This window comes from Carcharodon carcharias, chromosome 10, assembly GCF_017639515.1.
Source record: "Carcharodon carcharias isolate sCarCar2 chromosome 10, sCarCar2.pri, whole genome shotgun sequence".
NCBI classification, from domain to species: Eukaryota; Metazoa; Chordata; class Chondrichthyes; order Lamniformes; family Lamnidae; genus Carcharodon; species Carcharodon carcharias.
Genome location: NC_054476.1, coordinates 16,676,406 through 16,745,933, shown reverse-complemented (window position 1 = coordinate 16,745,933; position 69,528 = coordinate 16,676,406). Strand labels below are relative to the sequence as shown.

The window sequence follows — 69,528 nt, the reverse complement described above, 5'->3', positions numbered from 1 at the left end:
AGTCATACTCAGGAAATCGTACCTTACAGACAATGTGCCAGACACCACCATCACCATCCCTCGGTATATCCTATCCCACCGGCAGGGCAGACCCAATGAGGTAGTGTCACAGTGGTATTGAGTGGGAGGGAGTGGAATCCTCAACAGCAACTTAGGAGCCCATGAAGTCTCATGGCATTAGGTCAAATATGGGCAAGGAAACCTCCTGCTGATTACCATGTACTGCACCCCTTAGCTGATGAATCAGTACTCCTCCATGTTCAATACCACTTGGAGGAAGCACTGAGAGTGGCAAGGGCGCAGAATGTACTCTGGGTGGGAGGATTTCACTGTCCATCGCCAGGAGTGGCTTAGTAGCACCAGTACAGCTCGAGCTGGCTAAGTACTCAAGCACATAGCTGTTAGACTGAGCCTGCAGCAGGTGGTGAGGGAACGACCAAGAGGAAAAAACATACTTGACCTCATCCTCACCAACCTGCCTGCCGGTGATGCATCTGTCTATGATAGCATCGGTAAGAATGATCACCTCACAGTCCTTGTGAAGGCAAAGTTCCATCATGCATGGGACTACCACCATGCTAAATGGATTTCGAACAGATGTAGCAACTCAAGACTGGGCAATCATGAGGCACCTTGGGCCATCAGCAGCAGCAAAATAGTACTCAACAATAATCTGTAAACTCATAGCCAAGCATTTCCCTACTCCACCGCTACCATCAAGCCAGGGATCAACCCTGGTTCAATGAAGAGTGTAGGGAGGCATGATAGGACAGGACCAGGCATACCTAAAAATGAAGTTGTCAGCCTGGTGCAGCTACAACACAGGCCTACTTGCGAGCCAAACAGCATAAACAGCAAGTGATAGAGCTAAGCATTCCCACAATCAACAGATCAGATCTAAGCTCTGCAGTCCTGCCACATCCAGTACTAAATGGTGGTGGACAATTAAACAACTCACTGGAGGAAGAGGCCACTACACAAATATCCCCACCCTCAATGATGGGGGAACCCAGCATATTAGTGCAAAAGAGAACAACTAAGCATTTGCAACAATCTTCAGCCAGAAGTGCTGAGTGGGTGATCCATCCCGACCCGTCCGGAGGAACCCAGCATCACAGATGCCAGTCTTCAGCCAATTTGATTTACTCCATATAACAGCAAGAAACAGCTGAAGGCACTGGTTACTGCAAAGGCTAAGGACCTTAACAATCTACCGGCAATACTGCTGAAGACTTGTGCTCCAAAACTTGCCGCGCCCCTAGCCAATCTGTTCCAGTGCAGCTAGAACACTTGCATCTACCCGGCAATGTGGAAAATTTCCCAGGTATCTCCCAACACAAAAAGCAGGATAAGTCAAACCAGCCAATTACCACCCCACAGTCTACTCTCAATCATCAGTAAAGTGATGGAAGGAGTCATCAGCAGTGCTATCAAGCAGTACTTGCTTCGCAATAACCTGCTCACTGACGCTCAATTTGGGTTCCACCAGGGTCACTCAGCCCCTGACCTTATTACAGCCTTGGCTCACACATGGACAAAAGAGCCGAACTTCAAAGGTGAGGCGAGAGTGACAGCCCTTGACATCAAGGCAGCATTTGACCAAGTGTGACATCAAGGAACCCGGGCAAAACTGGAGTCAACGGGAGTGGGGGGGGGGCGGGGTGGGGGGAGAGAAACCCTTCAGTGTTTGGAGCCATACCTAGCACAAAAGGAAGATGGTTGTGGTTGTTGGCAGTCAATCATCCCAGATCCAAGACCTCACAGCAGGAGTTCCTCAGGGCAGTGTCCTAGGCCCAACCATTTTCAGCTGCTTCATTGATGACTTTCCTTCTATCATAAGATCAGAAGTGGGGATGTTTGCCTTTATTAGCCAAAACATAGAATATAAGAGCAGGGAGGTTATACTGGGACTGCATAAAACATTGGTTAGGCCACAGCTAGAGTATTGCTTGCAGTTCTGGAATCCGCATTATAGGAAGGATGTGTGCAGAGAGTGCAGAGGTTTACCAGGGTGTTGCCCGGGCTGGAGAGTTTTAGTTATGAGGAGAGATTGGATAGACTGGGGTTATTCTCCTTGGAATAGAATAGATTGATGGGGGGGGGGGGACATGATTGATGTGCATAAAATTATGAGGGGCATAGATAGGGTAGACAGGAAGGAATTTTTCCCCCTGGTCAAGGGATCAATAACCAGGGGGCATACATTTAAGGTGAGGGGCAGGCGGTTTAGAAAGGATGTGAGGAAGAATTTTTTCACCCAGAGGGTGGTGGGAGTCTGGAACTCACTGCCTGAAAGGGTGGTAGGAGGCAGAAACCCTCATAATATTTAAGAAGTGTTTGGATGTGCACTTACGATGCCATGGCATACAAGGTTATGGGCCTAGTGCTGGAAAATGGGATTAGAATAGTGAGGTGCTTGTTCGACTGGTGCAGATTCGATGGGCCGAAGGGCCTTTTTCTGTGCTGTAGACCTCTATGACTCTATGTTCACTTATGATTTCACAATGTTCAGCACCATTCGCGACTCCTCAGAAACCGAAGCAATCCATGTCCAAATGCAGCAAGAGCTGGACAATATCCAGGCTTGAGCTGACAAATGGCAAATGACATTTGCAACACACAAGTGCCAGGCAGTGACCATCTCCAACAAGAGAGAATGTAACCGTCACTCTTGACATTCATTGGCATCACCATCGCTGAACTCTCCCACCATCAACATCCTGGGGGGGCTACCATTGACCAGAAGCTAAACTAGACTAGCTATATAAATGCTGTGGCTACAAGAGCAGGTCAGAGGTGAGGAAACAAAAACAGAATTACCTGGAAAAACTCAGCAGGTCTGGCAGCATCGGCAAAGAAAAGAGTTGACGTTTCGAGTCCTCATGACTCTTCAGCAGAACTGAACAAGGCAAAAGAGCGCAAAGGAAATCTTGTCGGAGAGAAGAGCAGTACTTCTTGAAGGTAGGCATTTCTTGAAGAGGAGTGGCAGTCAATTAAACAGAGATAAGAACAAAAAACTGCGGATGCTGGAAATCCAAAACAAAAACAGAACTACCTGGAAAAACTCTGACAAGATTCCGTGGACGAAGGAGTATTGTAATATAGTTCATCTTTTCTTGTTGAATAAATATTTTATTCGTTTGTTAAAAGTTCATTAGCTGACTCCGGTGACTCTGTTCAGTGGCTACTCTCCACATATCTAAACAAACAAATAAAAGTTAGGATCCATTGCTAGGATCAGGCTTGCCCAGGGCTAATCTCAGCTGTGGATCATAACAACCAAGGCACAAGTAGGAGTGTGATGGAATACTCTCCACTTGCCTAGTTGAGTGCAGCTCCAACAACACTCAAGAAGCTCAATACCATCCAGAACAAAGCAGCCCCATTGTGAGAATTGATGGTTTTTAAAAAACATTTTGGTGGAATATTGTGTTATTCTGTAAGAAGGCTGGGTGTCTGAGTGTGCGTGCATGTGTGTATGGGAGATTTGATTAAGCTGATCAAGAGGTTGATAGGAGTCAGGTTGTCTGGGGGTTTGGAAACATGAAAAGCATAGAGGTTAGATCGAACATTTGCATTTTTAGATAAGTTGGAGTTTGAATATCAGAGGGGAGAAGAAAATGCTTGCATCTTGCAGGAGTACAGAGGTAAACAAGTAATGGGGATATTTTTAGACTAGATGCAAACATGAAAGATCTTATATTTGGAGGAGTTTGAGTTTCAAAGGGACATGAAAACAATGATAATGAGATGAAAGGGGAAGAAAGGTATATTAGAGTTATTATGGATACCTGTTGAGGGGGAGATGGCTGAAGCTCTGGACAGGGGGAAGGATGCAGTTTGAATCACCCATCCAGTCAAGCCAGAAAAGTCTTGGGCTACAGCAAATAGTTTTATTCTGAAGTGGATTCCACCGCAGAGTGGAAGAGGGTAAAGGTCACGCGGTACACCATTATTGAAACTGCAGCAGTTTGCCTTGTGTAATATTACTGGATTTCATATTTAAATATCTGGGAGGTGTTTACGTGAGTTTGACCGAGTAGAGTGTTTTGGGGAAATAGTGTGTAAGGCTAATGTTAATTGTGTCACTGAAGCACACAAGATTAAAGTTCTCTTTTATTTTTTGTTAATATAATTTTTATTTTTAATTTTTAAAATCCCAAAAGTGTCACTGGACCTCTTACTGCTGAGATTGGTATGCCGCCTTCTCGATTTCAGAATACAAAAAAAAGGTTGTGGCCCATAAACCAAGCTTCCTTCTGGGATTTGGTTGGCACAGTAATTACCGCTGGCTGTGGTTATAACACCTCATCCACAATCATTCATTGCCACCACCACTGATGCAGTGGCAGCAGTGTGTACCATCTACAAGATGCACTGCAGAAACTCATCAAGGCTCCTTAGACAACACCTTCCAAATCCACAACCACTACCATCTGTAAAGGACAAGGGCAGCAGACACATGGGAATACCAGCACCTGCAAGTTACTCAAGTAATCCACCAAACTGGCATGGAAATATATCATCGTTCTTTCACTGTCACTAACAAAATCCTGGAACTCCCTACCAAACGACAGTAGGGGTGTACGTACACGACATAGACTACAGCGTTCAAGATGACAGCTCACCACCACCTTCTCAAGGGCAATTAGGAATGGGCAGTAAATGCTGGCCTAGCCAGCGACACCCACATCGCATGGACAAATAAAAACTGGCAGCTGTGCAGGCCCCAAAGTCTGGAATTCCCTTCCTAAGCCCCTTCACCTCTTTTTCTTGAAAAAAACTTCTTTAAACCTTTTTGCTGTCTTGATGTCATTATTTTAAATTAAAACTGTAAAACACTTTGGGGAATTTTACAAGATTAAAGGCACTAAATTAATGCAAGTTGCCTTGGATGCAGTTATCTGAAAAGCCCACAAGTCTTCCAACTTTCATTGCTCTAGTTTGAGGGTGGTAATTTATGAAAATGTAATGAGGGGAAAGGCAGCATTCAACTGGGCTGGCTGATATCACCTTAAGCAATACCACTTCTCTCTCATCAATGCTCCAATATCTTATTTCAGGATTACCTGTAGAAGAAGGGTAATCCAACTGTTGGAATTCTCTTCCTTTGCTCCAAAGGCAACTTTAAGGTGCTAGCCTTTTCAGCATGGAATTTAAATTTTTCATGCAGCTGTCTCAGCATCTCTCCCTGCTTCTAGTCATCATCCTCAAAGCACTGCCTTACATCGATCTGTACCTTTCATCTACTATCTTGCTCAATGATAGCCACCTTCTAAACTCTTAAGCCTCATTTCATGGTTACATAAGTACCTTTCCTTAGAGCAGTGCTCAACAGGTTGGGATTTTTACCTGAGCTCAAAAGCATTTTTGGTTTCAGTTATATTAATATAAAAGTGTGCTTCAGCTTGCAAAGGATTAAATTCCAGAGTTCCAGCACACTTATCTATTTGACAGTTAAAAAGTCTGCAGATACTGAAAAATGGGTGGTTAGGAATGCTAATGTGCTTTCCCAGGGAATTGAAACAGCCATTAAAAAGGATTACTCATACATATTTGTTATAAGACAATGGAAGTCATTCAGCAGTTTGATTAGCAGTTCGTGTCATTAATCCTACATATGCCCAACAAGAGGATGATTCTTGGTGATAACTTTTGCTACTCAGCAAGCCAACTGATTGATGGAAGAGTCAGAAATGAGCCTTTGTACTCTGATGTAAGTCCCGGGCATTGATTTCCCTGAGCAGCCAGAGACTGGAGAGATCTCTCTCAGCTAGTGACGGAGGTTATAACATTCAATAGCACAAATGCACGTAGTCTATAAGAGTAAAGTTTAGTGCCAGTTCAGGGACTGCTGACTTGTAAACAGAGTTTAGCTCATTAACAGGACAGAATTACAGAGTTATAAATAGATAACAATCAAAAGGCAACTTTTCAACTTGAAATATTTCATGTTGGTTCATAAATTGGTTGTCTCACTGAAGTGTTATTCAATCAACCTTCTGAAAAGCTGAGAACACATATGTGACAATATGAGCAAAACTGTAGAATCCGGGGTGCAGAGTTGTCTTACTGTTACAATTTTTGGGTTATGCCAGTATTTAACTACATATTAAAAGGTACTCTGCAGATCATGAGCAAGATCAGAAAATGGGTGTGAAAAATGACAGAATTTGAGAGTTAATCAACTAGAGAGTCAAAAAGTTGTATCACTGCCCAAAAAATGCAAACATCACGATCTGCCTTAACAAGGCTGCTCGTGTGTGTGGGGTTATATTGGCATAATAGATTTTTAAAAATTACAATCAACAGGACAGCAATGTGTGTGGGGGTGTGGGGGGTGGGTTTTCTCTGAAGCCTGACCAACAGAATCAGACAGAATACAGAAGGAGGTCATTCAGCCTACATCCCTGTGCCAGCTCTTTGAAAGAGCAATCTAATTAGTCCCATTCCTTGGGGTTGAAAGTTTTTCCCTTTCAAGCACTCATCAAATTTCCTTTTGGAAGTTAAAATCTGTATCCACCCCTCTTTCAGGCAGTCCCTTCCAAATTATAACTCACTGTGTAAAAATGTTTTTCCTCATGTCACCTCAGGTTCTTTTGCCAATTACCTTAAATCTATATCCCCTGCTTATGAACCTTCTGCCACTCAGATTTCCCTTATTTGTGAGATAAAACCCTGTAGAATTTTGAACACACCTAACAAATTTCCCCTTATTTATCTCTGCTGTAAGGAGTACAATCTCAGTTTCTCTAGTCTCTCCATGTAACTTAAGTCCCACCGGTACCATTCTAATAAATCTCCTCTGCAGTTCAAGGTCTTCACATCCTTACTAAAGTGAGGTGCCAAAAATTGGCCACAATACTCCACTTGGGGCCTAAACAGTGGTTCAGTAGATTTTGTACTCTATACCTGTTTATAAAACCATAGATCCGGTGAGATTTGTGTGCATACACCAAGTCTCTCGTTTCCTGCATTCCTTTAAAATTGTTATATTTAGTATCATACTATTGCCACTTTGAAGATTTGCTCATTCACCAGTTTTTCCAGCCACTGTCACCCAATTGTTCCACTCTCTCATTAGATCAAATTCAATCAACACGCCTAACAACTTTGCAACCAGAGTTTGCCACCCATAAAGTAATAAACATCTCAGTTTGACCTTAACATTTATTTTGTTTTCAGTACTGAAGTTAACATATCATCTTGTCCATTCAACGGATTTTATCTTAAGTGAAGAATCGAAAACTGCATCAAGATGCAAACAGATCATACAGATCTTTAACAGCACCTTCCAAACATGCAACCTCTAGAACAAAGGCAGTAAGCACATGGAAACACTACAAGTTCTCCTCAAAGTCACACACTGTCCTGACCAATGGTCCTTCTCATTTCTTTTTACTGTGTGCAATCTGCTTGTTATACTGCATGCCCTTTAAGGCCATCACATGGCTGTGCGACGCACACCTTGCAGGGAACGTTGCTTGCGTGAAGCTTGTTTGTTCCCTGAACGCTGAGCGGCCACACACCCATGCAGCTTGGAGAGAAGATTAATCCTGATTTAGAAATATATCACTGTTCCTTTGTCGCTGCGTCAAAATCTGGGAACTCCCCACCCAAGAACACTATGGGTAAAACTACACACAATCTGCGGCAGTTTGAGAGAGGAGCTCGCCACCAACTTCTCAAAGGCAACTGGGAATGCACAACAAAGTGCTGGCCCTGTCAGCCCGCATTCCACAAATGAAAAAAAAAAAAAAAACAAAACAAACAAACTCATCTCCCAAGTCACTGAAAAAGATGCAAAACACCACATCCTGTCACTATCCTTGGAGGGTCCTCAACACAGGTGTTGAAATCAAACAATAAGCTGTTGTCACTTATTATGACTAAGTGTTTGAATTTCCCGTGGAAATTCGTAATTAAGTTCAACAGCTATGCCGCAGCAGGTCAGTTTTTCAATGGGGCCATGTTATCGTAGCCTAATTGCTTGGGAAAGGACAGGGTTTGATTTGGAACTCTTGCATCACACTTGGCATCTACAAAATGTAAATAAAGGCATGTGTGGAAAATTATAGAAAGCTACATCAAAGGACAAAATTATAGTGGTGGAGTTGATCGTCCAACCCTTCAACAAATTATAAGTTATTCATGGATAGTTTGTTAATCCCCAAGGTATTCAGGGAACCAGCTGCACATCTAACAGAACCAGGAAAGAATTTAAAGTGTACACATGGCTCCACCAGTTGGTAAAGACAGCCAGTCACCAAATTATGGCCCAGCTTTCTTTCCCAGTTCTGTGTTTTTAACTGGGATGGCAGGATAATCAGTTCAGTGCTGGGCAAGGGAAAAGTACAGTTAGCTAGAATTTATGCTTTTCATTGCTCTTGTGACCTCCTAATAAAAGTGTTATGTGTGGACATCATCACGATCAGCAGCAAAAATGCAGAAAAATATCCTGGCAACACACTGCCTAGGTCTCGACAAGTAATGGCCCCTTGGATTAGGCGTAAATGATTCCCTGCCACATGAGGAAATGTGCCTCAAAAGCAGTCAGCACTTTCTAAGATGACAAAATTGGCAATAAAAATTACCTACCTTGCAAGAGACTGTAGGCCGCATGTCCTATACAAAAAAGAGGAACAGAGCAAGTACACTCCATGTTCTTTTACCATCAGGGGCCACAACAGTCAGTGACAAACACAGGGTCCTACAATCGAATCACTTGATGACAAACACTAATATTGGGGTTTGTTTTGCTAAGGTAAAGAATAAGAAATATTTGTACATAATAAATATTGCCAAAGTATAATCAACTAAGAACATGTAATCAATACTATAAATTGAGTTTTATTAGTCCTAAAAAATGTATTTTTCCTACATGGATTGAGTACATATATTTAGAGGTAGTTGAATGTAGAAATCTGGCCCAAGAGTCAACAACTTCAGCAGATAAGAGCATTCATACAATAAATTAAAACAAGCCCCAAAATGGATGCTAAATATTTTAATAAACACAAGCTATAGCATTAAAAGAAAGCATATTGTCATACATCTCCCCAAGCTATATCCAAGGCACAAAGGTTTAGAAAATCAAGTGTTTATAAATATAGAAAAACTTGGCTAATAAAGCTGCAGCTGAATTATCTACAAATATCCACAATAGGTAGCTATACTAGTTTATAAATAATGGCAATACATAGAAAGTAAACATCTAGCAATACAATCTCTGGTTAAAACAGAAGCAAACCAAAGAACCCTTTGGAACAGCAGCATCCAAGCCATGAGTAGTTTCCACTGTTTCTTAAAAATGACTGGATTGGTCGAATGTTTTAAAACATTAACACACAGGATTTTAAATTACTGGAAGAAACATTGTACATTTCTGTTGGAATACAGAGAGCCTTTGTACAGAACATTCAATGCGAAAGGTGGCACATTTCTGGATCTTTCTAACCAAACACCAAAAGCAACGCAGAGAACATGAATCTCTCAGTAACAGGGGCCAGCAAGGTCAATGCTACATTGGCAATATTGAAGATCTTCTACCAGTTCTTCAGCTTCTTTAGCCAACTTGCCACTGGAATTAAAAAAAAATAAAACAATGTAATGATTTCAACAATGTACATAACATTGGGTTCTGTAACCCAGATGTAATCTCATAGCATCACATTTTTGGTTGCTCAAACAAATAAACTATATCACAAATTTTTTTCCAGATATTAAACACAAGCAATCTAAGTTGTATTCCCTTACTTTCCACAGTCAATACCACAAATAAACAATCTAAAGTGCGGGTGGGTGAAAAGCAGAAAGGTAATTAAGCAATGGATAAGCTTTATATTGGGAGCAGACAGCTTATGCATGATGACAAGCTAGGAATCTGCCAAGGAAATGGGCATAACCAAGACTGGTTACGTTAGCAAGCTGGCTTTGTTTTGTTTTCTTTTGCATAAGGGTTGGGGCAACTCATCACATATCAGGCTCTTAGGCATATGAAATCTCTGCAGTTGTTTTAATTATAATATTCCGCTTGCTGTATTTTCCTGTTACCAATCTCCCAAGTTCAGCAAAAGTGATGGAAAAACATTGGGATAATTTCATGTCAGGAAAAGTCATTAAGGAAATACTGTTCATCGCAGATGTTATAGTTGGAGAGGGGAGAAGCACAAAAGCCCTACTCAACATCCTCAAACAGATTGGGAATAAACAGGAACATCTGCTTCATTTCCTTTGTGAAATATTTTAATGTGTAATTTTCAAACTCAGGGACAGTGTGTCACAAACATCCCCATCTCAAAAAAGAAGTAAAATCCATTAGGAAAACTCAGAAGAATAATCCATCAGTAGTACCAGGACCAGCAAAGTCAATGATACATTGGCAATATTACATCTAACCTCTATGGGACTTGGCTACAAAGGTAGGCTCAAAATATTAAATTTGCTTTGCTTGGAGAAGAGATATGCAATCTAAGGTCCTGTCACTTGCCTTCGTCCCACCAATTCAGCCTCCTACCCCAACCCCTAGAATTTCTATCCAGAATCTTAAAAAGGAAATTGTAGATAAGGTTAAAGTAAGCCAGCTATTTAACTTTTGACAGCAAATTACCATAGGACAAAGTACAAAAATTTACAAATCTCAAGCAATGTTAGAAATTAGAAAGAAAATTACCCCCACCCACAGAATAATGAACATGTGAAACAGGTTTCCAGGTAAAGGGTTGACTTAGCTGTAACACGTCTGAATTGTGTCCAGGTTTCATGTTGGTACACCAGAGGCCCCCATTAGCCGGCAATGCTGGGTGTGTGTTAAGGGGGCACAATTGTGGGAACTAGTATATAGTTCATTGAAGCCTTGAGTGGGTAAATTATTTTGAACAGCAGAACTGAGGCGTGTGGAGACATTATGGCACTACTTGATGTTTTTCCCCTAGGTAAACAATCTGAAGGGACTTGGCATTCTTAAAGTAAAGGATCAACATGTGGAGGCTGAGGACTCATGACAGAAAGAGAGAGCCCATGATAGAATTGTCATCTGCTTACTTGGATGGCGTGAACTTAGCTCATAGATGGCCTATTCACATTCTGCACTTTATATTCTTATGAACAACACTGCACATGGCTGCCTTGTGACATCAGTTCAACTTTAAGGATTAGAGGTTGTGCATGTGTTAAATATCACACCTCACTCAGCTTGATCAGCTTTCACTAACTATTGTTTAATTCAATAAGGCAGGTGACATTGAGTATTTTATTTGGAATAATATTATTCATTCATGGGATGTGGGTGTCACTGGCTAGGCCAGCATTTATTGTCCATCCTTAATTTGCAATGCTATAACCTGTCTGCAATATATGCTTCACATAATACCTAAAAATCTGATCACCCTTTTCTTTCTAAAGTTCTTAAAAATGTTTCTTCCCAGATCTGTGCCCAACTTTTCTGCAACTCTATATTTAAATCTCTCCAATCAGGCTTCCAACCCCCACATCCCTGAAATTGCTCTAACAATGTTCTCCATGGCTGTGACCATGCTATATTACATGGGAACATAGGAGGAGTAGGCCATTCAGCCCACTGAGCCTGCTCTGCCATTCAATACAATCATGGCTGATAGTCCACTTCAATGCCTTTTCCACCCACACTATCCTCATATTCCTTTATGTCATTGGTATTTAGAACATACTCAATGTCTGAGCTTCCACATCCCTCTGGGATAGAGAATCCCAAAATATTCACAACCCCCAGAGTAAAAACATTTTTCCTTGTCTCAGTCCTAAGTGGCTTCCCCCTTCCTTTGAAATTGTGTCCCCTGGTTCTAGACTTCCCAACCAGGGGAAACACCTTACCTGCATCTACCCTGTCTATCCCTTTAAGTATTTTGTAGTTTCATTGAGATCACCTCTCATTCTTCGAAACTCTAGAAAATGCAAACCTTGTTTCCCCAATCTCTCTTCATAGGACAGTACCATCATCTCAGGAACATCTTCCTATAATATATTATCCCACTTCCTCGTCCTCTCTGCTGCGTTAGATAGAATCGACCATAATATCTTTCTCCAAAACCTCACCTCCAATGTCCAGTTCAATAGGATTACCCTTGTTTAGTTCCACAGTTATACCTATCCATCTCAAACAAAGGCTTCTTAGTCTTAGCACTCTCCTCTGGCATCTGCATGGTGTCCTTTAGCAACATCATCCAGAGACGTGGGGTCAACTTCCACATTAGGTCAAAGATATACAGCACTTCATGTAAGTCTGGCATTGCCCCAGCGTCTTCAGAGAATATTCGTCTGACATTCAGTCTTTGATGAGCAAGAATTTCTTCCAGCTAAGCATTGGAAGACCGAAGTCATTGTTGTCAGCCCCACTGCCACATATTCCATAATCTTACCACCAATATCACCCCTCATCTCAGTGACTATTTCAGGTTGAACCAAGCTGTTCGCAACCTTCATGTCCTATTCAACTTTAAGCTAAAATTCTAATCCCATAGCCTTGGCAGCAAAGACATCTTTATCACCGCCCATAACTTAAACCTAACTGTTGCTGAAGCCCTCATTAGAGCCAGTGTCACCATCAGATTCGCAAGTTCCAATGATTTACTGGACATTCTTCCATTCTCACTCTCTGTAAACTTCAGTTCATCCAAAACTCTTCATCACCTGCACAAAGTCCCATACACCCAACACCTTTGCATGCACTGACATGTTCATCTGCAACCTTGAAGTGCAAACTTAACATTCTCATCCTTATCATTACATCTCTATCAATAAAGCTTCCCAGCACAATAGCCACCATCCTCCCTGTACTCTTCATACTTCTGACTCTTTGCACTTCACCGTTTACCCACCACCCAATGTTGGACACCTTTGCAGCTTCCCTCCTGAAATTGTTCTACCTCTTTAACAATGTTCCCTCTAAGATGAAGCAGTGTATGTCCAAACGCAGCAAGACCTGACCAATATCCAGGTTTGGGCTGACAAGTGGCAAGTAACAAGTGCCAGGCAATGACCAAGAGACAATCTAACCATCGCCCCTTGGCATTCAATAGCATTACCACTGCTGCATCCCCCAATATCAAGATCCTGGGGGGGTTACCATTGACCAGAAACTGAACTGGATTAGCCATATAAATACTGTGGCTACAAGAGCAGGTCAGAGGCTAGGAATCCTATGATGTTTAACTCACCTCCTGACTCCCAAAAGCCTGTCCACCATCTAAAAGGCACAAGTCAGGAGGGTGATGGAATACTCTCCATTTGCCTGGATGAGTGTAGCTCCCACAACACTCAAGAAGCTTGACACCATCCAGGACAAAGCAGCCTGCTTGATTGGTACCCCTTCCACAAACATTCACTCCTTCCACCACCGATGCACAGTGGCAGTAGTTTGAACCATCTACAAGGTGCACTGCAGGAACTCACCAAGGCTCCTCAGACAGCATCTACCAAACCCACGATTGCTACCATCTAGAAGGACAAGGGCAGCAGGTACATGGAAACACCACCACTTGGAAGTTCCCCTCCAAACCAATCATCCTGATTTGGAAATATATCACCGTTCCTTCACTGTCATTTGGTCAAAACCCTGGAACTCCCTCCTTAACAGCACTGTGGGTATACAATGAGGGAGGTGATGGCATAGTGGTATTGTCGCTGGACTAGTAATCCAAAAACTCAGGGTAATGCTCTGGGGACTTGGGTTCAAATCCTGCCATGGCAGATGGTGGAATTTGAATTCGATAAAAATCTGGAATTAAAAGTCTAACGATGACCATGAAACCATTGCCGATTGTTGTAAAAACCCATGTGGTTCACTAATGTCCTTTAGGGAAGGAAATCTGCTGTCCTTACCTACTCTAGCCTACACATGACTCCGGACCCACAGCAACGTGGCTGACTCTTAATGCTCTCAAGGGCAATTAGGGATGTGCAATAAATGCTGGCCTAGCCAGCGACTCCCACATCCCATGAATGAATAAAAAACCTACATCACATGGACTGCAGTGGTTCAAGAAGGCAACTCACCACCACATTCTCAAGGGCAATTAGGAATGGGTAATAATTGATGGCTTAGCCAGCGAAGTCCACATCCCATAAATGAATTATTTAAAAACGCATACATGAGCAGATGCACAGTGACCCAGTAGGTACCATGCAGCCCATTCACAACTTGTCCAGTTTAACTTGTCCATGCTAAAAATTGTAAATGTATCGCACAACAAAATGAGGTCTCGCACAACAAAATAATTGGAAGGAACATTGCTCTTCACCTTCCTCTCCTTCAAAACCACCCTTAAAACCCACTTCGACCAAGCTTTTGTTCATCACTCCTAATACTTACTCCTCTGGCTCAGCATCAATTTTTTCTTTACAATTTTGTGATGTGCCTTAGGATAGTTTTAGATGTTTCAGACTCCTATACATATGTATACATTTAAACTGTTGCTTTCCTCTTCCAACATGGTTTCAATCTTAGTGCCAGGTGTGCAGACCAAAAGGAAAAGTATTCATTTTTTGCAATATTATGGCAAAAAACAGCATTAATAAGTGTGCATTTGCACAGCAATGATAGCATCTGACCAAGTTGCTTTGTATGACTATTCAAGCTTTCATAAAAGTAAATTTGGAGATAAGTCCTGCCCCGGCTTCAGGGTGAAGTGAAATTAAAGCAAAACAAGCTCATAACGTATTGTAAAATTATCTGCCGCTGATATTTTACAGGCAGATTCTAGTCACTTTTGAAGGACAGCAAAAACTGTTCTATTTGAAGTCCTTTGGAATCATTCCACAAAAACAATTAGATCAGTACAAAGAATAAATGTTTGATTAGCTTCCTCCGAATCCTTTAATCTCCCATTCTTCTTCCTCCAGCAAACACTGGCTCACATTCTCTCCACTGATGTGTTCCTCGTCACTAATGTCTTCACATATCAACTCCTTTCACTAACTAAAGTGCAGCTTCAACAATGAGTTAACCTTTTTAAATACAAATGCACAAAAATATTAGTGATTCAACACAACATTGTGCATCTTGGGTGTTTTAAAAGGAGGTTATGGGAATTCTAATCTTGGTCTGCAAAGAATTCAGTACAGCCTCTGAGAGATCCAGCGAGATTTCTGCTAGGATATAAAATATTATTTTCTCCTCTTCTTTTGGAGAGCTCTTGCACTTTCAAGATCTTTCCCCTTCATGCAAGCCTTTAGATACAGATCAGATTGTTCTTTTTTCCTTCTGTACGTTTAATAATGATTCACAAATTACTCAGTCACCTCTGCATCTCTACTTCAATAGCCACAATTTCAGCCAAAATGATTGCCTTTATTCAGTTGATTGTTTGCACAGGAATTCAGCACTTAACTAACTTTGCAAAGAATGGTGTGCATAAAATATGCACACCATCCACTCAAATTAAGCGTCCCTGTCATGCAGTTACTGGTCGAGATTTTACTGAAACAGGGCACCTAATGGCATCTGCTGCTGTTAATTAGATTTGTTTGTGCACGTTTACATTTTCAATTTCTTTGCTTTGCCAAATTGAAGTGTCAGCCAAGAAGGGAAATGGGTCAATCAACTGTGCAATTCCTTAAGCAATCAGATTGGGGGATTAAGAACTAAGCAGAGGAAGGACTGAGGAGGGAAAACTAGAATGAGTTCAGTGTCATCAAGTGCAGAAAGCGAAATAGAGGGAAGGATTGGATTAAGAAAAGGGAGGCAAAGGGAAAGTTTTATTTCTATTATAAAATGTGACACTTAAAATCTGCAACAACCAAATCCCGAAGGAATGAGATTCTACACTTGTAATAGTTGATTTTCAGTGTCAGAGCTTGGTCTGCAGTAATTAACACTTACCAAGTGTTAAACGGGTATTTAGACATTAAGTGACTTGACTTTCTATAGTAAGTTAGTATGCATTGGCCACGCAAAAATACTAACTTCATGCCATTCAATGCATATTGGTGAGACAAACAGTAAGATGCTGTTTTCATGGGACAGCACAACACAACACCAACTTTCAGATACAGGCATTTAATTGTACACCTGTGCCTCACTTTACGTGGCTGTACTATTTACACCAATAACAATTAGCGTTAATAGCCTCCCTGTTATTTTGACAGCAAAAACTGGCTTAACTATAAACAGCCCTTAGGGTACTGGAGATTAAAAACCAGTATTCTTTTTAAACCAAGCCCATTTCCATAGTAAGAACTCAAACCCATACCCTCTCACCAGTTATCTAACAACCAACTGCTGAATTTGTACTCATTATGACTGGGAGATACCTCACTGTACATTGTATGAATATTCTCTCACCCTGAGGCCACCACCTCCTGCAGATGTAGAATTCATCTGCTGCTTTTCCAATACCTCCTGCTTCTTCTTCTTCCGTTCCACAGATTCTGGATTCTTAATGCCCCTGTGTACATTCTTTCCAGAAAGAATGGGAGAAATTTTCAAATTTAAAATACACCACTGACGATATTACTTAAATCTGAAACAAATCTTTAAGCGAAAACACCACTTTTGATGAGGATAAATACATTTTGCATAGTAGCCAAACATTCTTTTTGGCAAAGAGTCTTGGAGCTTTTTGTTGGGCAATAGGAACCTCACCTGCTGCATCAGAAAACCATGAAGAACAGCATGCCTACAATTTCTATACAGATTGGCTGCAGGCGTGGATTCTGCCATAGATTTGTTAATAGTATGTTAGTTATATTGTTTATATTGTTAAGATACATAGGTGAAGGGCATTGCATAATTAAGTACTTTGAGCACATATAAATAGGAGACAGCTGGGGCACTGGTGGTGGAAGGAGAGCTATGAGACTGAATAAAGTCAATAAAGTCTCTCAGTAAAGAAAAACACTGTCTTGGTTTTGACTTCACCAACCAGCTTGGGTTTGATTAACAAGATTCAGATGTAAAATTGTCCCCATACCCATAACTTGGTAGTCTTCACAGAAGCAACTGGTTACGCTCAAAACATGCATTTATGTAGTGCCCTTAATATGGAGAAACACCTTAAAGGTCTTCACCAAGAGACAATCAGACAAATGGACACCAAATCAAACACACACGTTATGAAGGGTAAGGAATAGCTTTAAAAAGGTGGGTGTTAAGTAGGAGGTAGGTCGTAGCTGAGTCTAGTGAAGGAATTCCAAAGATAAACAGTTGGTAGCTGCCAATGGTGGGGTGATAGGAAGGGGGCTGAACAAGAGGCCTGAACCAGGAACAGATAACTCTGGGTGCATTTATAACATAGGCTTGGAAAATGATGAACTTCCATTATTTTACTTTCTACAGCCTGAATCTTCTGGTCAGCAGCAATGCACACGAAGATTTTCCCCAATCGACACTAATGTTCATTCCTTCTGGGATCTTCCAGTCCCAGCTGAAGGAGAAATGGACAGTGATGTCTCCCAAAGAACTCCAGTGGATTGTAGTAGAATCGGAGGAAGAGAGAGCACTAAATATCTAATCAGAATACAGCAGCTAAAGGGTCCAGTCTTTTAATGGACGACTGAGTGGGTTAGCCCAGTTTGAGGGTTAGTCAAATGGTCATTTGGGAGGGTTGGTTGTGGAGTTACCCAAGTTTTATGTACCTTGTTTTATGGGTGAATTCAACATTGAAAAGTAGAATAAAAGAAAACTGTGAGCGAGAAAAAGTTTTTTTCTAGTTGTCATAATTATAAATGTATTAATCAGTTCAGACTTATTCCCTCATATCAACAGACCACTAACCACCCTGTGCTGCAAATTGTTAATATATTTCAGGAAAACAGAACATTAATTAATTATTCCTACCTCTTTCTGTCGCTTCTCAGCAGCTTCTGCTAGTTGTCTTCTTCTGGTATCCTAGGCAGATAAAAATGAATTCAAAACTCAGCAACTTGTAGAAAATAAAAGGATATTCAACTTTGTGAAGCTGTTTCTCATCATTCTGATTACATTGTTTCTGATTTCAAATCACAATTAATAACTAATCTTGGTTTATTATTTTCACCTTTTCCAAAAGTTTTTAATAACGGAACTAAGTTGATCTGGTAATCCTTTACACAAGCGTGACAGCTCTACACTATTCCAGGGGAAAGGCAGGGTTACACAAAATATACAGCTCAGAAATTGGCCATTTGGGTCAACTAGCCCATGCCAGTGTTTGTTTATTCAAGCCTCCCCCATATTTCCTCATCCATCTCAGTCTTTTCATCATCCTTGCAAATCGTTTTGTATACCCACTCAAATGTCTCTAAATATTGTGACCAAAAGTGCACTCAATTCTCTATCAGGTCTAGCATAACTTCTCAACTTTTGTTTCGTACTCATTTGCTTTGGTTATGGCTTTACTGGTTTACACAAATCACTGAAAGCTGTGGCATATAGGTACTCTCAGGTTCCTTTGCTGTTATGGCACAGCCAATGGTAAATGCTGAGCTGCTTAAATCCCAAAGGGAAACTTGAAATAACTGCCAACAGTTTTGCAATTTGTATAAATTTTGAGATGTGTGCCTTGAATTCTGTAGTAATAAGACCACAGAGTTTTATAGGTTTCTTACAAAACTAAATTAAACCTTTATTAATAGAAGAAATGTTAAGTATATACATAGATCTACAAATTATTACTATGATAGCTTCTAAATCCCCTAGTTAATCTAACTCTCAGTTACACTTTCGTTAAGACAACAAATAAGACATAGGTTTTAAAAGACCCAGGCAAAGAAACATGATACCCTGAACAATCCAATTCAAAGTGAATTTTCTTAATCTCAGTTCTTTGTAGACAGAAGCTTGAGGCTTACATGCTGGAGACTTCTCACACTTGTTAGATCTTAGAATGCCTACTCTTACACACAGCCTTCGCTCCTTTTTACATATTTTCCCCTTTGAATGGAAATTCCCATTTTTTCACTATGTCTTTGGGCTTTACCTCTCTAATAATAAAAAATCTCTCATCGGACCAATTTTACCAATAATCCTTGGGAAAAATAAAAACTGTTTATTAACTTCTCCTGGCTAGGTGAAACATTTCACAGCCTCTTTTAAATTCAAGTTAGTCTGGTTCATTTAAAAATGCAAATGTGCCCTTTACACCTATATCTACCTACTTAACTTTTCAAACCTAGCTTATCTTCTGATACATCAGAGTCTTCAGACCAGCTGCCTTTAATTCAATTAAGTCACACACACACATGCACACACAGACCCCACTATTACTCTACAAATAAATTCCAATAATGTTATGAAAATTATGTCTTCCTGACATGCTCCTCTAACCATTTAGATTATTTTCTAAATAATATATCCTTATTTTCTTATTAAAATTTAAAATCTCACATTTATTGATGTTGACATTCATTTGCCACCGTATATTCATTCTTCCAAGTTTATTAATGTCTTCTTGTAATTTGTTGCAGTCCTGTGTTGTGTATCCCTCCCAATTTGATGCGATCCAAGAATTTAGAAATTAATGTTTTGACTCAAGTCTAAATCATAAGTAAAAATTGTGAACACCACACACTCCTTGGGGGACTCCCCTTTTCAACTTTTGTGACTCTGAATATCCCTAATCTCTGCTTTCTGTTCTTCAGTCAGCTATTTATTCTGCAAATTGTTCCGACTGTATGCTGCAACCTTATTCATTAGTAATTGTGCAGCATTATATTGAAAGCCTTTTGGAAATCTAGATATATTACATCTAGTGCATCAGTTTTGTTTATTCTGTTACCTCTTTAAAGTATTCAACGAGGTTGGTCAAGCAACAGCCAAGACACTCCCTTTTGAAATCCATGTTGCCTTCAATTTTTTCAATTTACAAATGTTTTTCCAGTTTCTCCTCAACTAGGAATGCCATTGTTTTTTGTACTGATGTTAACTTGATTGGACTGCCTCTCTCCTCAAATATATGTTTAACGTTAGCTATCCACCAGTCTGCTGGCAGTGCAACTTTTTCTAAAAAATTTAGATTATGTAAAATAGTGCCTCTGCTATTCCTTCCCTAAACACTTTTAAAACATGTGCACTAAATCCGCCTGGATCATGTGTTTGAATAGTTCATTCAATATTTCTATTTATTTTAAATGTGGTTATATCATTTGATCTTTTCTCACTATGCCATGTCCGCCAGATCTGTCTCCATGAAGCAAATTATTAATATTTCCGCCATTTTGCTGTGATTTTTTATCCTGCCCAGCACTTAGAGACCCCATTTCCATCCCAGCTTACCTCTTTTATTTACATGTCTGCAGAATATTTTACCCATCCATCTATGGTCCAGATGGATTTTATCCATGCATTTTAAAAGTTCTTACAAATTGCTGCCCCATCTCCAACTTTCCTTCCCTCTCCAAAGTCCTTAAACATGTTGTCACTTCCCAATCCACTTCCATCTTTCCCAGAACTCCATGTTTGAATGCATCTAATCAGGTTTCTGCCCCTGCCACACTACTGACACTGCTCTGATCAAAGTCACAAATGGCATCCACTGTGACTGTGACCAAGGTAAACTTTCCCTCCTCGTCTTTCTTGGCCTGTTTCCAACCTTTGACATAGTTAACCACATCATCCTCTTCCAATCCCTCTTCACTGTTGACCAGCTAGGTGGGATCGCCCTCAGCTGGTTCTATTCTTATCTATCATCAGAACCACAGCTACTCTTCCTGCTCATACATCATTACCTTTGGTGTCCCCCAAAGATGCATCTTTGGTGTCCTCCTATTTCTCATCTACATGCTGCCCCTTGTTGGCATTATCCAAAAGAAGCATAAGCTCTCACATGTACACTGACAACTCCCAGCTTCGCCTCACCACCACCTCTCTCGATCTCTCCACTGCTGTTAAACTATCAGACTCCTTACCTGACATCCAGTACTGTTCATGCAGAAATTTCCTCTTAGTTAAATTCTGGGAAGGCTGAAGCCATTGTTTTCAGTTCCCATTCCAAACTCCGTTCCCTTGCTTCCGACTCCATCCCTCTCCCTGGCAATAGTCTGAGGCTAAACCATCTGTTCATAGCCTTAAGTGTCATTTGACCCAGATGAGCCTCCAAACACATATCCATGCCATAACTAAGACTGCCTATTTCCATGTGCGCAGCATCGTCCACCCCACCGCAACTCATCTGCTGACCAAACTCTCATTTACGCCTTTGTTACCTCTAGACTTGACTACTCTGATGCACTCCTGTCCAGCCTCCAACACTGTACCCTCCATAAACTTGAAGTCATCCAAAACTCTGTGTCATGTCCTAACTCACACCAAATCTCATTCACCTATCACCATTGTGCTCATTGACCAATACCGGCTTCCAGTTAACACCTCAATTTCAAACTTCTCATCCTTGTTTTCAAATCTCCCCCATAGCCTAGCCCCTCCCCATGTCTGTGGTCTCCTCCAGCCCTGTAACCTTCAGGAGATATCTGCAGTCCCCTAGCTGGCCTCTTGAGCAGCCCTGATTTTAATCACTCCATTATTGGTGACCATGCCTTCAGCTGTGCTAAGCTCTGGAATTTCCTCCCTAAATCTCATTGTGCCCCTGCCACACTTTCTTCCTTTAAGACATTCTTCAAAACTAAACTTTTACCAAGCTTCTGGTCACCTGGCCCAAAATCTGCTCATGTGAATAGAGATTTCCTGGGCTCTTCTGAACAGTTTTGAATGGTTTCCACAGCTGTTCTATATCATTTGCCAATTTTTTAAAAAATTCAATTCATTGGATGTGGGTGTCGCTGGCTAGGCCAGCATTTATTGCTCATCTCTAGTTGCCCTTGAGAAGGTGGTGGTGAGCTGACTACTTGAACTGCTGCAGTCCATGTGGTGTAGGTACACCCAAAGTGCTTTTAGGAAGGGAGTTCCAGGATTTTGACCCAGCAACAGTGAAGGAATGGCAATATATTTTCAAGTCAGATATATTGTCAATGATGCCAATTTTATTTTTCTAGTTTATGTTCCCACCTCCATAAAGTCAGCTTTTCTCTAATCTATCATCCTGACCTTTGTCATGCTTACATCCTTCTCAGTTATCTTATGGTCACTATTGCCTAGATGTTCCCCTACCTTTACCTCTCTTATCTGCTCTGGTTTACTCCCCATTGCCAGATCCAATACTAAATCCTCCCTTGTTCAGTTCTTTTTTACAGCCTGGATTAGAAAGGAGCCCTGTACACATTGTGGGAGCATCCTTCCCTTATCCCCTTTACCAACCCCTCCTGGCCAATTAATTTCAGGATAGAATAATAATCATGGGAGATTTTATCCATATTTATTGTTAATTTCCCTAATTTATTTGCATGTTTCAACCTTCACCTCGCTTCCAGTATAGGGTGGTCTGTAGATTACACTTGTTAGTGTGACTGATCCTTTTTTATGCCTGGTCTATTTCTGGCTTACTGATAACTGCATTACATTTACTACTGCCATTATGTTATCTCTGTCAATGATTAGCTCCCTGGTAAGCTCGAAATGGTGGGGCAAGCGGTAAAACTGTAACAGAGGACTGACATTCTTCTCATGCAGTTCTAAGTAACCCTGCAAGCCAAAGCCATAATTGGACAGCCCAGAGGAAATTCATTATTGTCTTATGACCAACTGAGACTGCAAATCTTATTGTTAACCAGCAAAAACTCTGCACACATTTGAGCCCCTGAGCTTTGGCTCATTAAATTGAGAGTGTGCTTTTTGAGTTAAAGCAAATGGTTGTCCCCTTGCTGGGAAGAACTTCATGTCAGACAAACAGAATCTTTACTTCTGTAAATTTCTCAGTCGTTTATGGGGAGATGTAAATCGTGGCCATGGATTTCCATATGCACCAAGCACCCACCTGCACGAAAGAAAAGTCTGTCGCCTATTGGATATTATCACTTTGGTGCTTTGCTTCATAAAAGATTGCAAGTGTTCCGAGCACTAAAATGATGTGGACAGTTTTGAAGAACAAGCATTTGAAAAGTACTTGCGGATTAACTGTAGCATTATTCCAATATATCATAGCCCCATTCAAGTCCCACACACACTCCACATACTGACGTCATTAGCTATTTGAATATTCCTAGTCCCCTCTATACATCTTTCTTCATCTAGAACGCAGTACTATCTAGCAAGTTCCTACATAACTTCTAAATTTTTTGCTAACATGGGGAGGTAGCAAATTGAAGTTACAATTCTAAATCTGGTCAATTCTTTTAAAAAAAACACATTAAGAGGCATGAATCGTTTACTTTTCTTTTAAGAAAAAAGAAAGATGAAGGTGGAGTGGAATAATGCTACAGTTAATCCGCAAGTACTTCTCAAATGCTTCTTCTTCAAAACTGTCATCATTTGCGTGTTCGGAACATTTGCAATCTTTTATGAATCAAAGCACCAAAGTGATAATATCCAATGGACTGCATCCTTAAATTTTTAATTTACAAAAATCGCCATTTATTACTGGCATAACTCAATGCAGCACAAAATGAAAACTACAGATAATGCAAGGCATAATTGTTTAAAAAAATACATATTTTTCATATTAACTGCAAAACAGTTTACCATTCTTAGAATCAAATTTAACCAAAGGAGGCTGCCGCTAGGCCCAATGTGTCTGTGCCAGCTCTTTGAAAGGGCTACCGATTAGTCCCACTATCCTTCGGCTTTTCCATAGTGCGGAAAATTTGCCCCCTTCAGACACTCATCTAATTCCCTTTTGAAAGTTATGTTTGAATCTGCTTCCACCACCATTTCAACCAGTACATTCCAGGTCATTATAACACACTGGGTAAAATGTTTTTTCCCTCTTCATGTCACCTTTAGTTTGTCAATTATCTGAAATCCTTGTCCTCTAGTTAATGACCTTTCATTGGAAACAGCTCCTCTATTTACTCTTATCAAAACCCTTCATGATATTGAATACTTCTCTGCTCTGAGGAGAGCAATCCAAGCTTCTCTGGTCTCTCCATGTAACCAATGTCCCATCCAGTAGACAGGAGGAAAGATATACATCTACATCAGCCTGGCTATTTCATAAAAGTATTCCCCCCTCCCCCCCACCGCTTTTCAAAATGGACAATTGCCGCGTTGATAAAATGGCTGCAGCTGATCACTTGTTGGTTTCTGGAAGATTCTCAGCTGTCCCAATGGACAAAGGCTACCTATCATCCTGGAATGTGACTTGTTTTGTATAAACATTCCAGCCAAGCCAAAACAAAGGATTCATAGATAGTAAGTCTGCACCAGACAGCTACGGACAAAGGTAGAGCTATTTGGGGCTCTTAATCTCCAATGTTGTGCTAATGGCCCCAAAGTTACCTGCTCAAAAACACAATGGGTTCAACCAGGCACCTCGTTGGCTGAACAACCTGATCCAAAGCCACCATCAGATGACTGAGACTTGAGCTGTTTGAATTCCTTTAATTATACAGCTCGAGCTTTATCTTCAGTGCCTATTTGACTTCAGAAGACAAGCAGGACTCCAGGCAAGCAGTCTGCCTCTGTTTACCATTTTATCATCTAACAGTTAGCAGCAGAAAGAGCTCTGTTCAGGTGAACTGCCTGGCCCTCATTTACACTATGAGCTACTGGAACATTGGAACTTCTGTATCTGTGCCTTCAAGGCTAATCCATCTCTACATGCCCTCGCCCACTATGGAAGGCCTTGCTTCTGGAAAGTTTGATGAAAAGTTCAGCCTGCTAACCTCTGAAGGAATGCACCATTAGATTTTTCATTCTGGAGTCACATGAAATCATAACTCTTATTTTTATCGCGGTCTTGCCCTGTACCCCTTTCTTTCCCTCATCCTTCTTTTATTGTACGAGTAAAAAAGGGGCAGACATTGCAATACCTCTTTCTCACATTTTGTGTGTTTGCAAAATAAACCAAACCTCTTATTTTGCCTAGTCTTGAGTTTCCTGTGGAGTTATTAATAGAGGATTAGATAACTCCAAAACTGAAGGGTTGGGGAAAATGCACCACCACTTTATAAAGGGGGAAATCAGAAATCAAAGACACCTTTGTTTACGGACGGGTAGAGAGAAGAAATCAGGGCTGCTTAAATTAATCTCCCTCCAGTCCATAACACTGAAGTTTCACATTCCTGGTACAATTCTAAGAAACCTTGTCTGCACCTTCCCCAAGGCCCTTCCTAAAATGTGGTGCCCAGAATTGTCAACTAAACTTCAGCTGCGGCTAATCAGTGTTTTATAAAAGTTCAGTATAATTTACTTGCTTCAAAGCCTCCTCAACTTGGTCAGCAACCTTCAAAGATTTATGTACATACACCCTCAGATTGTTCCTGTTCCCCTTTAAAATTGTACCATTATAACCACCAAAATATTAATTTTTATTTTGATCTACAAGCTTTAACACATTTACTGCTATCTATTAAAATAAATCTATCTTGATTTATAAAACTCCCCCCTAATCTCCATTCCTTGCTCGTCAGTTTGACAGCAATTCCAATGTCCAGGATGAATGGGCTGAAGCTGTTTGAATATATGATGAACATGGGATTTACTTTAGACAGGTTAGGAGAATGGGCAAAGAAGTGGCAGATGGAATACAACGTGGGGAAGTGTGAGGTCATGCACTTTGGTAGGAAGAATAGAGGCATAGACTATTTTCTAAATGGGGAGAGAATTCAGAAATCTGGAGTGCAAAGGGAATTGGGAGTCCTAGTCCAGGATTCTCTTAAGATTAACTTGCAGGTTGAGTCGGTAGTTAGGAAGGCAAATGCAATGTTGGCATTTATTTCGAGAGGACTAGAATATAAAACCAGGGATGTGCTGCTGAGGCTTTATAAGGCTTTTTTTGGGCCCTGTATCTCAGGAAGGATGTGCTGGCCCTGGAGACGGTCCAGAGGAGGTTCACGAGAATGATCCCAGGAATTAAAGGCTTAACATATGAAAAATGTTTGAGGACTCTGGGTCTATACTCAATGGAGTTAGAAGGATGAGGGGGGATCTGATTGAAACTTACAGAATACTGAAAGGCCTGGATAGAGTGGACGTGGGGAAGATGTTTCCATTAGGAGAGACTAGGACCCGAGGGCACAGCCTCAGAGTAAAGGGAAGACCTTTTAGAACAGAGATGAGGAGAAACTTTTTTAGCCAGAGAGTGGTGAATCTATGGAATTCATTGTCACAGAAGGCTGTGGAGGCCAGGTCATTGAGTATATTTAAGACGGAGATAGATAGGTTCTTGATTGGTAAGGGGATCAAAGGTTACGGGGAGAAGGTGGGAGAATGGGATTGAGAAACCTATCAGCCATGATTGAATGGCGGAGCAGACTCGATGGGCCGAATAGCCTAATTTCTGCTCCTATGTCTTATGCTCTTAGTGGATAAATGAATAATGTACACGTTTATTGCAATATGTCAGATTAGATTGTAAACACAACACGAGCTAAAAACATTGTTTACCTAATGTGCAGTCACATGTGAACAGGTACACCTGTTTCAATACAAATGGCCACAGTCACTTACTAACAATTGCCAAGAAATGTACTTCAAACAAGAACTATTGTTTTCTACTCACATTTCACAATATTGTTCAAATTCTAGTTTTAATTTCAGTTTCTGCAAACTTTTTAAATTCCCAGTGACTTTGGAGGCATTATGAGGATTACTTGCAAATTCACACCGTCGAAACAATTAAACTTTTGGGTGTAGGCATTTCCTGGGAAGGTAACTCAATAAACATGTATCCTTTGAGATCGAATACAAAGTCAAATTATCTTTGAGAATCAGAATGGGCTATCAGATGTATTACATTGGTTTAAAAGTCTTTGCCCTCCATTTAGCTAGGGTATAGCCTCAACTTTGTATTTTTTCATGAACCGCAGTATCTAGCCTGCAGTTGTACCTACACCACATGGACTACAGCAGTTCAAGAAGGCAGCTCACCACCACCTTTTCAAGGGCAACTAGGGATGGACAATAAATGCTGGCCCAGCCAGCAAAGCCCACATCCTATGAATTCATTTTTAAAAATCACATTGTGGCTTATTTTCCAATTAACACATCTATTGCTCAAAGTTGCCCTAAACAATATGTAAAAGTTTGCTTATAAAATGAATGTTTGTACTGTGAAAGTGTGACACACAATATCTACCAAGAGTTCAGATTGCACCAAACACTATGAAAACTCAGAATCAAGCATTTGTATTTACTCTTTTCCCTGGCACCGAGCCTGGTCACGTGATTTATATCTTCAGGCTATTTGTCAGTTATTTTTTACGCTCAGAATCACTTTCAGTTGCCTCTATTACTCCAGCCTCTATTACTCCACACTCAGGGTATACGTATTAGGGCAGGAAAATAGAATTTCTAATGGCAATACACAAAAACAGAAAATATCTGAGAGTGAATTAAATGTAATTAAATCTCAGATCAGATGATATTTTAAACTTTGCTTTGACAATCCATACGTACCCTCAAAACTGAATGCCAGGAATATTTACCACTGTGGTTGGTCTGCAAGATTCACAGTTTGCTTACTACATTTAAAATGTCAGTCTGAGCTGCTTAGATAAATGATTAAGCATTCCACAAAGTACACCGCAAGATTAGTAGAATGATACATGCGACTCGTGAATGGGTATTTATCCCGTTGATGTTATTTATACTTGTAATGCACACGGTTCTGGTAATGTGCTCCAAGTTCTTTGCTTTCAACATTCTCAGAATGTAGGATTCAAGGAATATGTGAAGGAAAAGCAGGACAATTAAGAGATGCACAAATTGAATTAAACCTAGAGTACAAATCATGGCATAATTTGGGGTTTCTAAACATCAGAGTGACATGACAGGATCTTCAATTTTGGTGTCTACAGAAAAATGGTTAACCTTTATACTGACATAAATCAATAGTGTACTCAATCTTGGCCTCATTCTCACCATTTCACCATTTTTGATTTCATGTAATGTAAAGGTATTGAGTGAGTTCATCAAATTACTGCACCAGATGCTGCAACAACTCATGTGCAGAAAGAATACTGTGGAATAATGCTGGAAACTCTAAGCAGGTTAAGGAGGGATAGAGAAACAGAGTTCATGTCTCCAAAACAGATCTAATGAAAGGCCATGTACCTGAAATACAGATGCTGGGCCTGGCTTGTTTAGTTATTGCCAGCATTTTCTGTTTTTTACTGCTGCAATAATGACAACACAGTTGCTAGGTTGAGCAAAAATGTTTGCGTGTGTATGTTTTTGTACAATTATCCAAATTTGCAACTATTACAAAACAGTGATACATGGGGTGAGTTTGTGTCTGAAAACGAACACACATCAACACAAACCCTTTGGAATAAACCTGCAAAATGGGATCAGGGAATTTTGCAGAAGGCGGCGGTCAATGACGAATTAAAAATATATACTTCCCTCCACACCAACACCACCCCGCACCGCCCCCCCCAATCCCCAGGCTCAATCTCCAACAACCCCCAGGCTCAGCCCCTCACTCTTCCCCACCCCCACCCCCGGGCTCAGCCCCTCACTCTTCCCCAACCCCACCCCCGGGCTCAGCCCCTCACTCTTCCCCACCCCCACCCCCGGGCTCAGCCCCTCACTCTTCCCCAACCCCACCCCCGGGCTCAGCCCCTCACCCCCAACCCCACCCCCAGGCTCAGCCCCTCACTCTTCCCCACCCCCACCCCCGGGCTCAGCCCCTCACCCCCAACCCCACCCCCAGGCTCAGCCCCTCACTCTTCCCCACCCCCACCCCCGGGCTCAGCCCCTCACTCTTCCCCACCCCCACCCCCGGGCTCAGCCCCTCACCCCCAACCCCACCCCCAGGCTCAGCCCCTCACTCTTCCCCACCCCCACCCCCGGGCTCAGCCCCTCACTCTTCCCCACCCTCACCCCAGGCTCAGCCCCTCACTCTTCCCCACCCCCACCCCCGGGCTCAGCCCCTCACCCCCAACCCCACCCCCAGGCTCAGCCCCTCACTCTTCCCCACCCCCACCCCCACGCTCAGCCCCTCACTCTTCCCCACCCCCACCCCCACGCTCAGCCCCTCACTCTTCCCCACCCCCACGCTCAGCCCCTCACTCTTCCCCACCCCCACGCTCAGCCCCTCACTCTTCCCCACCCCCACGCTCAGCCCCTCACTCTTCCCCACCCCCACGCTCAGCCCCTCACTCTTCCCCACCCCCACGCTCAGCCCCTCACTCTTCCCCACCCCCACGCTCAGCCCCTCACTCTTCCCCACCCCCACCCCCATGCTCAGCCCCTCACTCTTCCCCACCCCCACCCCCATGCTCAGCCCCTCACTCTTCCCCACCCCCACGCTCAGCCCCTCACTCTTCCCCACCCCCACCCCCATGCTCAGCCCCTCACTCTTCCCCAACCCCCAGGCTCACCCCCTCACTCTGCCCCACCCCCACCCCCAACTCCTCACTCTTCCCCACCCCCACGCTCAGCCCCTCACTCTGCCCCACCCCCACCCCCGGGCTCAGCCCCTCACTCTGCCCCACCCCCACCCCCGGGCTCAGCCCCTCACTCTTCCCCACCCCCACCCCCGGGCTCAGCCCCTCACTCTGCCCCACCCCCACCCCCGGGCTCAGCCCCTCACTCTTCCCCACTCCCACCCCCTCACTCAGCCCCTCACACTTCCCCACCCCCACCCCCTCACTCAGCCCCTCACACTTCCCCACCCCCACCCCCGGGCTCAGCCCCTCACACTTCCCCACCCCCACCCCCGGGCTCAGCCCCTCACTCTCCCCTCCCCATCCCACTACCTACCGGATCCGGCGTCTCCACAACATCCGCGGCCGCCCCTCCCAGGCACGGCAGACACATGCCCATCCCCGCTGCGCTCAGAAGGAAAGGCGCGGGCCCCCAGGCCCACACCGAGAGTGGATAACGGAGGAAAGAAGGGACCCAAACCACCAGCCGAGGCCGCTCCAGCCGCTCTGGCACTTTCCTCCGGCCCCTCCCCCGCCAACCGGCGGCGGCGGCTCCAAGCTCCGCCCCCTGGCGCCGTGCGTCCGACGGGCGCCATGGCAACTCCCCTCCCACCAACTGCGCCTACAACTGACAAGGAGGCAGCTCCAGAGGCAGGAGATTCCCTCTAAATGAAACGTAAGCTTTCTCCTCCTACATCGCCGCTCATAGGGCGCCTAGAGGAAGCTCACCTTAAAAACTTAATTCTATTTCAATCATATTAAAATAGATTATACTTCATTCTGATTAAGATTGAAGCTGAAATATCATAAACAAACTTTGAAGACAACGAAAATTTATCATTTAGTATCACTGAAAAAAGACACATGTCGAGGCTTTTCACACTGCTACCATGTAGTCATACCCAACTGTACAGACCATACCCAGGCAGCGCCCTGCTTGCAAAACTCAAAACTCAATGTTCAACATTAGATATGATTCCGCAATTGGGCAACATTTGCTAAGGAATCCTCAGTGTGCTAAGAATTATGCTGACAGCCAATTCAAGATTATCAGTCGGGCTGGCAGGATGGTGGACCTACTAGAAACTACGTATGTGAATACACAGATACTGCAGATAGAAAGAGCATGTACACACATTGCACCTGTTTGAACTGAACAAAATAGGTGACAGCCATTCTCTGGGGCAATGCCTTGGCCAATCAGAGTCAACCTGCCCAGATAGAATTTAATCATGGCAGTTAACTGTCCTTCATCATTTAACTGGTGCATTCTCCATGGCAACCAATTAGCACTCTCTTCTCATGAAGTATAATTTGTTGTTCCCTTTGCATTTGGTATTCTTGTGAATGTCCTGATGAGTGCAAGACGAAAAACTTTGACGTGTCTTTTTTCAGCAATACTCAAGTTCTGTACTGCCAAATGGCCATTTATCATTTTTCTTAAAAATCTATGGAATGTTTTATCATCATAGGGAAATTCACCATTCCACAAAAATTGAGTTAGTTTTTCAGAGCCAGAGTGGTTGTTCAGCAGTAATTATGACTTAGTATGCATCTAAAAACCCAGTTGCACCACATTCAACAAGGTGTAAACTCTTCAAATATCTTTACAGCTAGGGCAATGTGTAAAAAGTGGAAGTTCCCATCAAACCAAATGGTTTTTAAGATTTTTATCCATGAGAAATGCAACAGAACACACTGTGGTGGAGAGGGAAGTCACTGATGCTAACTTTCGGATTTTCACATTTAGCTCTGCAGTTTCATAGGGTAATGATGGTAAATGCTCACAGTTTAACATCATTTTGACCACAATTTCTGGACATTGTTTAAATATTTTTTAGCATTTTAAATCACCAGCATCCGAAGGATTGAGACATCCAAATTTGCAAAAGTTAGTTTTCTATGCCAGAGAGGTTTCTTGTTAGTAATTAATACTTAATAACATTTAAAATTCGCTTAAAGGGGCTTGAAGGGACAAGCCTAACTCTTTCTGGAGTGTTTGTATCATATAAGTACCCTAAACTCACCCTGTTACATATAGTTGATTGCCAAGTCTCACGCCAAGATACTAGTATAGTGAAACATCTGGAAGAGCAAAGCAAGTGGGACAGCAAAGTCCTGATTTGCACATTTATCTACACATGTATGGCTTCCAGAAGTTCTTTCTGATTTATCCATTAATAATGGTGTATGCAGAATGCAATGTGTTTTTACTATTCCTATCTAATTTAATATATTTAGCTAAGCTACCAACACAATCACCTATTTAAGTTATTTAAGTGCTACACATATTCTCATATACTTTCATAGCACAGTCTTCTGATGCTGGATATCAACTAATATTTTCATTTTGAACTGTCTCATGTTTGACATGATACAGTTCTGTAATAATCTCCTCTGACGTGCACTCTGCTAATTTGCAATGCAATTCAGTATGACTTATTAATTGCTGCCCTACAGTTTCTTGGTGTGCAAAGTGCTAACTGAGTCTAAAAGAGCGTGGAGAGTCTCAGAAACAATTGGCAGAAGTGCAATTATAGAATGTGATCTTGAAAGATAGTGCAGAGGAATTATGCTCTGCTAAAGAAAAACTGATCAGCGTAGCAAACCAGGTTTCATGTATGAAAGTTTAGTTTCTAAAGAAAAAAAAGGAACAGATGAGAACACTGGAATGTCGCTTACAGGGAATGGAATACTTGAAAGCAGGCTTGAAATGCTTAAATGGCAAACTGGTAGAAGCAACTTCAACAATGATAGATCTTCAATTAAAACTTGTTGAACTCCAAGTTTTACAATACTCTAATAAGCGTTGTGCAAAATGTTTGGAATAGGAGAAAGAATTGCTGATGCATCAGAACAGTTGCTTGAAGGCAGAATCAATAACCAAAACTGGTGAACTTCTTGAACTTTGGTCCAATCTGAACAACATGAAGGTTGAGATATGCATTATAGAAGAGCAAATCCAGACTTTGAAAGCAGGTGAGAGAAATTATATAAAACAGACTGATGATCGAACAAGTGAATTGAAAGTCTTTAAGGAGCAATCAGTGACCTTGGAAGAAAGATTTTGAACAGAACTGCATGCACATGTGAAGTTGTCAAACGTATATAAGAGTTCTGCAGATAACTCTGAAACAAAGACAACTCAACTGACCAGAGTGATTGCTGAGTTGAACAAAAAGATTCATAAGCTCAAAAAATAACTGGGAGAGAAGAAACTACTCAAAAATTTGGGTAAAATTGTGAAACAAGTGGGAATGACGGTTCAATTTTTGAAATGTAAACGGTGACATTCATTGCCATGACCCATATGATGACAGAAAAAGTGAAAGAAATAGCAAGGAGCTGAGTACAATGTTCATTCACCCCGCAAGAAGTGAGTTGGGGTAGCAACAGGTGAGCTGGCCCAGTGCGTTTCAACACGAACAAATGGAACACAAAAAGGATGAAAACATACCCAGGTGCCAGAACAACCTTCAAACCTGCAGGAAGAACCAGCAGCAGAAGAACCTAACACTCCACTGATTGTAGTGCGAACAAGGTGGGCAGGGTTATAAGGCCTCCAGACCACCTGAATCTTTGAATTCAAGGGCTTGAAGAGGGCAGATGGGGTAACGATAATGTAGTAATGACAATGTAATGTATGATAGTAATAATAATGTAAGACATAAGGTAAATTATAATCACTTAAAATACATTGGATAGATACTTGGGGGAAGTGTAGTATCTGGGCCTGGCAAATGTAGGGTTAATGTGGGACTGAATACAGTACTGCCCACACAGTGATGTAAGGGAACACATGACTTGCACCCTGGGCTAGCATAGTGTTGGATAGAGCTGTGTGTACCAGCAAGCATGGAGATTGCTCCTAGCTTGTGCTCTTTAGTGTATATTTGCAAATAGTTCTAAGGCTCAATTAAGACTTACAGTTAACCCATGTATGACTTCAAAGACTTGTTCAGACCTACTGAACTGACCTTAATGCAGGAGGTTGAAAGAAGCAGAGGGATCAGCTTTCTTTATGGGACCAGGGACCCTCCAAACTGATGCTGTAAAGGTCGTGGGAGCAGATCAAAGCCAGGAGCCTGACCTCAAGAACATAGATATAGTGTTGGAACTCACACAATGAACTCACACAAGTGACCAAGGTCAGTGATTAGGTCTTCAACTGCAATATCCCACCAACTGCACCACCAAACTCTCAAACTGTTCAATGCACCTTACCACTTATCCATCAAAAATCCTCGACATTAAAATTCATGCCTCAGCATGCATTTGCTATTCCTCAGTTATCATCTCTAACTTTAAAAATCGATACATGAAGCTTAGGCGAAAATGACAAATGGTTGAGCGTGATGCAGCAATTCACTTCTTAGGTTTGTGTCATGTTTGAAGGACGGCATTTGAAATGCCTGCAAAAGTGAGGAACATACTTATCTTCACAAATTCTAGGTGGAAGCTCCAGTGCAGTACTGAGGGAATGCTGCACGGTCACAGTTGCAGTCTTTTGATGGGGCACCTGCCTTCTCAGATGGATGTAAAAGATCCCATGATATTATGGGGGGTGGGCGGGGAGTTCTCCTCACTATGGCCAATAGTTAAACCTCAGGTAACATCACTAAAAGAGATTGCCTGGTCATCACTGTTTGTGGAAGTTTGCTGAGTGTGAATTGAGAGCCACATTTCCTGCACAATGACAACGATGATACTTACTTCATTGGCTGTAAAGTTCTTTGGGACAACCTGAAACGACAGGTGCTACATAAATGGAAGCCTTATTTCTCATTACAGAATATTTCATTCTCATTTTCAGTTAATTATGAAAGAATCACATAATAGCATTGACACAACTTCCATTTTATTGAAGGATGGCTTCAGCTAAAATAGAGCCTCCTCCCTTTAGTGCATCTCCTGCAGCAAAATCATCAGAGCTTCAGCTTCTGCTGGGTAATGCAAGCAATTAATCAAAGCTCCTGCCACCAACACAACATCCCAGTTTATGGTGAAGTTTAAAAGCCCTTTTGTTATAAGCCCCGTAGTGATTGATAACATCTAAAAAGTGGCTTGAACTCCCAGTGACTAACTCACAGGATCACGAAAGATTTCTAATTTTAAGACCTTTACTGTAACAAAGAAGCTAAAATCAACATTGACTAAACATTACTTAGTAGGCAACCAATACACCAAGCTATAGAAAAGATATCTCACCTCAATTTCCTTACATGACCAAAAGTCCCACAGCACATTAATACAATACACAACCAAAGAATTGAAGTTTTTACAGGAACCAGTCCAAAGTTACTCCCAGCTTTTAGCAGGTATAATTCTTGCCATTTCAGTGAGTCATAGCATCCAGTGTCCATCAGAAGTCATTCCCATCTGTCTTCTGAGAATTCCTGACCTGACTTCCAGCAGCAAGACCCACTCTGATAATTTCTTCTCCCCACCATGCCAGGGCAAATCACCTAGTGTCCTGAAATTTTGAGAGGTCCCATCTCTTTGATCAGAGAACAAGCTTTCAACAGCATCCTGCCTGGTGGCTTACATAAATTGTCTTATTCCTTCTGCTGTTTCTCTCTCTCTATCTCTCTCTCCCTCTCTCTCTCTGTCTGAGTCAGTAAGCCTGGCAACAGTAAAGCCACCTGCCTTTTCCTTTGTCTCTAGGAGTTAAAATAGGCACTTTGCTTTCCATAGTGCTTGACCTGGGCCCCTATTCCCCATGGCTATCAGGGCTTATTGCCAAGCAGAATTAGTATGAAATCACATGCCCCTCTCCGCTACTCCATTTTGAATTTGAATTACAAGAGATAGTTTAAAACATAACCAACCATCTTATAAAGCCTCACATTCGCAACACTTTTAAAAAGTTGGTTATATTTGCCTTTCAGTGTCACACATACTTTTGAATGTATTATGTCATTATTTATGGATTAATGTATCACACGTAAGCAAACTTCAAATTGCTACAATATTCATGCAATTAAAATAAGCTTTAGTTTCAAAGTTTTGGATAACAATTTTTCATTATCACTTTAAATTATCTTAATGCATGCCAACAAAAATTCTTATGTCCTTCAAAGATCTGTTCAATGCATATTTTATCTCTGGCATGAACCTTTCTTTTATTACTGCAGATGGAGCTGCTTACTGTGAAATGGAAGCACTCGGGACCAAAAGGAATTGAGAGGGAGAACATTACAAGAGCTGGGTTTCACTCATTGCTCTTCAGGTTCGGTTGCCTTTTCTAACTTACTTAAGCAAACCCACAGCCTCATAAAATTGTATTTTATCCAGTTTGGCTGTGCTTGAGGACCAATTAACTAGATTTCCTCAGAATTAAGTAGCTTGTCCTAAAGTCGAGACTTATTTTTTGAAAGATTTGACCACCCTGTAAGCCTGTCTGTGAATGTGCCTCAGTGAAGAATATAAATGCACCTGCCACCACTATACAACTAGGGGGAAAGCTTCAAATAATGCTGCTCTGAACCACCAGCCTGAAGGCCCCCTGATGTGGTGGAAAACAATTTTCACCAGGATTCTACTTAAAACATAGGCCAGGGTTTTCCAGCCCTGCTGTGGTGGGAGCCACCACAGGTGATGTGACGGGCCAGCCAAAAGCCCATTGACTTTCAGTGGGACTGGACAATCCCGGCGGTGGGCGTGGCTGGAAAATCCTACCCAAGGCCAACTGCAGCATGCTTCCAATAATGTTCGAGTCCAGACGTCAGGACCAAATGTGGCCCCCGAGCCCACATAGGTGGGTGACAGGGCCACAAGGGGCAATTTTACTGGTAGTGACCAATTAAGGAGTCGCCGACAAGACTGCTGTCCAATTAAAGACGGTGGCCTATCTCTCTGAGCTGTAGCCTTGCCCGCACCGTTAATAGAGGTGGCCATTGCTGAGACTGCAAGGCAAAGGAAGGGAGCCTCTACACTGAAGCGCCTTCAAAGGGCCAGCAGAAATAGTGGTGGTGGCTGCCAAGGCTGGGCAGGCAGGCCCCAGTGATTGGAGAGGTAAACCCGCCAGCGGTGGTGTTGGGGTTGTGAGGGCAGCAATTGCTGCCGGCCAGCCCATTTGTGGAAAACGTCGGTTCCCCTACGCTGGGAGGCTGCCTTGATGAAGCTGGCAAACTATGCAACCCGATGCTGTTCAAAGCCTAAAAGATGCTGGCGGCATCATAAAATGGCTATTAATAAGCCAAAACAAAAACAGAATTACCTGGAAAAACTCAGCAGGTCAGGCAGCATCGGCAGAGAAGAAAAGAGTTGACGTTTCGAGTCCTCATGACCCTTCGACAGAACTTGAGTTCGAGTCCAAGAAAGAGTTGAAATATAAGCTGGTTTAAGGTGTGTGTGTGTGTGGTGGGGCGGGGGGGTGCGGCGGAGAGAGAGAGAGAGAGAGAAGTGGAGGGGGGGGTGTGGTTGTAGGGACAAACAAGCAGTGATAGAAGCAGATCATCAAAAGATGTCAACAACAATAGAACAAAAGAACACATAGGTGTTAAAGTTGGTGATATTATCTAAACGAATGTGCTAATTAAGAATGGATGGTAGGGCACTCAAGGTATAGCTCTAGTGGGGGTGGGGAGAGCATAAAAGATTTTAAGATATTTAAAAATAATGGAAATAGGTGGGAAAAGAAAAATCTATATAATTTATTGGAAAAAAAAAGGAAGAGGGAAACAGAAAGGGGGTGGGGATGGGGGAGGGAGCTCACGACCTAAAGTTGTTGAATTCAATATTCAGTCCAGAAGGCTGTAAAGTGCCTAGTCGGAAGATGAGGTGTTGTTCCTCCAGTTTGCGCTGGGTTTCACTGGAACAATGCAGCAAGCCAAGGACAGACATGTGGGCAAGAGAGCAGGGTGGAGTGTTAAAATGGCAAGCAACAGGGAGGTTTGGGTCATTCTTGCGGACAGACCGCACTCACAGACCGGAGGCAGGCAGGGATACTACTGCTTTGGAAATATCACTAATGCCTTCCATATCCATTTTCCCACACCCTCCACCTCCCAGTCTAACTTCAAGGGCAGGTAAAATCCAACCTAATAGCTCAGAAATGAATTCACAAACCCTGAATTAATGAGAGGCTGACTGGATGCACAAAACCTGGACATCTGAGGGAAATAATGAAATTCTCATCCATTTTATAGTGGACAGAAATAATGATCTCTCTGGAGTTACAGCCATAATATATTGCTGAATGTCATGGACTGAACAAATTGAATCTCAACTCTGGAAGGTGATCCCCCCAAAATTTCAAGACCTCAAAAGGAATGTCAAAAGAACAACAAATATCAGATATGGAAATGTAGGAATTTGAAGGAAGACAACCAGTTTGGTTAGCGGATTCCAAGTTGAGTTTATTTAATCACAAAATGTAAATTATAATCCACAAGAGATTGGAATAATTGTTAAAGGGAAAACAAATAAAACTAAATTATCTAATTCCTCTGGGCAGTATGCAAACCTTTGTCTCTTGTCCTGTCTTCTCACTTGATGCCCTGCTGGACCTTCTGTCTTTATTTGGTTAGAAGGTTGTGACTTCAAGTTCCAATCCAGCTAGGCCATGCGTAGAGTACTGTGTGTAGTTCTGGTCGTCATATTATAAAAAGGATATAGAGGCACTGTAGAGGGCACAAAGAAGATCAACAAGGATGATACCAGTGATGTGAATGGTATACATAATAGGATAGCATCGACAGGTTGGATCTATTTTCTCTTGCAAAAAGAAGGCTGAGTGGTTACCTAATAGAGGTCTTTAAAATTATGAAAGATTTTGTTGGCATGAATACAGAGAGAATGTTTATTTTTGTAGGGAAGAGCAGAATGAGAGGACCTCAATATAAGCAATATAAGATAGTAATCAAATAATCCAATAGGGAATTCAGAGGAAACTTCATCACCAAAGAGTGATAAGAATGTGGTACTAACCACCACAAGGAGTGGTTGAAGCAAATAGTATAGATGCATTTAAAGGTGAACTAGACAAGCATATGAGGGAGAAGGGAATAGAGGGAAGAGGCTTGAGTGGAGCATAAACACGGCATGGACTGGTTGGGCCCGATGGCCTGTTTCTGTGTCATATATCCTAAATAATCCTATGTAGGATGCAGGTGTTGTCCTTCAGATGGCCATCTAGCCAAGTAAACTAACTGGCCTTCACAAAGTACTTTAGAACCAAGAAAATCCTTTTGAAGTGTAATCACTGTTGTAATATTGGAAATATATTAATGCAAACTTACATGAAAGACACTTTGGAAATGCAAATTTTTGTTACTTTTATACCTTATTCAACCCTTTGGTTTCTTCCATATAAGGAATTATTCTCCATAGTCACATGCATCCCCATGTCATGGCCCTGATTTTAAATCACCAAGTGAATGGGTTTTAAATGAGTTAATGTTGGGCTCCATAATTTTCTGAGTACGTTTGTCGATTCATGCGCATCCTGTGGCATACAGATTCCTCCCCTACTATTTGTCATCAAGTGTACACAATCACATCTCTCCTTGCGTCCACTTATGTTCCTATACCAATCATCCTCATGCACCTACTCACCTCCTCTGCTGCCACTCAGCCCAATCATTTTACAATGTGGTGTGCCTGGTCTCATTGTCAATGCACTGTTGTCTAGCGGGTGAATACTTGACGTTCAGTCACTCACAGATCAGTTGTTTTGCTTATTGTTGGGGAAGAGCACGCAAAATGTAAGATGGATGGAGAAGACTGGCTGTGGTCCACCAACAATATGTAGCTGACAGATGCAGAAGAGGAGGTCATGGAAATAAGTGGCACATCTGTGGGATGAGAGAGCCAGAACTCACAGGCTGGTGACAAAAATTTAAAATATCTCTGACACACGTGCTCTCTATATTTTGTCAAAGAATCACAAGATTCCTGAGTACGTTATTTATCAAGATTGCTATAATGAATCACAAAATCACAGAATCTTTACAGTGCAGGAGGCCATCTGGCCTATTGAATCTGCACTGGCTTTCTGAAAGGGCATTCTACCTAGTTTCACTCCCCTGCCTTATCCCCATAATCTTGCACAGTTTTTCTTTTCAGGTAGCAATCCAATTCCTTTCTGAATACTTCAATCAAACCTACCTCCACCACCCTCTCAGGAAGTTTGTTCGAGATTCCAACCACCCTCTTGATGAAAAAAATTTTCATCAAATCACTTTTACTCCTTTTGCCAATTATTTTGAACCTGTGCTCTCTAGTTCTTGATGCTCCCTTGAGTGGGAATAGTTTACCCTGTCCATATCCCTCAGGATCTCCTCTCAGCCTTCTTTTCTTCAAGGAACACAGTCCCATCCTCTCTAATCTATCCTCATAGCTACAGTTCTTCATCTCTGGAATCATTTTTGTGAATCTCCTCTGTACTGTCTTCAATGCCTTCATATCCTTCCTCAAGTATGGCGCCCAGAACAGGACACAGTACTCCAGATGAGGTCTAACTAATTGCCAGGACTAATTCATGTTCATTTGTCTCCAGGGCCTTTACTTGTAGAGCAAGAGTTTGCGGACATGCCTAACTATGATCCTTCAGAGTACCTAATTTCTTCTGAGGCTACAGTCGAACATGATTTTCAGCCATGCACCAGTGTAAATACTCACATTTCAATGCGTCCACTTGGAGAGTAAGTTGGTTTCCGCCTAGCGATTCCCAAGAGATAGCTGTTGCAAGTCATTTTTGATGCATAACAACACTCAGAGCACCAAAAATACAGGCATATATAGTAAATATGGTTTTATTTAATGTGCAATGTACCTTTAAGAATAAAATGTGGTGGGAAAGATTATATGACCTGTAGTAACCAATAGGAGAGTAGTGCAGGCTACCTCCGCAGTCAGTGCCTGATCAAGGGACCCAGCATTGGAAAAGGGGGCTCGGTGAGAGCTATCCCTTGCTGCTGAAACTCTCCTATGCGACTCCCACCCTATGACCCCCCTCCCACCATCACCCACCGCTGGCTTGGGATCCAGCGACAATACTAGGCCTTGGGTGGGTGTAGTACTGACAGCAGCCATGCCTCCCAAGTGGTGCTGCTGTTCAATAGAGCTGCTGGCTCCAGATTGACTGGGAGCTCTCGGTGGGTGAGACTTCTGCCCTGGAGTCCTTGGTCCCAGTGGAAGGCCTGTCGCTAGTGTGTCAAAATGCGTGATTGTGGGACAAGAAGTGGCAGGCCTTCCTGAAAAAGGGGCTCTTGCCAACTCTCCTGCCAGCAGCCAAGACCCCCCGTCACCTCCACAAGTTTCCGCCCAATGTTAGCTTACAGAAAATTTGTGCAGGGCACAAGTAATAGCACTTTCTGCAAGCCCACAGCAAATTTAAATAAACTTATCTTCTGTGTATGGTACCTCCTGTTGACTATGATTAAACACCAAGTTCAATGCAGCCCAATTCATGCAGGAAGGAGCTGTGAATGAAGGCAAAACAAAATGTGTGAGAAAAAATGGTGCAGACACATAACAGGAACATAACTGATAAAATTCTAATGTTTAAGTAATCACCCAACCTTTTCTCAAATCATAGTTTTAGTTGTTCACTCGTCAAATGTCTGCACTTTTTTCTTTGCCAATTAATCTTTTATGGGCCTTACTAGCGCAACTGGGCAATTAGAATTAAGGCATGTATATGCAACAGAGGAAATTAAACAGAAAGTTTTGACAAAACTTTCATCTGTGCTTTCATCCCCTGAGATTGAGGCCCAACTCAAACTCAGACTGAAGAGATAAAAGTCATGTCTCTCTGGCAACAGTAAAGGCCGAATGTGAAATCAGTTTGAGCAGTCTCAAGACATCTGTTACTCGGCACAGGCCACATAATGCAACTCCCTATAACTCACCACTAATTGACACGATCTGAAATTGGCAGCCTGATTCAGAACGGCCACAAGGATCTGAGCAATGAAAATGCTGCAATTTGTAGTGCTTTGTTGAAGTTGGAATTAAGACACATTATTGTGGAAGATTTGAGGGGACTACGCCACTAAACCACTGAACCTGAGAGAAAAGAGCATTAAAAGCTGCACTTGCTGGTACTAACGCTGGTGCCCAAATATTTACTAACCCACCATTCCTAAATTTCTTACCTTCTGACATATGTATTTGTGATTAGAGTGAAAAAAAGGATTGTTGAAAAACCCATCTACAAGGAATGTCTATCATATTAGACAATGCTATTTGGTAATATATTAATCATCGTAAGTGTCTGGAATCATGAACTACCCTGTAGGAGTAACTGATGGTTTTTTGACATTTTGCAAGCTGATTCTGTATTTGCAATGAATAGACATTTAAAATTCTGAACTCCTCATCTCTCTTCTGAGTTGTTCCCTACAACACAGCCTTTTCCTATATAAGCTCCAGCTGGAGAAAATAAATAAGATTATTTAACACCTTCATGGAATGTTAGGAGAAAGTATGAGGCGACTAGGGGTTGGATTTAATGACTGTCCAATGATGGGTTTGAAGGAAGCGGCACATTAAATCTAGCGTGCCTGCTACCTATTCATTGGTGTCTGCCCCCACTGCAATTATACCAGCGGCAGGGGTGGAGGCGGGCGGTCCATCTGCCAGTTGGCCATTTGAAGCCCTTAAATGGGCATTAATTGGCATTCAACCAGAGGTGGCTGAGGCAGTTGTCTCAAAGGTAGCCTGAAAAGCAAACCCTGTCAGGATTGCCAGTGACCCCCCCTCGATCAAAGGTATTTAGTGCCTAATGAAGGGACCTGGCATTGGTAAGAGGGGGGCCGCTGAGAAACACACTCAACCCTTGTTGCCAACTCCCTCCTATGGACCCTAACCTGAGGTGCCCTCACTCACCTGTGACCTGGGACCCTTGGTGATCCTAGGCCTCTCCCTGGGTGTATTGTCAGCAGCTGCCAGCACTCCTCCAATGGTGCTGCTTGCAATGACAACCTTTGGCCTCTGGTTGGCCAGCAGCTCTCAGGAGCAGAGGGGGCAATGGTGTCATTTCTGCCCCCAGGGTCCTTGGTTCCAGGGAAGGCCCATTGCTGACTACTGAATTTGTTGAAGCACAGGAATAGACTGGCAAGAGCAGCGAAGCAAATAACAAGTCCGGTGCCTAGTCGAATTTTCCAAGTGAGTTAGTTTTAACTGAGTAAGATTAAAAAAGAAATAATGCAAGGCACATTCTAAAAATGTTTGGTTTTTGGACAGTTGATTTTGAGACAGTGCACCTGCAATACTCATTTTGTAATATTATTTTCTTAAGAAAATATAATGTCAAGTCTGTATTGCTAGTTACAATGATCTGCTTAGTTGAAAAATATTTTAGTTGGGATATGCATGTATGGAGTTTCACTTCGGCCACACTGGAAAGGGGCAGTTATGCAGATGGAAGCACAATTCATGACTCCTCAGATACTGAAGCAGTCCATGCCCAACTGCAACAAGACCTGGACAATATCCAGGCTTGGGCTGACAAGTGGCAAGTAACATTCGCGCCACACAAGTGTCAGGCAATGATCATCTCCAACAAGAGAGAATCCAACCATTGCCCCTTGATGTTCAATGGCATTACCATCACTGAATCCCCCGCTATCAACATCCTGGGCGTTACCATTGACAAGAAACTGAACTGGACTAGCCATATAAATACTGTAGCTCCAAGAGCAGGTCGGAGGCAAGGAATTGTGCGAAGAGTAACTCACCTCTTGACTCCCCAAAACCTGTCCACCATCTACAAGGCACAGGTCATGGGTGTGATGGAATACTCCCCACTTGCCTGGATGAGTGCAGATCCCACAACACTCAAGAAGCTTGACACTATCCAGGACAAAGCAGTCTGCTTGATTGGCACCACAACCACAAATATTCAATCCCTCCACCACTGACACACAGTGGCAGCAGTGTGTACCATCTACAAGATGCACTGCAGGAGTTCACCAAGGCTCTTTGAACAGCACCTTCCAAACCCATGACCACTACCATATAGAAGAACAAGAGCAGCAAATAGATGGGAACACCACCACCTGCAAGTACACCTCCAAGTCACTCACTATCCTGACTTGGAAATATATCGCCGTTCCTTCACTGTTGCTGGGTCAAAATCCTGGAACTCCCTTCCTAAGAGCACTGCAGGTGTACCTACACCACATGGACTGCAGCAGTTCAGGAAGGCAGCTCACCCCCAGCTCTCAAGGGCAACTAGAGATGGGCAATAAATGCTGGCCCAGCCAGCTAAGACCAATCTTGTGAATGAATAAAAAAAAACTGTGAAAATCTTTGTGTAAGAACAATGGGAGAGATAAGACCTCGAACTAGACTAAGAGAGATAAGACTTAGTACCTGTGTGCTGAAAGGAAGAATAAGGCGAATATGCAACTGCAGAATTACAGAAGCTGAGCTACTAACAGAAATGTGAATCTTCAAACCTTTGAAAAAGTAGGTAGCACATGTAAGTACCTATACATTGGGGCATAGGGTGTCCATGGACTATCAATGATCTCAACTTGATCCAATCATATTGGCCAGGACAAGCTATGGCCTAATGTGGCATGTCAATGGGACAAAAGAAAGAAGCTACATCTCACCTGGAAGAAGAAGACATACCACAGTCAACAGCACATAGCAAGAGAAGATGAGAAGTCTATGCTCCAGAGAGCTAGGAAGCAGGAGTTGAGTCTCACTGTGTATCTTTTACAATTGTTAAGTATTAACTTTGTATATCTTTGTGATACTTAATTAACTCTGACTTGATTAAAGAACCTGAGTCCCAACCTTGTAGGACAGGATTGGTCATGAATCTTGAGTGAGACAGGTTGGGGTATTCTCTGTCTCACATAGATTATCATATTTGAGGTTTTCTCTCTCTCTCTCTCTCTCGGTTGTATCTTACAGAAGATTATAGTTACAGTATCTGTAATGGTCTCACTTACACCCTTTTAACATCTGGTCCTGGGGATTTGTCACTCTTTAGTGCCATTATTTTCTTCGTTCCTGCTATTTTGTAAATGTTAATTTTGTTGAGTCCCTGTCCCTCATTTAATATTAGTTTCCTTGGGATTTCCAGTATGCTGATCACTTCTTCTACTGCAAATATTGATACAAAGTAATAATTTAGCATATTGTTATTGAGTTGAATGTCCAGGCACCATTACTTGTTGGAAACATTGAACTTTATTTACAAGACAGCAGCAGCAGCTACATGTGTGCATCTAACTCTATAACTAAAGAAGAACTCCCCCTTAGAAGTTCTTCGTGCTTCAGATTGGTTCACATAGATCATGTGATCTTACAGCACAGGCTTATTCTTAAAGCTACAGCCCTATGTTTATCAAAACTATAATTACTACATTCTTCCCCGTTTAACTTTTCTGTACATCTTGTATTTGCATGGATATTTATCTCATGACATTATAATTTCATGACCTGTGTAAATATTGTAAGTTCAGTCTTTCAGGTAGTTTCCTGATCTGTGTAGTAAGTCGTAGCTCCATGACTTCCGATTCTTTTACAGGAACCACAGTATCTGGAACCGTATTAACATCAGGTACCTCATTAGGCACACGCAGTTCAGTGTTGTCTGCACCAACAGAGACATTGGGCATGTCTATCCTTGGTTGAACAACTTCAACACGAACCACAGGTTCAACAATGTTTACAGGTGGAACATTATTTTGTTGGGGTATCTTCCTTCTTCATAAATGATCCACATGCTTACGGGTGATCTGGCCCTCCATTTCTACATGGTACGACAATGGTCCGGTCACAGAGCTTACTTTACCAGGCAACCACTTCAGTCCTCCACTTTAATTCCTTACATTTACTGCTTCTCCAACAGAAAATTCTCACGCACAACGATGCAAATCGTGTCACTTTTTAGTTCCCTTGACTTCCCCTCCAAATTGAGAAGTATCAGTCTTAGCCTTGTTCGAAGACAATGCCTCATCAGTAACTCTGCGTCCTCCTTCTACGTGCCTTCCTCTTTATACCACAGAATTTAGTCTTGGCCTTCACTTTGACTTCATTGTCAGCCAGGCTTCTCTCAGGTGAAATTTCAACTTGTCTTAGTTTGGTAGTTGAGCTACCCATAACTTCATTTTCCGCTCGCATCTTGGGAAGTTCTATGAATTTTCCTACCAATGCCTCTTTAGCTTCATTCAGTTGATTCTTCAGCTCTTTTGTCTCCTTCTTGTATCTGTTGGCTTCCTCCTGGAACCTTGAACATTGCTGCGTCTTCTCTGCCAACTGGATCTTCAGTTTGTTCAAAGTGATGTTGCATTCTTTCTGTTTCTCTTTGTAATTTTTTGGAGGTAGGAACTTTGATTTGAAAGACCCTTGTAGGGTGTGAAGGTCTTCCAACAAGTTTCCCTTTACTTTGTGGAGCTGACTTGCTTCATCCTGAATTTTGAGGGCAGAATATTGCTGTCAATGTGCGGGGGTGGGCCCGAATGCCGATGTGTAAAATGACGCGCGATGACATCGGGCATGCATGCCAACATCATCGCGCGTCATTTCGATAGTGCGTTCGGCAGGCACGCGCCGGAGGGGGCTGTGCACCCGCCGACCTGCCAAAGGCCTATTAAGGCCATTAAAAAAGTAATTGACATTATTAACAGTGCTGCCCGCCCAACCTTAAAGTTGGTGGGCAGGCAAAGACCCCAAGTGCTCTTCACATTTTTCAGGAAACCTCACCCACTGGTGGGATGAGGTTCCCTGAAGGTTTAATAAAATAAATAACTAAGTTTTGCAAAATGTACAAACATGTCCCAGCTCTTGTGACACTGTCACATGAGGGGACATGTTTAGATGACTTTCTAGTTCATTTGTTCAGAAGTTTAATTATCATCTTAATCTGCCTGAGGCACAGAGCTGTGTGAAAGAGCGCAGGCCCCAACTCTCCCTCCTCCCCAGCTCTGCCCGCACAGGTAGCACTGAGCGCTACCGGCTGCACGTTATGCTGGGCGGGCCTTAATTGGCCCACCCACATAAAACGGTAGCATGCATCCGATTGCGTGCGGTGATCGGCTCCGCGCCCACCCCCACCCCCACCCAGCCTGCCCGACATAGGTAAGATTCAGCCTTATAACTCAGCAGAGTCTCCTTGAGTTTCTTCTGCTGTGCATTCCCACCGCTGTTTAAGACAATCTTCATTTCCTCAGGTTTCTGAATGGCTACACATTCCATTTTCATCCTGTTGTGGCCTTGGACACTCCAGGCTCTTTCTGAAGTACCTTGCCTTGTTCCTTTTTCAACTCAGGAACTCTTCTGATTTCCTTTTATAAACTCACTGGCCAATCGAGGTTAATTTCCCTCAACAAATCTTGACCTAGAAGTCTTGGTCCTCTGCCTTCTAGTACCATCACTGGTGGTTGTGCTGCTTGGTGTTTATAATAAACAGGTACACTGGTAATACCCTTCGCTTGGATTTCTTCACCTGTATACATTTTCAACTTGGTAGTAGTTTGTTCCAAATTTAATTGCTGAGCACCTTTATTTAAATACCTGAAGGTGTGTTCTCCTATTATAGTGCCAGAAGAACCATTGTCTACTTCCATTTTTAAGGGTTTTCCAATCATCTGTAAAGTGACAGTGATTAGCTCTGTCTTCCCTACTTTTACATTATATAAGGAATAAATATCAGAATTGCTTGTTTCTGGTTTCTTCTACATTATATACTTCATTTGACTTCATTTGTTGCCTGGAAGTCTGTTTTAATCTTGCTTTGCAATGTTTCAATATGTGCCCTTTTTTTATGGCAAAAATAGCACTCCGCCTCTTTAAATTGCCGTTTGTTAGGTGAATGATTGTTTCCACATCAATAATGATTAGATTTCGGCTTTGCTGCTAAGCTGTTTCCTCTAAATTTCTGAGCAGCAGGGGCTGTTTCCCGCTTTGTGGCAGAGTCCTGGCCTTTCGCATAACATTCAGCTGACCGTTCCCACCCAACTAGGAAAATGGCGCCATTTTGTGTACCTTGAATCACTTGTGAATCCCTTACAGCGCTTTCCATTGCAAGTGCTATTTCTAACGCTTTCTTAAAATCAACATCCACTTAAGCCAACAACTTTCGCTGAACAACATCATCTTGCACACCACAGACCAAACAATCCCTGAGCATATCATTCAGGGTTTCACCAAAATCGCAATATTCTGTTAGTTGTTTTAATTTCACCACATAGTAGCAATGGTCTCCCATGAGGCTGTATTCCGTGAATTGAACCTGAACCTCTGGATTGTGACTGAGGGTTTGTGTTGGAAATGCCCCTTAATGAGGTCTACTAATTCACTGAAGGTCTTTGAATCTGGGGCACTGGGGGCCGTCAAGCTTCGAATTAAACTGTAGATCTTGATCCTACAAATACTTAGGAGAATTGCTCTCCTCTTTTTCTCCCCCGTGATTTTGTTGCCTTGAAAGTAGAACCCAAGATGTTCTATATATGGAGACAGTTGTCTGTGGCTGGCTCAAAGGGATCAATTCTGCCAAATTGTGGCATCTCGGATGAGTATATCTTCCTTTCTTTTTAATTATCTTAGATACTTTTTTCTGTTCTTTGTCTCTTCCCCATTTGTCAGGATCTGTGTTTTTTTTTTAAGGTTTTATGTTGTCTATAATCTCTTTAGTTGTCTCTGGCTGACTTTTTTGACAAGTAGAGCTGTTGTCCCTTAGGGGTATAAATTGGTTCTGTATCACATTAAACTCCTTCAAGACACCTCCTACTGATCTTTCATCATGTTACTCATTAATAGAGTAGCTCAGTTGACTGTCAGCCTTCCCTAAATATAAAAGCTTAGTAGCTGTGTGGCTTTTCTCCCTTTCAACTAGGCTGAACTCAATCATATTATGGGTGAGGGATAGCACCGGATCTGATTTATCCTATCCTTGTCACCAGTTTGCTATAGATTTCATTGTCCAGGCAACTTTTCTTGGTGGAAACATTGAACTTTATTTACAAGGTAGCAGCAGCAGCTACATGTATGCATCTAACTCTATAACTAAAGAAGAACTCCGCCTTAGCAGCTCCTTGTGCTTCAAACTGAATGGTTCACACAGATCTTTTAATCTTACACACAGGATTATTCTCAAAGCTACAGTCCTGTGTTTATCAAAACTATAATTATTGCACATGTTCACCATTTCCTTATTTTCATTGGTAGTGTCAGTGTTATCAGTTTTCAAGGGGCCCATGTTTCTCCCAATCATTCATTTTGACCTAATGTAATTGATTAAAAAGTGTTGCTTTAATATCCCTTGCAAGTTTCTTTTCATGATTCCCTTTTGTCACATTTACTATCTGTTTAGTTACTTTTTTCTGTTCTTTGTCTCTTCCCCGTTTGTCAGGATCTGTGTTTTTTTTAAGGTTTTATGTTGTCTATAATCTCTTTAGTTGTCTCTGGCTGACTTTTTTGACAAGTAGAGCTGTTGTCCCTTAGGGGTATAAATTGGTTCTGTATCACATTAAACTCCTTCAGAACACCTCCTACTGATCTTCCATCATGTTACTCATTAATAGAGTAGCTCAGTTGACTGTCAGCCTTCCCTAAATATAAAAGCTTAGTAGCTGTTTGGCTTTTCTCCCTTTCAACTAGGCTGAACTCAATCATATTATCATCGTTATTAGATAAATATTCATGCACCATTAGGCTGTTAACTAAATTTGGCTCATTACTCTTTACCAAATCTAATATGATGTGACCCCTTGACAGTTTACATGGGATATATGGCACAGAGAAAGGCCATTTGGCTCAATCAGCTCATGCTGGTGTTTATGCTCCATTTGAACCTCCTCTCGCCTTTCCTTATCTAAATCTATAATCGTAACCCTCTATTCCCCTCTCCATCATATGCTTGTCTAGCTTCCCCTTAATGCATCTATACCACTCACTTCAATCGCTGCCTGTGGTAGTGAGTTCCACATTCTCACCACTCTTCGGGTAAAGAAGTTTCTTCTGTATTCCCTATGGATTCTAGGACAGACTGAACATAGCAAACTATCCTTGATCAGTCAATATATATTTCTTACCCCCCCCCCCCCCAACATTACTTCCAACCCATGCCTGGTACAGTTTTATGGGGAGTAGAATGCCTGGTACCTCAGCTATATGACCATATGCAATTTGGCAGTAAGCATCAGAAGGATCGTTTACCATGAGAAATCACACTAAAGACTCATCCTGTCCTCACCCAGTATTCACACACATGAACTTTTAACAAGGTTAGAGGGAGTTTAGAAGGAGAAACCTTGTTGAGGCCTGTTTTTGAGCACAGAGGTCACCTTGTGTATGATATTAAGACCCAGCCGCTGTCAGAATTAAATCTGCTTCCAGATTTTATATCTTTAAAGGTCATTTGCCTTGTCCTAATAACTTTTAAAAAACTAGCATGTATAGTTAGCTGCAATAAATATTTCAAAGGAATTTTACATTTTTCTTCCATTGGGTCCATGAAAAGAAAAATAAAATCTATCACTTTCATAGTTGGAGTATCCAAATGTCAATGTAGCAATCCATTTTAGGCTCATAGATTTAGGCGCTGCTGTCCAATAGGAAAGAGACCTATTCCTATATGGTTTTAAGTGAGGGTGCAAACACGTCCAGTTACTCGATGCTCTGCAAGTTCTTCTCCCTTTTTTAAGTGAAATGCGAGCTTTCTGTCCTTCTCTGGTTGGACACTTGGTCGTTGTTGTGCAATATCAATTAGATGGCTCATCAAAGAATCGTTCTCGAACAATGTTAGCTGAGAATGTAAATACAAAGAAAAATTTATTTTATATTTGCCTGGTTTTGGAATTAACTGCAATGTGCCATTTCCAGAAAAAAGGCATTTTCTATAAATATTACTTTAATGATTCTGTTTATTAAATGATTGGGAAGGGTAATATGAAATTTTGTTAATTTTTTTTTGTGTTGAATTGCTGTTTTCTACACTGGAGAGAAATGCATTCTTAATAAGTACTGGGCAATGCATTTGTTTGTAACATTGCCCACTGACCTTAGATGCAATTCTCTCTTCACTTGCTCTAGAGACCTATGTGAAATGAGTTTGCTTAGTCTGAGCACATTTTCTGATGGGTACCAGTCCATATCACAAGAGTGCCTTTGGCACTAAATTGGAAATTTCACTCAGAAAGGCTGTAAGGATAGCAAAACCTAACTGACAGGCTGATGCATTAAAACACGTCCTGTGACTTTGGGTTAAACCACTTTGTTGGAGAAGAGGAGTTGACCCCAGGATTCTTAATGTTGACAGTGGGCGCCTGAGTGGAAAAAAAATAATGACACAGATGAAGTATATAAGGGTGTGAAATGACACAGCGGGATACCAGCACATGGGCACTCAGTGCATTCTCCCGCTATGCCTTTCTGCAACATTTAAGCACAGGCATCGGCCTGAGTTTTCATCTTCAAGGCAGTTAGTGGGAGTTGGGAAAATTCCTGGCTCGGCCCGCCTATCTCAGGGCAAAGTGCCCGCAAAGGCGAGATCTTCATTGACGGGGGTGGGGATGGGGTTGGTGCAGGCTGGAGTCCGGCCAGTCAACCCGTGAAAAAGTTTGGAGGCCCCCCCATGGGCTGCCGGGCGTTGAGGCTGGCTATTTAAAAGGTCCGCCTTGGTGTTGTGGGACTTATCCCTATAGTGGCTGTAGGATGTGTAAAGATAAAGCTTTATTCATTCAGATCTTTCTGCTATGTTAAAAAAAGTCATTCCACTAGAAGCCAATAAAAGTGTCAACATCCAGACCCTTTAAAATATCAATAACAAAATTTACAAGCCCTTGAATCCACTTAACCTTGTGTAAATAAACTTAGTAAAACCAAACAATATTTTCCCTGGGATGCAGGTGTTTTAACAAGTGTTAAAGTGTTACCTGGGCTCTCAGCCAAGACTACATAATGAGGGTTCATTAGTCCTATACAGTGTTTAGTGGGACAATGGGCATTGAGGTACCATAGCTTCCCATAGGGGCATGAGGGGCCATAGAGATTGGGTGGATGGGCATAGTTTGGTGTAGGGGGTGTGAGGGATCATATGGGGTGGTGAAAAGGCAGAGCTTGGCATGGGGACATGAGGGGTCATAGGGCGTGCGTGGCAGGGCATATCTTGGCACAGAGGAATTGAGAGGTCATAGTAAGTGGGTGGGGGGGCATAATTTGGCATAGGGGGCATGAAGAGGACTTTTTGACCTCAGCATTTAAAAGGTCCCCTTATGCAGGCTAGGGTTCATGATTACTCTGAGGGGCTGTGAACCATGACTCTTTAAAAACCAGGCCCGACTCCATGAAAATTGGGAGGGAGTAGGAAATGCCTTTCCCTGAAATGGACCTGGCCAGCTCAGGAGTGCCAGAGGAGTGCCTTCGACAGGAACCAGCTCATACCCTTTAAAGATTCTCCCAAAAATCAGACAGCCCGGGGATGTGCTTGGGGTTCTTTAGAAAAGATTCTCCACCATTTCTAAAGCGTTCCCAAGTCATTCCGACCCAGTGAAAATTCAGGCTATTATTCCTGCTGAAATAAATCATTTCCAATCAAACTGGAAAGGTTGACACTGATTGAAATCACATTCATGTCTTATTTTTGCAACCATAACTGTGATAACAAATAAGGTGATAAAGATAATGTTATCAAATACAGCTGCCTTCTTTCGTAACAACTCAGTAGCCGAGAAATTAAAATTGTATTTGAGTAACATGCCATTCTCAGGGCAAGATCATCCCAGATTGGCACAAAATGCAGTGGTGGGCGGGTAAAAGGATGTTTTACCCGCCGGCCGCAATGATGGGTTTTTGCGCCATTCACAGTGCGTCACGCCTCATTAATAATGCATTCCCAGGGAGTACGCTGGCTCGCTGGTGGGGTGGCCCCTGATTCGGCCATCTCGCTGTCACCTCAGGATGTCAGTAATCTGAGAGCCATAATTAAAGAGTGCCCCTGCACAGAGCTAGCACACTCTAAGATCAGAAGTTGCTGCAAAGTCATGACTGCCAAAGAAGAAACATGTTGCTCTCAAATTTAGTGACGTTTCCCTTGGGCACCTAATGGATGCAGTGGAGGCTTGCCATAAAGTAGCTCTGGGTGAAGACCAGCAAGCAAGGTCACCAATCCAACATGGGAGGCGTTGGCAGTGGTGGTCAGCACCAACACCGTGCAAAAGAGGACAGCCATCCAATGCCGAAAGAGGATGAATGATCTCCTCCGTTCTGCCATGTTAAGTCACTCTTCTCATCACTGTCAACTCACATATTCGCAAACCCAACACACATCCACAAGGATTTCACTCTGCCAGTTCAAGGGAAATCACCATTCACTCTCTCACACACACCTTCATCTGCCCTGTGGATCGTGTCCTCATCCCATCCATGGCACCGCTCATCACCCACACATGTCTTCTCATCTGGCCTGGCAGACGTCCTGCTTACGTTCTCTCCACCTGTATTCATGCAGGACAAGCTGGCACACAACAAGATGGAAAGTTCGTACACTGGTGGAAGAATGTCTGACATCAAGGTCCTCACAGATTTTGAAAATAGAATCATTCAGCTGGCCGGTGACAATCTGGACAGTTCCTGTACTGACGGAGGGGTCAGCGGTGCTCAACCAAGTGAAGATCCGGTAGTGCAACATCCATCAGCCAACCATGCTGTGAGTGAGTTCCCCTGTTCCTCAGTCCCCTGTCATGCACTAATAATCCCTCCTTAATTTCACAGGCACATCTGGGAAACAGCCGAGGGGGTCCACAAGCCAGGTGCTCGACTCAAGTCCCGAGAACACCTTGGAAGAAGAATCTGATGACATCTTAATTGAAGATCCATCACAGCCCTCACCCACACCCTCTGCCAATGCAGAGACAACTTGGTGGGACTTAGTTCTAGAGTCACAATCTGGTGAGCACATTGCACTGCCTGATCCACAGCAGATGGCAGCATGGACTTCCCAGGTTTCAGGCACTCAGAGGACTGCTGGAGGCCAGAAATCTGTTGAGTCGAAGTCAGATGAGGAGCCTCTGGACTCGATCGCAGCTCAGTTGCTGGAACTGCAAAGGCAAGCTCAGGAACATCAGGAAGGGATGTTTGGTGTACCCCTGTTATGATGTGGCAGATGATGTGTGCCAAGTGGATCAAATCCAGGAGGGAAACTTGATCACACGGTCACAACAGTTTTGCAATTTTTATTTTATTTTGAGATGCGTGCCCTGAATTCAGATGTAGTAAGTCTATCAAGACTTCAGAGATTTTTAGAAAACTAAATTAAACATTTATTATCAAAAGAAAAGATTTCAAGCAAATACACAGGTCTATAAATTACTTCTATAATAACTCCTAAAACCCCTAATTATTCTGGCTTCTAGTTACACCCCTGTTGAAACAGTGGTAAAAAAAATAGTCTGAGGATATGGGATAGACCATTTAGGATTGAGATGAGGAGAAATTTCTTCACCCCGAGAGTGGTGAGCCTGTGGAATTCATTACCACAGAAAGTAGTTGAGACCAAAACATTGTATGTTATCAAGAAGGAGTTAGATATGGATCTTGGGGCGAAAGGGATCAAAGGATATGGGGAGAAAACAGGAACAGGCTATTGAGTTGGATGATCAGCCATGATCATAATGAATGGTAGAACAGGCTTGAAGGGCTGAATGGCCTAGTCCTGCTCCTAGTTTCTATTTTTTTTTGTTTCTAAAAACATTTTAAGCAGATGCCAGCAAGTTAACACAATTCCCTGGACTGTAGAATTCAAAGTGGCTTTTCCCAACTTTGATTTCTGTAGACAGCCAGCTTAATGCACAAACACTGGAGGCTTTTCACGCTCCTGGTAGATCTTACAATGCATTTCCTAACAAATAGCTTCATTCTCCCTTATACATGTAAATCCCATTGTTCCCATATGCCTTTGGAACTTTACCTTCCTCATAATATAAATATTTTCATGATGCTAATATTATCAGTGACCTTTGGAAAAAATAAACACACTGCTTGGCCTAGCTTCTCTGGATAGGTATAACATCCTACCATCTCTTTGAAAGCCAAACTGCCCTGACTTATCTAAAAATGCAAATTTTCCTCACCTCCCACTCTTAAGACTTCAGCCATGTTTATGTATTTAGCATTTCAAACCTAGCTTCCTTTGATGAGTCAAAGCCTCCAGGCCAACTGTTTCCAAGTCAATTAAATCCCATGCATGCACGCACGCACAGACATACACAATCCAAACTCCACTATTAACCTACTTTTACAATAAATTGTAATAATATTATGAGAGTTATTCTACTTTCGTGACAACTCCTCAAGGCACGACGGAGGAGTCTGTCAGCCTTCAGGCTGAGGTGATAGCACCAGCATGCTAATGTACCCAGGTCAACACTGGCAGGATGGGGGCTGCTCTGGAGACCTTGGTCCAAGACATAGGTCCTGCACTGCTGCGTGGGCTGTACTCCAACACTTACACCATAGCTGACCTCCAACAGCGTCAACATGAGAGGGGTGCCGGCCAGTTCAATCACCCTCCAGCTTCCCCTTCTCCTCAAGGAGTCAACCAGGACCCCTCGGGCACCCAGAAGGAGGTGCACACCCTGGGGCCATCCACCCAGTTGACTCTGGGAGTGTCCGGCCCATCCAAATCCCCTCTTCCTGTGACCCTGGCAGCTCCAATTCCACAGGCTGAGGAGGTGCCACTGCCATACAGCAGGACCCAAAAGCAGGCCAGGGCCCTCCAAGTCTGGTCCTCCAGATAATATCTACCAAGGTCATCACAGTCAGCAGGCTGCCTCCGCCTCCACTGTGGACGTCAGGGGAGAACCAAGAGGTAGCGGCAGTATAAGGAGGGTTGAGGAGACATAGTTGCACAGCCTGGGCACAGGTGTTAATCACTTGTAATTAATGTTCACTATTGTCAATAAACTACCAAGAATGTCTCATTGTCTATGGCTCCATGTTGTGATGAGCAGTGTTCTTGTCACTCAGGTGTGAAACCTTGTTTCCTGCACAAGTTAAAGGCAGGTGTCTTAGTCCAGGGTCTCTTTCCTGTGCAGCGTGTGACCTTCAGAAAAAAGTGATGGTGTGACTTCATGCTCACTGGGCACATTAGTGATGCTTTCATCACAACGGTGTTTATTATTTGTCAGAATGCTGTGGGCAGGTGTCACAGAGTTCTGTCATTCTCTCTGTGCACTCAGCACCTTTTGAGATGGGGCTGGCTCCCATCTCTTCGGCATCTGTGACTTGTGACACTGTGCTCCTGAAGATGTGATGAAGGTGGATAAAGGATAAGTTGCATTTCAATTTTCATGATGCATCTCCATGATATGACCCTGATCACAGAGCGCAAGTGAGCTGCCTTGAACCAGACAGGAGTCAGACATTCACAGAGGCAATGTGAAGATCTGTGGAGTGCCCTCGCTGCATTTCGTCATTATCCTCCTGGAATCTAGTGATATTAGGGCCTCCGCTGCGTCTCTGTGACATGAGCCTGAGTATTGAGGGTATGTGCACTGCCACCAGCCACACAGGAGTCAAACGTTCACAGATGCAAGGTGAGGATGTCAGGACTGTCCTCACTGCATCTCATCGTCATCCTTCACGAACCTTGCGCCTATGAATGTCTCCCGAGTGCGTCTGCTTCGTCTGGTCAGTGCAATGGCCTCATCACCAGCAACCTTGCCCTCGAGGATCTCATCATCATCAGGCCCTTGGACATCCTCTTCATTGGAGGGTATGTGCAGCTCGTCCATCTCCTCCTCAGTCAGGTCCTCCAGCTTGTGGAGCTCACAGCAAGGAACAATGATGCGCAACACCCTCTGGAGACTGAATTGCAGGGCTCCACTGGACCTGTTGAGGCACTGGAACCTCATTTTCAAAATGCCTATCGTTTGCTCCACCAAAGTCTGGGTCGCAGCATGAGGCTCATTTTACTGTTGCCCTGCTTCAGTCTGAGGCCGCTGCACGGTGGTTATCAACCACGTCCTCTGTGGGTAGCCCTTGTCCCCATGGAGCCAAACCTGCAGCCTCTGTGGATCTTGGGAGATGTCAAGGATTTGAGACCTACTAAGGATGTATAAGTTGTGGATGCTCCTTGGGAATCATGCGCAGGCCTGTAGGATGTGTTTGTGGTGGTTGCAGGCCAGCTGAACATTCAGCAGTGGAAGCCCTTGTGGTTGATGTAGTTGACTGCTTGTTGACAAGGAGATCTAAGTGCCACATAAGTGTAGTCGATGGCACCCTGCACCTGTGGAAGATCAGAGATCTGCGCAAATCCCAACACTCTTGCTTCTTGGCTTTCCTGATTCTGGTCGAAATGCACACGAACTGTGCCTCTGCTTTCCCGAAGATGGCATCCGTGACCTTCTGTATACATTCGTACGTGGAGGCTTGTGAGGACCCATGTGCTTGTGAGGACATGTCATCTGCGGAGCCCTGGGAGGAACCACAGGCAGAAAAATTGAGCGCCATGGTCACTTCCATGGCCACTGGCAGTGGATGTCCTCCATGTCTCCGTGGCACCAAATCCTGCAGCAGGTGGCATATGTGACCGACCAGTTCCCTAAACATGCGCAGACTTTGGAGACAGTGGTTCTCGGTCATCTGCAGGAATGACAGGCGCTGTCTATAGATCCTGAGTCTAGCTAGGCATCTACAAAAGAAAGCTCACTGTGGATCTTCAGCTGCATGCGCAGCAGGCCCTGCCATCTTAAGGGATGTGCTCCTCCATTTGCCGAGACAGCCACCTCTGCCAGTCTCTTCTTCTTCTCTGGTCTCTGTAAGCCATGAGGCAGATTACTGAGTCACCAGGCTCCATGATCCTGATGTTCTCCTCCTTCAGGATGAAAGAGAGAGACATGTGGGTTAGCATAGGTGTACTAAGAACTTCTCTTGGTTAAGTCTGAAGGTCCTTCCACACATGCAGGAGAGTGCTGGCCACCACTTGGATGGCCAGAGTGTAGTGCGCTTATCGGCTGTCCGAAACCCCACCTACCTCTCTGCCTCGGTCCATGACTGTTTGGCGGCAGCTTCAGCCATTCGACTGCATGCTGTGCTCTCAGCTCAGGTGCAGGCATTCTCCTGTCCCTCACAGCAAGGCTGAGCTGTTAGCTTGAACATGATGGATACTGGTCCAAACATTAATAAAGACATTGCAAGGGTCTGTGAGCACCTCCAGCAGTGACTGCACCATGGCCACCTTTCACAAGGGGATTCTACAACTTGCCCAGTCGGCCAATTGTTCTGCTGCCCCTTAAAACACACATTAATTTGCAGTCTGCACCTGAGGGGTGAAATGTTCTGGAGCAGTTGGTGCACTTTCATGGTTTTGCGTTGCTTTAGTTGGGGGGGGAAGCTTCAGAGGTCAGCCTCCAAGCATGTCAATGGAGCTGCAGCTGAACATACTCAGCTGTGGAGGAATGCTCACTTTTGACAAACTTTAAGCTGCTTCCCTCACTCCCCTCCCTCCACCCACCCACCCCTGCATGTGCTTGATTATTGCCTTCATTCTGTGCTGCCTTGCTCCCCTCTGCAGCCCCCCCACCCCTGCCAACAACCCACCCCACCTGGCTTGACCTGCACTGGAGCCCTTGACCTGGCACCGCATTGAAAGCCAGCCAGGAAAAAGTGACTTGCCTGTGCCTCCTGTGAATGCGCGGTGCCTCTTCCTTGATGTCCTCTGGGTGATGCTCAGAGCGCTGCATAAGTTTGTGTGCACTTACCTCCAAGTTCCCCTCTAAGTTCAGATAGTCAGGTGCACACCTTTTAAAGGCAGTCATGAAATACGCCGGTCTGAAGTCAAGCCAATGAGGGTCGTAAATTTGATGTGGGAGGATGATTCCGGTGAGCAGGGCTTATAATTAGATGCAAATGTATTAAAATGATGTTCCTGATGTGCAGCAGTGGGAAACATGGCCCGCTATTGACGGGTGGAACGGACGATCGCAAACTGGTTTAACGATGGCATAAAGCCGATTTTTGGCCTTCTCGCCATATTGCACCCCCCCCACCCCTACATCTGCCAATGATGCTGGACACCAATGGGACCAGGTATTTCTGGCCTCAGTATATCCAGTTATTGCTTAAGAACATTGCTTAGGAAGAAGGCAAATCTAGATCAAATGAAAATGAGGTAGCAGATGGTTTGAGACCTTGTTAGTAATATTAGACTCAGCTGAGAGATCATCTGGCCACAGAAAATAACCAGATTGGTACCAAGTTGTTTGGAGATATAATTATCATTAGCATGCACAGCTTGCTGCAACACTGCATTTACTTTATATACTTATAACACAAACATGACCTCAGGCATTAATAAAGGTACACCAATACCTCAATAAATAGAGTGCAGCTATGTCTATTAAATTGGTTGATAATAGAAAACAGATCCAGTTACTTCCATGCCTTTATGGGCCTAACTTTTTTTTTGAACAAACATAAAGGGTTTCATTTAGGTATCTTAATGGAGTGCAGGAACTTATAACTTCCTCTTGTTTTTGAAGCAGAATTTAGGTCTCTTGCAAATGTAAAGGTCACACTCAGAAGAACTCAAATGGTCACTGATTCCAAAAGAATATGAGCACACAAGTGTGGCAGCAGGTAAAGAGGTAAGTTTTTTCTTTGCTAGTTGCAGGCAGGCCAGCATGTGGAACATACCCACCCACCCCCCTCCTCCAATATCTATCATTTCTGTTCACAGAATTGCAATGACTGAAGCATGCACCTGCCTGTAATATTTGAACAACCCCTTGCCTGGTGTGAGAATGGATGTTATTTTTAAAAATATTTTGGGAAATATTGTGTTATTCTGTAAAGAAGACTGGGTGTGTATGTGTGTGTTTTAATTAAGCTGGGCAAGAGATTGAAAGGAGTCAGGCTGTCTGGGGGTTGGAAACATGAAAAGGATAGTGGTATTAAGTTTGAAGTACCAAGTAAGTAGATTAGACCTAATATTTGCATTTTTAGATAAGTTGAGAGTTTGAATATCAAAGGGGAGTCAGAGGTGACAAGAAAATATTTGTGTCTTGCAGGAGTCCATGGGTAAATAGTAGTGTGGATATTATATTTTTATTGATCCAAAAAAAGCAAAGACAAGATGGAAACATGAAAGATCTTATATTTGAGTTTCAAAGGAGTGTGAGAACAATGGGACTGAGATGAAAGGGGGAAAAGGGATACCCATTTAACTGTAGATAGCTAGTTTATAGCTTATGATCTGGATAGCTGTTCAACTGGAAATGGCTGGAGATAGCTGGAGATGTCTGGACTGTTGAGGTAGCTGGAGCTCTGGACAGGGCGAGGATGCAGTTTGAATCACCCATCCAGTCAAACCAGAAAAGTTTTGGGCTGCAGCAAGCAGTTTTATTCTGAGGTGGATTCCACAGCAGAGTGGAAGAGCATAAAGGTCATATGGTATACTTCTATTGAAGCTACAGCAGTTTGCCTTGTGTAATATTATTGGATTTCATAGTTAACATCTATAAGGAAGGCGTTCAGTTGTGGGTTTGACCAAGTAAAGAGGTTTTGGAGGAATGTTTTGTAAGACTAACTTAATTATGTAATTGTAATCTTGTGTGCTTAAGTTTTCTTTTAACTTTGTTACTAAAACTTTTACTTTTAATTTTTAAAAACCCAAAAGTATTACTGGACCACTTACTGCTGAGATCGATACATCTTTTTCTCATTATCAGAACTAAAAAAAAAAGGCTGTGGCCCATAAGCCAATTTTTCCTCTGGGATTTGGTTTGCTCAACAATTAACACTGGCTGTGGTCATAACATTGGGATTTCCACTATTCACAGAATCACAGAATCACACAGTGCAGAAGAGGCCTATTGGCCCATCGAGTCTGCACTGACACGTGAGAAACACCTGACCTATCTACCTAATCCCATTTACCAGCACTTGGCCCATAGCCTTGAATGTTATGACATGCCTAGCGCTCATCCAAGTAAAGGATGTGAGGCAACCCGCTTCCACCACCCTTCCAGGCGGTGTATTCCAGACTGTCACCAACCTCTGGGTAAAAAAGTTTTTTCTCACATCTCCCCTGAACCTCCTGCCCTTCACCTTGAACTTATGTCCCCTTGTGACTGACCCTTCAACTAAGAAGAGCAGCTGCTTCCCATCCACCCTGTCCATGCCCCTCATAATCTTGTACACCTTGATTAGGTCGCCTCTCAATCGTCTCTGCTCCAGTGAAAACAACCCAAGTCTATCCAACCTCTCTTCATAACTTAAATGTTTCATCCCAGGCAACATCCTGGTGAATCTCCTCTGTGCAACTTATTAATTATGATTAAGTATTGAATCAATTGCTTCTTGGATTAAATGATTTAATAGTATATTAACTAGTTTTGTTCTATATCTTCCTGCTCATTTGAAGTAGTTTTCCAGTAAGACATTGACTATTTTTGCTGGGTATTGTTATGATCTCTGTAGAGACCGATAACTTTTAAAAGGAAATTCAAACTTGCAGTTAATAGCTGAAAGAATGACATGTCAAGATTTCAAGGTTTTAAGACTTTTACTGTAATAAAAGACTGAAAACATTCACGACTATACATTATCTTTGTAGACAGCTTATACTTTAAACCACAATATAGAACATTCCCCTTTTGCCTTCAGTAAAATTGAAAACACAATTTACAGAGACACTTTACACAATTCTTCAAGTAGACATTTCATTCTCCCAGAACCAGTCCCAAAGTGATTGTTTTCTCCCAAGGGTTTACTTCTATTATTTTCCTTTCTCAGCCTAGGAACTTTTAATCTCAGAACTGTTTTTCACAGTGAAGATTTTCCACAGAAATTCTTCCTCCAGTGCAAACTAGGTGAATTTTTCAGCCTTGTTTTAATTCCTCATGAATTTAGGCTTTTCAATCTGAGTGCGAGCTCCCACCCACATTCCTGCATGTTGAATCATAGTGTCTTTCAGTCTATAGCTGCTCTTCCTCTCCAGATCCTGGCAGACTAACCTAGTCTGAGAGATTTCAGGGATATCTTTGGCTCTTACCCTCTCAAAGTCCGTCTTCATGACAACATGAATCACATGGGCCTTGTATTCAGGTAGGAATGCTTATTAGCCAATGTTGAGACATCAGCTTTCTTTTCTCTTGGAAGTAAGCATAACTGTTTAAAACCCAATTTACTCAATATTTTTCTGGGACTTTAAATCTATCCACTGTTAGCACACAGGCTGTAGTCATTGTCTCCAAGTATAAACACCTTGCACCTTCTTTCCTGTAATGATCTTTAATGATCAAACCACCCAGGGTTGCTGTCAGGCAGACTTCAGAACAGGTCACATAACTACCTTCATTTTACCTTAAATTAAAGACACAGTCCCAAAACATAACAATCTCATTAACCTCAGAATTTTAATGGTATCCATTCTATATATCAGGCATCTTATAGAAGATGGAGTTCTGTATTCATTCCTGCTCATTCTTCGATCACAGTTTAAGTTTTAAAAAAAACACTAATGGATTTACCAGAGTGATAATCTAGTGGAGTGGATCATCTGCTCTTTCAGGTCTGCCTGTTTTTAATTCTAATATTGATTTTACTGAAAGGAGATTTGGGTGGGTTCTATATGAGTAAGCAAGCTACTCAATCAGAGTATTGCCCAGGTCATGAAGACGTCAATCTACCTCATTATGTTTCATTGTCCATGCATTTCATCATCTTTCAGTCTCAACAGAAACAAGCCCTGTTTTGTGAATCTATTGTTGTAAATTAGAGCCAAAAGTCCTGAATAGTCCTGTTCTCCACCTCCCAGACTATTTGCAATTTTCAAAGGGCATGCAGAGAGGTAGGGGAGGAGAGGGAATGGGAAACTCACTTGTCACCAATTAACCCCAAAAACTCCTTATAGTGTTTGTTAAGGGACCTGTCTGGAACAGAATGGGATTTTCAATTTTTTTTTCTGGATGAAGCTGAGCCACCTGGTGCACACCTAGATTGCCTGGATGAGTGCAGTTCCAACAACAATCAAGAAGCTTGACACCACCCAGGACAAAGCTTGCTTAATTGGTACCCCATCCGCCACCTTAAACATCACTCCCTTCACTACCAATGCACAGTGGCTGCAGTGTGTACCATCTACAACATGCACTGCAGCAACTCACCAAGACCCCTTAAACAGTACCTTCCAAACCCACAGCCTCAACCACCTTGAAGGGCATGGACAGCAGATGTATGGGAACACCACCAACTGCAAGTTCCCTTCCAAGCCACACACCATCCTGACTTGGAATATATCACCGTTCCTTCCCTGTCACTGGGTCAAACTTTTGGCACTCCCTAACAGCACTGTGGGTGTACCTACACCACATGAACTATAGCAGTTAAAGAAGGCTGCTCCCCATCATCTTCTCAAGGGCAATTAGGGATGGGCAATAAGTCCTGGCCTAGCCAGCAATGCTCACACCCTGTGAAATAATAAAATAAACTTGTTAGTGTGCATCTGTCAGTGTCCCTGAGGGACAAAAGGATGTTCATTTCCATAGTGTCTTTTTTGTGAAATTTGAGGGGTCAACAATTGTCAGTTTGCACTGTCTTTATCCTCCTGGCCCTTTCATCAACTGCCTATTCCATTCAGCAAGGCACCTGCAACCCCCAACATAAGAACTTAAAAAATAGGAACAGGAGTAGACCATTCAGCCCCTCAAGCCTGCTCCACCATTCAATAAGATCATGGCTGATCTAATTGTGTTTCGATTTCCACATTCCCATCTAACCCAGTAACCTTTGATTCCCTTGCCTAACAAGAATCTATCTACCTCTGCCTTAAAAATATTCAATGACCCTGCCCCCACCACCTTCTGAGGCAGAGAATTTCAATGTCACACAACCGTCTGAGAGAAAATATTTCTCCTCATCTCTGTCCTAAAAGGGCGAGCCCTAATTTTTAAACAGTGCCCCCTAGTTCTGACTCACCCACAAGAGGAAACATCCTTTCCACGTCCACCTTGTCGAGACTGTTCAGGATCTTGTATACTTCAGTCAAATCACCCCTCAGTCTTTTAAACTCCAGTGGAAACAAGCCCAGTTTGTCCAATCTTTCCTCATAAGACAACCCACACATTCCAAGTATCAATCTAGTAAACCTCCTTTGAACCGCCTCCAACACATTTACATCCTTCCTTAAATAAGGAGACCAAAACTGCACACAGTATTCGAGGTGAGGTCTCACCAATGCCCTATATGTCTGAAGCATAAAATCCTTCCTTTTATGTTCAATCCCTCTCATCATAAAGGATAACATTCCATTAGTCTTCTTAATTACGTGCTGTACCTGCATAATAACTTTTTGTGACTCGTGTACTAGAAAACCTCACATCCCTCTGCAGCTCAGAATTATGCGGCCGTTATCCATTTAAGTAATAATCTGTTTTTTTTGTTCTTCCTGCCAAAGTGAACAACTTCACATTTGCCCACATTAAACTCCATTTGCCAGAGTTTTCCCACTCACTCAACCTATCTATATCCATCTGCAACCTCCTCATGTCCTCTTCACAACATACTTACCTACCCATCTTTGTGTCATTTGCATATTTAACTACCATGTCTTCGCTCACCTCATCTAAGTCATTGATATAAATCGTAAAAAGTGGAGGCCCCACTACAGACCCCTATGGAAGTCCACTTGTCATATCCTACCAATTAGAAAAAGACCCATTTACGCATACTCTCTGCCTTCTGCCAGGCAGCCAATCTTCTATCCATGCTGATATGTTATCCACCACACCATGCACTTTTATTTTCAATAATAATCTTTGATGTGGCGACTTATCAAATGCTTTCTGGAAATCCAAGTACAGTACATCCACAGGCTCCCCTTTATCCACGCCATATGTTACTCCTTCAAAAAACTCCAATAAATTGGTTAAACGTGAATTTCCTTTCACAAAACCATGCTGACTCTTCCCTATAGCCTTCAGCTCTTCTAAGTGCCCAGCTATAACTTCCTTAATGGTTGATTCTAATAACTTCCCTATGACAGACATCAAGCTAACTGGCCTACAGTTTCCTGTTTTCTGCCTCCCTCACTTCTTGAATAGAAGGGTTATAACTGCTACTTTCCAATCTGATGGAACCTTTCCAGAATCTAGTGAATTTTGGAAAATTAACACCAGCACATTGACTACCTCATTAGCCACCTCCTTTAAGAGCCTACGATGTCGTCCATCAGGACCAAGAGACTTGCTAACCTGCAGCTCCATCAATTTGCTCAGCACCATTTCCCTAGTGATGTCAATTTCATCAAGTTCCTTTCTCCCATTCACCACCTGATTTGCAAATATTACTGGAATGTTTTTGTATCCTCTATGGTGAACAAAGAAACAAAATATTTGTTCGTTTCTTTCGTCATTTCCTCATTATCTACTATTAACTCCCCGCTGTCAATCTCCAGAGGGCCAACATTCACAATCCTTACTCTTTTCCTTTTTAAGTACCTGTAGAAACTCTAGGCTATCCATTTTTACATTTCTAGTTATCTTCTTCTCATACTCTAATTTCTTTCTCATGATTAACTTTTTAATCATTCTCTGCCATTCTTTGTATTCTGTCCAATCATCTGTCCTGCCACTCAACTTTGCGGAGTTGCATGTTTTTTTCATAAGTTTAATGCTTTCCTTAACATCTTTAGTTAACCACGGATGGTGGGTCCTCCCCTTAGAATTTTTCTTTATTCAGAATAAGTACATTCCTACTATACTCTAAAATATCTCCATAACTTTTTGCCATGCTCCTCTATTGATCTATCCTTTAGCCTAGTTTTCCAGTTCACTTCAGCTAGATCAGCTTTCATCCCCACACAGTTGCCCTTATTTAAGCCTTAGACCCACTCTTCTCCCTTTCAAACTGGATGCAAAATTCAATCATATTGTGGTCGCTGCTACTAAGCCTTTACTCTGAGGTCATTAATTAATGCTGTCACGTTACACAATACCAAGTCTAATCTAACCTGCTCTTTGGTTGGTTCCAGAACCTGCTGCTCTAAGAAACTATCTTGAAAGCATTCTAAGAACTCTTCAGTCAAGCCACTACTGTCAATCTGATTTTTCCAGTTTATGTGTAGATTAAAATCACCCATGATTATTGCCATCCCTTTATCACAAGCACACAATATTTTCTCTTGAATACTTTGTCCTACATTGTGGCTACTGTTAGGTGACCTGTAGGCTACTCCCACTAATTACTTTCTTCCCTTACTATTCCTCTTCTTCACCCAAACCGTTCTACATCCTGATCTCCTGAACCAAGGTCATCTCTAACTATTGCACCAATGCCCTCTTTGATTAACAGTGCTACCCATCTACCTTTACCCAGCTTTCTATTCTTCTTGAATATCATGTAACCTTCAATATTAAGGACCCACTCTTTGTCGCCTTGCAGCTACGTCTCCGTAATTGCTATCAGATCATATTTATTTACTTCATTGTGGGCCATTAATTCATTTACTTTGTTATGAATTCTACATGCATTCAGGTAGAGAGCCTTCAGTTTAATCTTTTTGTTACCTCTGTAACATCTGATCTTGACTGTTGATGTGTTCTTAGATTTTTTTACTCTGCCCCTTCCTGCCATTCTCTGACCCTCATTTCTCATATTACTATTTTGCTCTCCTGTCTTGACTCAACACCTTGAATTGCTACTTCTCCCCAAGCTTGATCCCTCGCCGCTCTTGCTTAGTTTAAAGCCCTCTCTACTTCTCTAGTTATGTGATTTGCGAGGACACTCAGCCCAGCATGGCTCAGGTGTAAACCATCCCGATAGTACAGACCCCACTTTCGCCAGTAATGATGCCAGTGCCCCACAAACCAGAATCCACTTCTCCCACACCAGTCGTTGAGCCACGTATTCGTCTCTCTAATCTTATTTGCCCTATGCCGATTTGTATGTGGCTCAGGTAATAGTCTAGAGATTATTACCTTTGAGGTTCTGTCTCTTAATTTGGTACCTAGCTCTTCATACTGACTTTGCAGAACCTCTTTCCTAGTTCTACCTATGTCATTGGTACCGACATGGACCACGACAACCTCCCCCCTCTCACTGCAAGCTCCTCTCCAGCCCTGAGCAGATGTCCTGAACCCTGGCACTGGGCAGGCAGCCAGTAATCCAGAGACCCAGGGTAATGCTCTGGGGACCTGGGTTCAAATCTCACCACGGCAGATGGTGGAATTTGAATTCAATAAAAATCTGGAATTAAAAGTCTGATGATGACCATGAAACTGTTGTCAATTGTTGTAAACACCCACCTGGTTCACTAATGTCCTTTAGGGAAGGAAATCTGCTGTCTTTACCTGATCTGGCCTACATGTGACTCCAGATCCACAGCAATGTGGTTGACTCTTAAAAGCCCTCTGAAATGGCCTAGCAAGCCACTCAGTTGTAATAAACCGCTACAAAGTCACAAAAAATGAATGAAACTGGACAGAGCACTCGGCATCGACCTAGGCACCGGAAACGACAACGGCAATCTCAGCCCTGTCAACCCTGCAAAGTCTTCCTTACTAACACAAAAACAAAAATACCTGGAAAAACTCAGCTGGTCTGACAGAATCTGCGGAGAGGGATACAGTTCATTTTTCGAGTCCGTATGACCCTTCATCAGTACTAAGAAATATAGAAATGAGGTGAAATATAAGTTGGTAGAAGGGGGTGGGACAGGAGAGCTCGATAGGGGGCCAGTGATAGGTGGAGGCCAAGAAGAGATTGCCAAAGATGTCATAGACAAAAGGACAAAGAGGTATGGACGGTGGTGATATTATCTAAAGAATGTACTAATGGGGACATTAAGGGTAGCAACCAGGACAAGATAGTGGCAGATGGCCCTAGTGGGGGTGGGGTGGGGGGAAGGGATTGAAATGGGCTAAAAGGTGGAGATGAAACAATAGATTGAAATAAAATTAAAAATAGGTGGGAGAAGAAAAATATATTTGTAAAAAAACTGATAAATTATTGGAAAAGTGGGGATCGGAAAGGGGGTGGGGATGGAGGAGAGAGTTCATGATCTGAAATTGTTGAACTCAGTATTAAGTCTGAAATACTGTAAAGTGCCTAGTCGGAAGATAAGGTGCTGTTCCTCCAGTTTGCGTTGAGCTTCACTGGAACATTGCAGCAGGTCAAGGACAGACAAGTGGGCATTAGAGCAGGGTGGTGTGTTGAAATGGCAAGCAACAGGGAGGTCTGGGTCATGCTTGCAGACAGACTGAAGGTGTTCTGCAAAGTGGTCACCCAGTCTGCGTTTGGTCTCTCCAGTATAGAGGAGACCGCGTTGGGAGCAGCGAATGCAGTAGACTAAATTGAGGGAAGTGCAAGTGAAATGCTGCTTCACTTGAAAGGAGTGTTTGGGCCCTTGGACGGTGAGGAGGGGGGAAGTAAAGGGGCAAGTGTTGCACCTTCTGTGGTTGCATGGGAAGGTGCCGTGGGAGGGGGTTGAGGTGTAGAGGGTGATGGAGGAGTGGATCAGGGTGTCCCGGAGGGAACAACCCCTGCAGAAAGCCGCTGGGGGTGGGGGGTGAAGGGAAAATGTGTTTGGTGGTGACATCATGCTGGAGTAGGCGGAAATGGCAGAGGATGATCCTTTGAATGCGGAGGCTGGTGGGGTGATAAGTGAGGACAAGGCGAACCCTATCATGGTTCTGGGAAGGAAAGGAAGGTGTGAGGGCAGATGGGCTGGACACAGTTGAGGTCCCTGTCAACCACCGTGGGTGGAAAACCTTGGTAAAGGAAGAAGAAAGACATGTCAGAGGAACTGTTTTGGAAAATGGCATCATCAGAACAGATGCAACAGAGGCGATGGAACTGAGAGAATGGGATGGAGTCCTTACAGGAAGCAGGGTGTGAGGAGCTATAGTCGAGGTAGCTGTGGGAGTAGGTAGGCTTGTAATGAATATTGGTGGACAGTCTATCACCAGAAATTGAGACTGAGAGGTCAAAGAAGAGAAGGGAAGTGTCAGCGATGGACCACATGAAAATGATGGAGGGGTGGAAATTGGAAACAAAATTAATAAATTTTTCTAGATCCAGATGAGAGCATGAAGCGACACCGAAGCAGTCATTGATGTACCAGAGAAAGCCTTGTGGGAGGGGGCCTGAGTAGGACTGGAACAAGGAATGTTCCACATACCCTATAACTGGGGCCCATGCCATGTCACTCACCTCAGCTCCAGGGCATTACTGCAGGAGTTCCTCAGTGTAGTGTCCTAGGCCCAACCATCTTAAATCAATGACCTTTCTTCCATCATAAGGTCAGAGATGGGACGTTCGCTGATGATTGCACAATGTTCAGCACTATTTGCAACTCCTCAGATACTGAAGCAGTCTGTGTCCAAATGCAGCAAAACCTGGACAATTCCCAGGCTTGAGCTGACAAGTGACAAGTAACATTCGCGCCACACAAGTGTCAGGCAATGACCATCTTCAACAAGAGAGAATCCAACCATCACCCCTTCATGTTCAAAGGCATTACCATCATTGAATTCCCCCCACTAACAACATCCTGGGGGGTTACCATTGACCAGAAACTGAACTGGACTTGCTATATAAATACTGTGGCTACAAGAGCAGGTCAGAGGCCAGGAACTGTGTGAAGAGTAACTCACCTCCTGTCTCCCCAAAGCCTGTCCACCATCTACAATGCACAAGTCAGGAATGTGATGGCATACTCCTCACTTGCCTGGATGAGTGCAGCTCCCACAACACTGAAGAAACTGGACATCGTCCAGGGCAAAGCAGCCTGCTTGATTGGCACCACATCAACAAACATTCACTTCCTCCATCACGATGCATAGCGGCAGCAGTGTGTACCATCTACAAGATGCACTGCAGGAATTCACCAAGGCTGCTTAGACAGCCCCTTCCAAATCCACCACCACTACAACCTAGAAGGAGAAGGGCAGCAGGTAGATGGGGACACCACCACCTGCGAGTTCCGCTCCAAGTCACTCATCATCCTGACTTGGAAATATATCGCTGTTCCTTTACTGTCGCTGGGTCAAAATCCTGGAACTCCCTTCCTAACAGCACTTTGGGTGTACCTACACCACATGGACTGCAGCAGTTCAAGAAGGCAGTTCACCACCACCTTCTCAAGGGCAACTAGGGATGGGCAATAAGTGCTGGCCTAGCCGGTAATGCCCACATCCAATGAATGAATTAAAAAAACATAGATGTCTGGACTCTCGCTCTTTGCTGCAG

The 69,528-nt window shown here is 42.8% G+C and overlaps 1 protein-coding gene across 1 annotated transcript; it reads right to left on the bottom strand.

Moving 5' to 3' along the window:
• Window positions 1-8,992: 8,992 nt before the first annotated feature.
• LOC121283416 (small VCP interacting protein) lies at window positions 8,993-29,926 on the bottom strand. Its single transcript, XM_041197978.1, has 4 exons — window positions 29,711-29,926; window positions 17,813-17,863; window positions 16,319-16,432; window positions 8,993-9,580 (listed from the first exon to the last, which is right to left on the bottom strand). The coding sequence occupies exons 1-4, from the start codon at window positions 29,771-29,773 to the stop codon at window positions 9,566-9,568; spliced, it is 243 nt and encodes an 80-aa protein (XP_041053912.1). The 5' UTR covers window positions 29,774-29,926; the 3' UTR covers window positions 8,993-9,565.
• Window positions 29,927-69,528: the final 39,602 nt, after the last annotated feature.

What these genes read in the sequence shown, in the direction of transcription:
- LOC121283416 (XM_041197978.1), bottom strand. Translation starts at nt 29,773, where the DNA reads ATGGGCATGTGTCTGCCGTGCCTGGGAGGGGCGGCCGCGGATGTTGTG. An exon ending in TTGTGGAGACGCCGGATCCG is followed by an intron (nt 17,864 to 29,710) that starts GTAGGTAGTGGG and finishes TTATCTGCCTAG; the next exon opens with GATACCAGAAGAAGACAACT. An exon ending in CTGAGAAGCGACAGAAAGAG is followed by an intron (nt 16,433 to 17,812) that starts GTAGGAATAATT and finishes CTTTCTGGAAAG; the next exon opens with AATGTACACAGGGGCATTAA.